Source organism: Phragmites australis, chromosome 11 (genome assembly GCF_958298935.1).
Source record: "Phragmites australis chromosome 11, lpPhrAust1.1, whole genome shotgun sequence".
Lineage (NCBI taxonomy): Eukaryota > Viridiplantae > Streptophyta > Magnoliopsida > Poales > Poaceae > Phragmites > Phragmites australis.
The window spans coordinates 31340335-31409312 of NC_084931.1; the positions used below are offsets into that span (position 1 = coordinate 31340335).

Sequence of the window (68978 nt, forward strand, 5' to 3'; positions counted from 1 at the left end):
ATTCTGAAATTGATGCTTAAGAAAATGTAGATATCTGAAACACTACTGTTTTGACTCTTGATTGATGATTTCAATTGACCAAAGCACATTGGGATGCATGACAATAGGAGCAAAATGCACAATGAACTGGTCGCTAATAGCTTTAGTAATACATTTCAAGGATAAACGTTAAGTCTTTTTTTCTTCTGTTTTGATGATCGTTGCTTGAGATCGTGCATGATATGTAAACCAAGCAGGCAAGCAGGAGAAGAAAGTTTTACAAATGTTTTTTATCAACATAGAAATGTATTCTTCATTATAATTTGTTAAGATTCAACCAATGAGTAGCATTCTTGAGTTAAGATACAACTTTCAGTCTGATCCATGAGTTGTGTCTTTTCGTGCTACCATGAGATGCTTTCTTCTGATCTATTTCTGGAGTTCTCTGTCTGATATGGTATTATGCATCTCTTAGGGGGACACACTCTTTCTTTTCTTTGAAACAAAAACGACAACCTCAATGCAAGGTGATATTGGAGTTGCAAGAAGCTTTGATCAAGGTGCAACGTGGGAGTTTCTTGGCATTGCTTTAGATGAGGCATGGCATCTGTCATATCCTTTTGTGTTCAAATATGAGAATGAGGTAGGTTCTTAACTTCATATTTATTACCTGAGTAACTAATAGCCGTTTCTGAAGATATAGAAACACTAACTTTCTTCTCTTTTAGATTTATATGATGCCAGAGGGAAACAAAAAGAAGGAGCTGCGCCTTTATCGTGCTACTAAGTTTCCTCTTGAATGGACACTGGAGAAGGTGCTAGTTAATAAGCCACTTATTGATGCAGCATTAATCCAATATGAGGGATACTGGTGGCTATTTGCCTCAGATTTCACACGGTATGGTGTCGAGAAGAATGCAGAGCTTGAAATTTGGTACAGTAGCTCTCCTCTTGGTCCTTGGACTGAGCACAAGCAAAACCCAATTTACAAATCGGACAAAAGTTTGGGAGCTCGAAACGGTGGGAGGCTCTTCATTTTTGAAGGGTCATTGTATCGCCCTGGTCAGGATTGCAGTGGTACCTATGGGCGGAGGGTTAGGTTGTACAAAGTTGAAAAGCTAAGCAAGGAAGAATACAAAGAGGTCCCTGTAAACCTTGGGATTGAAGAGCCAAAGAAAGGGAGAAATGCGTGGAATGGCATGAGGTACCATCACATGGATGCGCAACAGCTTGCTTCTGGTGGATGGATCGCTGTAATGGATGGTGATCGTGTACCTTCAGGTGATTCAACACGACGTTCTCTCTTTGGTTACATAGGTTTCTTGTTAGCCATTTCTCTTGTCATTTTTGTGGGTTTTGTGAAAGGTGCAATCAGTTGCTCCATTCCTCCAAGTTTCTGGGTTCCTCTGACAAGAAGAAATGAATTATCCCGTATCTTGCCTGTGCACCGCTTCAACCAGAAAGTACGCAGATATTCTACCAGTATTGGCAGATACATCTCTGCTACCAAAACAAGGCTCAATGAAAAAACTTGGTCCAACATGCTGTTCTTTTGTGTAGTTTCTCTAATTGGTATCACGAATGTCTGCATTGCTGTGCATTTCTTATGTGGTGGCAATGGTGCTGAAGAGGCATATACACATCAAGGGCAACACTCTCAGTTCACGATGGTCACAATGACATATGAAGCTCGTCTCTGGAACTTGAAGCTATTTATTGAACACTACTCCAGATGCGAGTCAGTTAGGGAGATAGTTGTCGTCTGGAACAAAGGTAACCCTCCAAGCAGTGATGCTTTTGATTCTACTGTGCCTGTCAGGATACGAGTTGAAGAGATCAATTCTCTTAACAACCGTTTTAGGGTTGACCCTTTGATAAAGACCCGGGCTGTTCTTGAATTGGATGATGATATCATGATGACTTGCACTGACTTAGAGAAAGGATTTAGGGTCTGGAGAGAACACCCTGAGCGGATGGTGGGCTTCTACCCTCGTATGATAGATGGAAACCCGTTGCAATACAGGAACGAGAGATATGCTAGGGGTAAGAAGGGGTACAATCTGATTCTCACAGGTGCTGCTTTCATGGACAGTGAGTTTGCTTTCAAAAAATACTGGAGTGAGGAAGCTCGTGAAGGGAGAGACTATGTACACAAGAACTTCAATTGTGAGGACTTGCTCATGAATTTTCTGTATGCAAATGCAAGCTCCTCGAGGACCGTTGAGTATGTCCACCCGGCATGGGCTATCGACACATCCAAGCTTTCCTCTGTTGCAATTAGCCGAGACACCCAGAAGCACTATGATATCAGAACAAATTGCCTGGCAAAGTTTTCCTCAATATATGGTTCCCTCCCTCAAAAATGGGAGTTTGGCATGCGAGAAGATGGCTGGGACAAATAGTCTGACAAGGGCGGAATACATACAACAAACCAGCACCGGCTTGTTGTAGATTTTTTGTTGCTCCCATGAAAAGTTTTGCAGCATGGGGAAAAGTTATATATAACCTTTTTGGTAGAAGTGCCTTGATTCGTGATGTACGTATTAGATTCGGCTAGAATTATGTAGATCAAGATATGTTGAAGATGGATCGTCGCTCAAAACTTTTGAAGTCAGTGTCGAAATAGACCAAATGCAGTGCATTACCTGTGAAGCACAATGGGAGTTTGCAAATTGCGTCCTGGGAAATTCAGCTTGTTTGGTTCCTTTTTCTGCGTAGCCGTTGTACATTTTCCTTTCTAAGATTGGGCTAACGTCCTGGCCTCCTGTGGCTGTGCGTTGTGCAATTCTTTTCGCTTTTTATGTAATATAAGAATTTTTCTACAGCTCTTGATTAGTTTTCTACTCTTTGCAGTCATATGTGAATACCTTTCTCTATCACTTAAATACTAGTATCGTGTACCGCGCTGTTCCTTGCAGTGTTCTTCTGAATCCGAACCCTACGTGTATGGTCTGCTAAAAATGATCACGATGTCTCGCTCAGCATCCTCTGTGATCCTGCCATGCTGAGTGTCGCCATGCATCTGACCAGCCTATGTTCTGTGATCCAATTTTAGTTTTGGTTTAAGGGGTGTCGCCATGCATCTGATCGCCCACCGGCTTCTGTGATCATCTTGCTGCAGCTGACCGATTTCGTGTACTACACGACCCATTCCACGGCGGTCGCCAGCGCGCGGTGACCATTCCAACCCATCCGCCGGGCGCGCTCCGTTCCGACGTCCGGTACGAGGTGACGCCTCGTGTATATCAGTCCGGCATGCGGCGCCATGCCACCATCAAACATACAACAGAGCAACAGGCACCATTCTGCCCGCTCGTGCATCGCGCCGTCCAGAACGCAACAGGCACGCACGCGGATGCCGCTCTCGACGAGCCGGACGGGCGGCGAGCAGGGAGGCTGACGCCGTAACTAGGAGTGATCGCTAAATGAAATCATGACCACCCCTAGCCCAAAAGATCCCGATTTGACGGCGGTAGAGATGCGAAAAAAATCAGGTAAAAGAAGAAACGAAGGAACTCAGTACCATGCAAACTCCGATATGATCTCTAGATGGAGAAATAAGAAAGAGAAATTTCTGTCCAGATGGTTAGTAAATAAAACAACGACCACCCAATACATAAACCGGGCGCATAAAACCTCGTCGGCGGATCCGCGCACCCTGGGCACCTTCCTGCTTCCCTGCTCACGGTAGGCTATGTAGGTTCCGTTTATCTCCTCTAAGATCATCTCCAACGCCTTTTTTCTGTAGGTTTCATTCTCTTCGCAAAAGGATTCTCGTTTTCTTCAGCGCTCCAACGATTTCTCTTCACGAAGTGACTCTCTTTCCCATTTCATTTATCTCGGGATTCTCTCTTCTTTTACTTCACGGCCCATTCCACGGCGGTCGCTAGCGCGCGCGGTGACCATTCCAACCCATCCGCCGGGCGCGCTCCATTCCGACGTCCGGTGCGAGGTGACGCCTCGTGTATACCAGTCCAGCATGCGGCGCCATGCCGCCATCAGACATACAACAGAGCAACAGGCACTGTTCTGTCCACCCGTGCATCGCGCCACCCAAGACGCAACATGCATGCACGCGGATGCCGCTCTCGACGAGCCGGACGGGCGGCGGGTAGGGAGGATGACGCCGTAACTAGGAGTGGTCGCTAAATGAAACCACGACCACCCCTGGATTTGGATCCCCTAATTTTAGTGGTGTGAAGTCACGAGAGAACAGTAAAATATGAGAAGACGAACAGTACCCTAATGTCAAAACGATGTAGCGGGATCACTGTAGCGACGGTACTGTATCAACTCCGCCAGTTTTTTTTACTGTTTATAGTGTATTGTACTATCAAGATCTTATCCGTCGCTTTGCAATCCAACGGTGCACAACAATTTGAAGTCACCTGACTTCACTCTCCGGTGAAGTTGGGAGATCCCATTCCGACCACCCCTAGCCTAAAAGATCCCGATTTGACGACGGTAGAGATGCGGAAAAAAAATCAGGCAAAAGAAGAAACGAAAGAACTCAGTACCATACAAACTCCGATATAATTATGATCTCAAGATGGAGAAACAGGAAAGAGAAATTTTTGTCTAGGATGGTTGGTAAATAAAACAATGACCACCCAGTACATGAACTGGGCACGCAAAACCTCGTCATCGGATCCGCGCACCCTGGGCACCTTCCTGCTTCTCCGCTCACGGTAGGCTATATAGGTTCCGTTTATCTTTTGTAAGACCATCTCCAACGGCTTCTATTCGCATGTTTTATTTCCTTCATAAAGAGATTTTCGTTTCGTTCACTGCTCCAACGGTTTCTCTTCATGAAAGAATTCTCTCTCTCATTCTCTTCACCTCGGGATTCTCTCCTTTCCCTTCACGAATCCATTCGAAGGAAAGTTGTTGGAGATCAGGAAAAATAAAGGGCATAAGAATGAGGAAGGGAACCATGAATAAAATGAAATAAAGGGAATATGATGAAGATGAAAGCACGACATCCTCGGAACAATAATGATGAATAATTTCTTATCCTTTCGCACTACAAACTCCTCCAGGTTGACCCAAAACGCATCATAGGAAAGCGATAGGAGATTACACAACCATCTGGTTATCGGGTTAATTACCCTACCTTTGATCTGACGCCCTCACTCGATGACAATCAAGAACCCGTTTAAGGGCCCAATCATCTCCAGCTGTAGTTGACTAAAGCTCGAAAACAAAGATAAAAAACTACTTCATTTAGCCTTAGGTTAGACTAGATCTGATCTACTATTATAATATATTAATCACATTGTCTGTACTCGAGTGAATACATACACATAATCATCAACATATGATGTAGAGTATTACTCCAACCAAAGCCGATCCTGTATACATGACGTATGTCTCGCTTTATATTCAATATTTGATAAAAAATAACTCCATTAATTTTAGATATATTATCAAGAATAAATCTTCCAAACTGGTGACTCCATAACAGGGTACGTAGGTGCACTATCCCGATCCGCACGAAAGGCAGTTGCGCGCAGCAGAAACGTTGCCCCGGCGGCAAGATTGTGGAGGGAAGAGAGCTTGGAGATGGCCTGCTTCACGCAGCCGCCACTGCAGATGGCGACGGGCTGGTCGGAGCGGCGACCGTGGTAGAGGCTGCCATTCACAAATAGGGGATCAGTGTTTCGCTACTACAAAATTGATCATTCATTCAGTCAGGAAACCCCTCATCTCACGACGTCTCATCCAGGCCCAGAAAGGCCCAAACCGAACATGGCGACACTTGAATGGCGTTGATACTTCAAAATCTGTCCCCGAAATCAACCATCACTGGATGGGTGCATAAAAGCCAAATCTACCTTACATTTGCAACACAGGAACTGCAAAAGTAAGGCACGCACATGAGCATGAACGGATGAACTAATATATGAGACAGGTTTTGTCACTTGGCACCAAATTTTTCCTCCCTAAGGCAACTAATTTACCAAGCTTGGAACATACGAATACATTGAACAAAGATGAGTTACAAGAGGTACTAGTTAATAATCTAAGTGAGAACACCACCGCAGCTTTTGTTGCAATTGCACACCAAACATTCAAATTTATTTCTTCTTTCCACCGGCCTTCGTTTTCTTGTTCGCAGCTGCCTTAGTTGTTTTCTCTGAAGTTTCCTGCATTTTTAAGAGATTCATCATTCATGAGCAGAAGTACTGACATACAAAAGAAATAATTCTGCAACATTGCAATTATATGGGTAGCATAGGAGTTTACACGAAACACTGGTGTGAGTCTGACGGGAAACATGCCACACAATGCTATAAAATCTTGTCGCTACAACTATAGCATATTATTATAGCACTGGCTAGCAAGATACAGCTTCTACTGATCTATGCTAACTGGCCTGCGTATATAGACATGGTTGATCAACCTGCGTCTTTCTTTTATCATTACTAGTATTCAGGTGCAGGAGGCTTGCACAACAGAAGCATCTAACAGTTCAAACTAGGCCAAGTAGTCTGATGGCTATCACTATCATTTTAGCAGGTTTATCAAAGAAAACTGTATAGTGCTACGGATTAATCAGAGCCACAGTAGGCCATAGCAGCTTGATTCAATTGCAACGGTCTATTAAAGTGATTCATTACCACATACAGTTCTGTTGTATGTCACCAGATTGTAAATGATGCTATATTGATGACTCCGGAGAAGGCTAAGAATCATAGATACTAAGCATGATGGATGAGATGACATTTTTTTGGGAGGTACCTTCCGTTTCAGCGGTGCTGACGTGCTGATAGCTGGCTTGAAAAAGGACTCAAGTCTGGTCACATGAAGTCAACAATTAGTAACATCAAGTTCAAAGAACGATTATACACGCAGGGACTTTGTAGAAGATGTATTATGATGATCACCTTCCTTGGGATGATTTATTCTTGGCAGATTTTATCTTCTCTATGGCCTACATAAAACTCAAGAAAATCATAGCTGATAAAAATGATTGGAGAACTGAACAGTGAGAAGAAAAAGAAAGTGCATGCCTTTGTCACCCGATCTTCATTGAAACCGTTTTCTTTTACCAGGAAATTTATGAGACCCTGGAAAAAGGCCAGAAGCAATAATAAACATTCACAATGGAGTATGAAGGCAAGTAAGCAAGGTCAGCAGGCTCACCTCCTCATCAGGTGCAGTCCATTTCAGCTCAGGAATATCCAATGTAACATTAGGTTCCTTGAACAAGCGTCGAGCTTCTTGGTAAGGCCACTCCTCAGGAATTTGATATCTGCAGCACACATGTACCCAAATCAAGCAGCAATTAAATAGCAAATAGTTTCCTTCATGTCACCAATAAAACATCCAACACAAGGAATGCCATTAACAAAATGCCATTGGATAGTAAATGCAGAAGTTTAAAGTTGATAATTTCGTCCTTCAGTGCCATGACAGAAAATCTTCAAAATGTTTAAATTCATTAACCTGTCTTTATTTATATTTTCCAAAATGCTTTCTATGGAACCGTGTTGACGGATAAGCTTCAGAGCTGTTTGACCCCCAATACCTAGCAGACAAGCAAGGATACAAAATTAGGAAAATAGAGGTCTTGACAAGCTGAAGTATTTGAGAAATGGGAATCGTCTGTAGTACAAAAGAGAATTGAGAAAAGATACCTTTGATGCTATCACAATAGTCACATCCACAGAGGATGCATAAATCAATGAATTGGTCCATGGTGAGTTCAAGCTCTTCCAAAACCTGCAACATGAAAATTGGTGAAGTATATGCAACATCACGGAAAGTACTGATCACATAACAGCAATGCACACTTTGGCAACTTCAAATTCCATCACAGGTATTTTCTTGGAACTTGGATCCATCAAATGACGAAGGAACCGTGGAGCCCCAAAAGTAAGAGAGTCCATATCCTCTGAAGCAACAGCGTACACCTACAACATAGATGGCACTAAATTAAAAATGGAAGCAAGGGGTGGAAACAAGAAGGTCGATGTCCGTGTTAACAGTAATACAATACCTTATCATTCATGCAAAGGGCTGCACATTCTGCTTCTGCTTCACAAGGTGCCTATTAGTACCACAAGGCAGAGGTCATTGAATTAGGACTGACACAAACACATTATAAATCATAGCCTTCATGCCAGCAGAAAAAGAATCAACAATTCTTTAGAACAAGATGATTATATGCTGACTCATTCCCTTATACTAGCATGATACCAAGGAAAACTGAATTCACCTCTACAACAGGAACTCCCATAAGTCTCAATAGTCGTTTACAATCATCGTTGTGCTGTCTTGTGACCTGTTCATCAAGGGGAAAAAAAGATGGCAAGCCATAGCTTACTCTCAGAACAATAAAAATCTTTGCATCTTCCATACCATCTTTGACATTTATGATGTGAAAGAATCCGAGGGGCCTCAAACAACATATAAATTACCTTGTATTCTTCTGTGTAGAGTACTCATGAGTTTTTCAAAGAAATCATAACCTAATGTATAAAAAGTGAAGAAATTACCTTTACTGTCCTCTTGCTGAATTTTTCGATTGCATCCTTATCTCCTTCCTGAAACATCAGGGATCATTTTCCTTAAGGATGTAGAAAGATAAGATGTTGACAAAGAAATATGATACCAAAGAGTGAGCAAACTTTGATCAAGAAAATATCAGCTCACCTCTACTGCCTCAGTCAGATCTTTGGTTGCATCCTCTCTCTTTGAGTATCTGAAAAGAACAGTACGTTCTAACAACAACATAAGATTTTGTAGCACAGATAATATGTAGGCAAATCTTTAAATAATGGTAGGAATAATCCAAGAGTGAAACAAACATATCATGCCTTTTAGCAAGCTCTTGTTTCTTCAGCTCAGGAGGCTTGCCATCGAAAACATAACTGCACAAACATGTAGTGATCCCTTTAGAAAGGTAACATTATGCATATTTATAACAAAGATTATAGAAACATAGATGAAGGAATTCGTGTTTACACTGGCTTGATTCCTGCCTCCAGCAACCTTATTGTCCGGTTGAACATACCTTGCAAATGACTGTCCAACAAAAAAATAAAGTTGAAAAAAAAAAAACTAGCACTACAAATGTTATGTGCGCAGCTTCAGATATTCAGCATGGTTTAAAGGATATATTATCTGGACCTGGTGACTTCACCAGCCTCGTTTGTGAGGGTTTCCATCCCCGTCCTTCCAACTACAATCTGTACAAGGAAAGCATAAGAAACCTGTCCCAGCTTTCATGGCAGTGGGTAAATAGTTTGGTAATATCTCGAGAGACAGTAAATATGTGACCAATACAAATTGCTAGTTTTCTTTTTAAAAAAGGCAAAATAGCCAATGGTAGAGGCAGCCAGCCTAATGTTAATCAAATCAGCTGAATTATGAACAAAAGGGAGGCCAAGAACAATGTAAGTGCCCCAATCTTGCCCACTCACTTGACAAAATTCGTCGGCTTACTGGGACAATATAAAAAAGAGCAATGTAGATCCCCCCCCCCCCTCTCAAAAAAAAAAAAACAAGTAGGCAAAGGAAACACAAGGAGAACTAACAATAAACCCTAAACCCAAATTAACTGAGCAAAAATTCTACACAATTCCCATAACATGCGGAGAAGCAGCAGCCAACAACACACAAAATGCAATGGTGACTACTAAACAAGCACTAAACAAACCAGTGTCATATAAGCGCAGGACAACAAGGGAAAAAATGAGGACAAGTGTTGGGGGGCAGAGAATAGGGTTGGGAGCGCAACACACGAGGAACTGGTAGATGCTCATGCTGGCGTCGACGGCGATTTTGCGGCCGAAGTAGCTCTCGAACTTCTGCTCCTTCATCCCCTTGGGCGCGTTGTCCGCCAGCAGCTTCGTCAAACCCTACACACACATGGCAGGCGTCAACCGATCCGCCATCGTCCCGCAACTGGCACACCAGCCCCTAATCGAAATGGAGGGAGGGAAAGAACGAAGAGGAAGGGCCCGCCCGTTCTCCCGCACTCACCTTGATGCCCATCTCGACAGTGGCGGCTGCGGCAGGCGGCGTAGGAGCCGGAGACACGGAAGAAGCCGCGGGCTATTTCGTGTTTTTCTTTTCTTTTCTTTTTTCCTCTTTTCGGCCCCCGCTTTCGTGTTTTCGGGGCGCGGAGATGTAAATGGGCCGTACGGTGGGCCTGGCATGGTCAATTCGTGGGCTCGGATGGGTCAATTCGTGGGCCCAGCCCAAGTATTCAACACAACGACCAAACGTGCCGGCCCATTACGAAGCCGCAGCTCTCCGCCTCCAGAGTCCAGACTTCAGAGCCGGTCTAAGCGAGGCCGCGTCGTGCCGTCCGCCGCCGCGCTGCCCCGTGCGTGTGTGGGAGGTGAGGGGGGGGGGGGGAGGAGTGGGGGATGTCGAGCCGGTTCTGGAGGTGGTACGCGGACCGGCAGTTCCACAAGTGGGAGAAGACGGTGTTGTGGGACATGGTGGAGCCCTACCGCCCGCCGCGCTCCTTCGCGCCGCTCGTCGGCACCTACGTCGCCGCCTTCTACACCGGGGTCGTCGCCGCCGCCGTCACTGAGCAGCTCTACAAGGTCAGTCAGACTCACCACCTCGGCTGGCCACCCCCCCCCCCCCGGCCTCTTTCTCCTCCCCCGCGAGCTTCGGGCACTTCCGCAGCGCCCGTCCGCGCATAAGGTGTTCGATGGAATGCTCACTCGAGCCACTCCAACACCTCGCCGAGACGCGGACGCACACTATGCAGTTCATCCGCGTTCCAGCAGGAATTTGTCCAGTTCGGCATCATTCGTGTTCTGAAGTGCCCAAAACCCCGTGCTCATTGCCTCCGCATGATATTGACACATTGCTCGCTCGCTTCCCACGATAATATGAGCTAGTTCTGGTTAAAACCTTCAGATTTTTCCCATTTTCCCCGATTTCACTGTACTTTGAAGTGGCTACGCCTGTTACCTCCCATTTTCCCCGATTTCACTGCCTGGTTGCGAATCACTGATCGTTACATTTTGGAGCAGGAGAAGTACTGGGAGGATCACCCCGGCGAGGCCGTGCCCATCATGCCGCCCAAGTTCTACTGGGGCCCGTGGAGGGTGATGAACGGAGAAGTTCCCCGCCTTGTCCAGCCACCTGATGAGGCCAAGGCGGCGTAGAGCCGTCCAGGTTGATGGAAATCTTTTGACAGATGATGCTTGTGTCTGGTCCCTCGAGGTTGATGGAATATCCTGCAAGATGAACCGCTCTAAGTGTAGTTACATATGCCTCTACTGTAATTTCTCGTGTGGGTGAGTAGACGACGGCATGATGCGCCTTGGAGTGCTAGTTCGCGTCTGTGCATCTTCCACATGAATGAAACTGATTGTATTGCTTTGGCTTTTTTAAATAATAAATTAAAAAAACTAGTACAACATGCAGACACACTCACACCACTATGTGCAATTACTCATACAATATATACTGAATATTAAAGATGTAGAGCTTACAAAAAGTAAATTCACCCAAGCCAAGGTTTGATTCTGACTTCTCGTCCTAACCAAAAGAAGTGAACTATGCTCGTACTTGTGGCCTGCCTTTCGTCTTCTTTGCATTCTTTGGGAGGTGACAGATGTTGACGTGTGTTGTGTGCCAAACAATGGTAGCGTCAGAAGAACGTCGCTCAGATTGCATAAGGTCCAGAAGTAAAGATGGTAGCGTTAAGAGGAGCAAGGTGGACACGAGGAAATGGCGGCCGAGATGACGCCGTCAGCCGGACAGGCAAAGAAGCTTTGGGGTGTCGTCAAGACAGATACAAATAGTACCGTCCAAAAAAACTAGAACAAAAATGCATTAACTCAGAAACGTGGCTCAAACAGCTTTGACAGTTTCAATTTGTACTATAGAACCGTCGTAAAGTCTACAAAATGATTGGCTCAAGGATTAGTCAGTTTATATCAGCATCAATCCGTATATTCAAAACTCAAAATTACATCTCGGTGCCAGCTTTGCACCTCTGCATCCTCTTGAGAAAGGAAGTTCGTTGCCAGGTAGTGTCTTTCTTTCAATAAGAAAGCAGGTGAATCATAAATCATACGTCATGCCCAATTGTCCTCAAAAATCCATCCCGCTCATTTGCGGCATACGGCTGGCTATTCTGGCTTTTGTCGCCGGGAGCTCAGCAATTGCAGCCTCTGTGGTTGTCATCAGCAACGAAACACTGTACAAGCAACACATCATTTTAAACAAGTTTGAACATTTCAATCATACAGAAGGAACATGGGCAAACGATATTGAAGCTGTACCTTGCAGCATCTTGAAGTGCAGTACGGATAACTTTCACAGGATCGATGATGCCAGCCTTAATCATGTCAACATACTCCCCTACAGGTGGCAAAAGGCAGGAATGGATTACTGACGGAATCACTAAGGATCATTGTGCTAATTGGATAGCCTTTATCAGGAGTGTCTTTGTAACGGCGATGTAAGAGACTTAACATGGACACATGGCATTTGTTGGAGTTCCTCGTATTTAGAATGAACTGCTAAAATATAGTTAAACAGCACAAACCTCTGGTTGCGTCATAGCCCAAACTAAGATCCTCTTGTTCAATTAACTTCCCAGTGACCATGGCCCCATCAACACCAGCATTTGCAGCTATGGTCTTCAAGGGAGCCTGCAGATATCCATGGATCATCGTGGGTCCAAGACTCAAGAGACAAAAAACCAAGTACACGAAGCTACAGACTTAGTATAAGAACCAACCTTCAAAGCATTCTTGATAATTTGAATTCCTATCTTTTCATCCTCATTTGCTGCGCTAATCTTGTCGAGCTCCTTGGTGGCATATAAAAGGGCAACTCCACCACCTGTGAAGGGACATGAATCAAAGAACACATACAATATATGGTCAGGTAGCAGAAGGCAAAACTATAAGAAGCAAGCTATGAAATAAGACAGCAAGTGGAAAAATAAGATGCAAAGTTGCTCAAGAAAATTCTGACAACCTGGCACAATACCCTCCTCCACAGCAGCCCTTGCAGCATTTAGAGCATCTGTTACCCTATCTTTTTTCTCACCAACTTCAACTTCGCTAGCTCCACCAATCTGCAATTTAAGTGCATATACTGAAGAGGACTGGAAAAGGAACTTCACCCGTGCATCAGTTTCTGAAAATTTAACAAACCTTGAGGACAGCAACACCTCCAGATAACTTTGATAAACGCTCTTGAGCCTTTTCTTTGTCGAACATAGCAGTGCTTTTGTCAATTGATTCTCTAAGCTGTCAAGGACAACCATATAAAAAACGATGTAATTCCAATTGAAAGAGCTTCCTGCCACTATTATCCAGGTCATCTTGAGTTCGGTGAGAGTCAAAATGTGAATTCTTACAGTACCTGTTGACACCTCTCCTCTATCTGCTGTTTGTCACCTCCACCATCTAGGATGATAGTATCATCAAGAGATACGGTAACCTGTGAAGGAGAATATCACTGTCTGGATCTCAGGCGCAGCAATTTATGTAAGCTGACAAACCTTTTTAGCAGTGCCAAGCATCTGTAGTTGGACTTTGCCAAGATCAAGACCTTGTTCCTCGCTGAGTACCTTGAAATTAAAATGGAATATAAAGGTCAATTTCAGTCATTTTGAGCTTCCTGTCACTATTATGCAGATCATCTTGAATTCCATGTAAAAAACTCGACTATTGGTTATTGGTCAATAATAGCTAACCTCTCCTCCAGTCAACACAGCCATATCATCCAGATTGACCCTTCTGTTATCACCAAATCCAGGAGCTTTGACAGCACATACCTACATTTGAGGACAGGTAATTAGTTGAAGAATTTACATAAATAAGCTTTACCATGATAACAATTAAGGCATAGTTCAGTGACTTGCAATAGGGAAGAAGCACTACACATGAGACTGCTCTTTGATACAACAAGGAGAAAGAAGACAAAGAAAAGGACTCCATAGAGTACAGATTGTCCGGTAGCCTATATGAGCACTTCAGTATGGTATATATCAGGACTGAGGAAATAATTAATGTCACCTTGAGTCCAGCGCGATGCTTGTTCAGTACAAGCATCGCAAGAGCTTCTCCTTCTACATCCTCAGCAACAATGAGAAGAGGCCTGCGATTCTACATAAATCAATTGTCACTCATCAGATGTCACCAATTTTACATAGGATATTACCAGAATCCAAAACATAACTGGGCAAAGTTACCTTGATGGAAATTTCTAGTACTGGAAGGAGTGAATTCATGTTTGAGATTTTCTTGTCATGGATAAGAATCAGAGGATCCTCCATCTCCTGCACAGGTATACAGTGGATAAAAGAAATTATGAAACGCATTCTTAATCTCAGACCATTCATAAGGAATATTTCTTTCCTGTTGATGGGCGTCCCATCTATGTTTTTATCTGCTCTTGGCAAACTTTTCCCAGGCCAAAAGCTATCCCAGACATCCCACTTTTAGGGAAGAATAGACACATACAAACATTTGCAATGAAACACACAAGCAACTTGAGTCGAAGCAGAAAATCTAATAGCCTATTGGTGATTAAATAAAAGCTCCTGATCACCAAAAAGATCGAACAAACTGCAACCTTTAACTTCCCTAATATTGCACATACATTTCTACCGACATGCATATCGCAATCACAAAATCAATGCAAGAAGAATCCAGGGCATCTTTGGTTCCCTTGCCTACTTTACCTTGCCCAAGAAAAAATAAGGGTGGGTAATGAAGTGAACATGGACGAGGGAACCAAAAATGGCCTGATTTTTTTTTAAGACATCATTCATGCTGAATTCACTGGTTTAACTAGGAAATTTAGACTTACACACTTCTGAGTCTTCTGATCAGTCACAAAGTAAGGAGATATGTAGCCTCTAGACAGCTTCATTCCCTGTACTGCTTCAAGCTCATTGTCCAGTGTTTTGCCATCCTGCCAGTTTATATAAGTTGCAGCACATCAAATAAAATGATTCTACACAATGTGCCTAACAACAAAATAAGCACTCAGCACTCACAACAATAGTAATGACTCCATCCTTTCCAACTTTTTCCATAGCTTTTGATATCAAATCTCCAATTTCCTTTTCACCATTAGCTGAAATGGTTGCTACCTGGTTTACAAGAGGAAACTGAAATTAAGAATGCTTAATCTAGAATTTCAATTAAAATGCAAAAGGATACAGGAGAGCATACTAGTATAGAATCACAATGGTGATTGCAGATTGTTTACAGCAGATGCAAGTAACAACTATAGCATAGGTACATAAGAAACTTTGGTGAATGGCTCACAATGGAGCTGAAGGGAGCAAACAAATCAAGCTACCACTACAAACCAGAGTATATCACCTGGTTAATTTCTTCTGTGGAATTTATCTTCCACGCTTTACTTTTGAGGTGGGCAGTGATAGCATGTATGGCCTTGTTTATACCATTGCGCAAGTCCATAACATTGACCCCTGCTGCCACGGCCTTGCATCCTTCCGTGAGAATTGCTTGTGTAAGTACAGTTGCACAAGTGGTACCTGTTTCCCCATCAAATCAGAAACAAAGTGAGTAAGTCCAATGTGAGCCCCTCAGGCACTCAACATATCATTCCAACAACCAAAGAACAATTTAATGAATTTGATTCGTGCAATCAGAATTTCCCTGTCCTGACAGCACAAACATGATGGAGAAGATAAAGCATCATGATTAACACTACCGCTGACATCAAAATCAGATAAGGAATAAGGGATCAAGATGGATGCTATGTTCAACATAACAGGTAGTTCAAATGGCAATGAACGACAGAAGTACAGTAATTCTCCCAAGCCCTCCATGCTTACCATCCCCTGCAGCCTTATTCGTAGCTTCAGCAACCTGCTTAACCAGGTTCGCCCCAACATTCTTAGCACTACCCTCGAACTCCACGCTTTTCGCGACAGTGACCCCATCCTTCGTGACCTTGGGACCTTTACCGGACCCCTCGATAATCACAGTGCGCCCCTGCAACAAAGCCAAGCAGACCACTCAATCGAGTGCGATAGCCTAGCAGTTCCACTAGATCCACGCCGATCACCGCTGCATCACGCCCCCGACCAAAACCAAGCTGCTCATAGCCAAAGCAGGGAGCACGAACCTTGGGGCCCATGGTGACCTTGACGGCGTCGGCGAGATCGTTGACGCCCTGCAGCATGGCGGCGCGGGCGCCGACGCCGAAGGTCACCTCCTTCGACGCATACCCCCGAGCCCACAGCCGCTCCTCCCCGCCGCCACCCCACGCGAGCTGCTTCCGCAGCGCCGAGGAGGACCTCGAAATGGCCGCCGCCGCCGCCCGGTACATGGTCGCGTCGCGTGTGTCTGCGGCTGCTCGTGTGCGGATTCGAGTTTCTTTTGGCGTCCCCAGGCCCGGGGGGGGGGGTAAGGGTTTAAGAGGAACCGGGCCTTGGGTTCCGGAAGCTTCGGTTTCACCACGACACATCCGCGGAGCGGCAAGGTGGGCGAGGTGAGGAACCCGCGCGTGATCTCAGCCGTGGCGCCAGATCGTGCGGCTGGCCACGGTTCCTGGCCGCCGTGCCTCTGTGCCTCAACAGTTCAGAACCCATTCAGACGAGCCAAAGCATTCTCGAAAAATGAATCATGAATGAATAAGAAAAGCGTAAATATTAAGATCGTAAGGCCAACATACTACAGCGAATGAAGGTTTTTGTACATCGTTAGTAAAAGAGGGAATCTAACGAGCGAGCGCTTAGCTCGACGGTAGAAGCTCCAGTTGTGAGCCGAACCAACGCACGTTCGAGCTCTGCTCGAGGCGTGCGTTTCGTACTGGGGATTTATTCCTCAAAATCTGCAGGTGTTCGATGATTAAAATAATTTCCGAGCCCTCCAGTCCGGCGTAGCGCTACAGAAAGGATTACGACGTGCTCGTCGTCTTCGGGATTCTCGGTAGTCTCGGTGATCTCCAGAAGGACGCCTCCTCCTCCAAAGCTGTGTAGGGGTAGGTCTGGGTGTGTGTGCGCGTAAGGTGGGTGTGTGTGTGAGTGAGTGTGCGTGCGCGCATGTAGTCAGGTGTACCACCTTCCCAGTAGGAGGAGTGAAATAAAAAAAAAAAAAAAAAAAAAAAAGAGGGAATCTACGATTTGCCACTGAATAAATCTTAATTCTACAATTCACCATCGAATAATTTCGATTTCCTTTTATACCATCGAATAACTCATTTTTGTCTACGATATGCCATTACCATCAATTTAGCTCTGTTAGACATTGTAAAAAGACGGGTATACCCCTAGCTCTCACCATTAGTGATTGTTTGGATCTAATGAAAAATAAATCCTTTTGCAAAAAAAGAAAAATAAATCTATCGATTTTTTAAAAAAAATGCATTTTTGACGTTTTTAGGGAAACAGGTAGGTAGATTTCGATTTTTAGGGAAACAGGTAGACGATTTCTTCAAAAATGTATTTTACTAAAATAGATAGATTTATTTTTCTTTTTTTGCAAAAGGATTTATTTTTCATTAGATCCAAACAATCACTAATGGTGAGAGCTAGGGGCATACCCGTCTTTTTACAACGCCTAACAGTGCTAAATTAATGGTAATGGCATATCATAGACAAAAATAAGTTATTCGATGGTATAAAAGAAAATCAAAATTATTTGATGGTGAATCGTAGAATCAAGACTTATTCAGTGGTGAATTGTAGATTCTACAATTAGTAAAACTGAGGCAACGAAAATGGTGACAAGCCAATAGGGTGCTTGGTTCTATCCTAATTATCCATCAAAAAAAATTTGATCCGCAGTTAACCGGCAACGCGATGTCACTTGACATCGTCGGTACAACTGCACCTCGAGTCATAAACATTCTTCTCTGAGAGGAGCTCTGGTCACTGTTCACAAGTTTTCGAATGAACAAAGAATACTCCTTCAATGATAGTCTATGTGTATTCTAATACTCGTCGAAAACAACTAAGTTTGGGGAGTTCCTTAGGAACGGACCCTAGATCAGTTGGCAAAGCTTCAAGAGTGGAGTGAGCCGGCCAGGAATCAACCCTTGGTACCTGCAGGCCTCCAAAGAAGGCTGGAGATGGTTGCCCTTTTTTAAAATAAAATAAAATAATAATAATAATAAAGATTGGGTAGTTTCGAGAGCAGTCCAACTGCAACAAAATGGTAATATTCTTTCTACACAGATTAGACATGTTTTGCAACCACCATACAGGGAGTTTGCTAATTAGTGATCAACCACTAAATAACAAACTAACGATCGCAAACTAGACGTAGCTCAGTTAATTAGTATCCTTATGGTGAAACGTACCCACCTAAGTTATCAGACAACTTGCTATTTCTATTATCAATATCAACAACTTGCTAACCACCTCTACGGTAACTCTAGCCGTCATTATTATCGAACTTTTACTGGTTGGATTCAAAGCATCTTCTTTGTCGGATATATCATGACATGAAATTATGCGAAATGGGGGCCGAAGCCCCGCCACCCCTAACGAGAACCAAATCGTCGCTATTTCTATTATCAAAATCAACAACTTGCTAACCACCTCTATGCTAAGTCTAGCCAATATTGTTATTGGACTTTTACTGATTAGATCCAAAGCATCTTTTTTGTTAGATATATCATCACATAAAATTCTTTGAAATGTGGACTGAAGGACATAAAATCCGACCAAATCATATTCTCACTTCCAACTTCATTCGTGGTCCAAAGACTAAAGCTGGAATCACAGTCCAAAAGTCTCGAATAATCAATGTCAGTTAGTTGTTTTAGTCTCTAATAATTAATGTCAGTTAGTTGTAAGGATGTTTATGTCATATTTTGGTCTATGTAAAGGAAAGTTAATGTGAGAAGAGAGAAAAAAAATAGCTACTAACGCGTAGTCAGTTTATAGCGTATTCCAAGATATATATAGACTTTTAACACTCTATTACATGTGTACCCATATTAAATTAGGAGGAAACAATATAATCAATTCATAAAAAGGTTATCTATTGTGTTATTTATAGATGACATGTAAAATTTTTATAGCTAGTGGTTGATTATAATATTGGAGCCGATACAGCCTTCCTTATAGCTCTTTAAGAGCGTCTTCAACAATTCAAGTCACCTAGCTACAAGGAAGATCATGTCATTTTTTTTCTATACGGAGAAGATAATAAATGAAGAGACAGAAAAACTAGTTATTAAAGTACTCCCTCTAGCCCGAAATAAGAATCATTTTGGATATCGACACGGTCCTCAAAATATAATTTTAAATATTATTTTTTGTTGTAATATAATGATAAAATATAGCAAAAGAATATTATTATAAAAATATTTTTCGAGATAAATATACACGTGATATTTTCAAATATCCAAATTCAATACATAAAAAGTAATTTATATCTAAAATTTAAAATAGTTAACTGCACGTAACCTAAGATGACACTTATTTTAGATTGGAATGAGTACACTCTAATATATGTATATCCTATTTAAATTTGAAGATGATGCTATACTTGGTTCACTTGAGGGGTAGTTTATTGTGTTATCTGTATGTAATATAGACAAATCTTGTAGCTAGTAGTTGATTGTATTGTTAGAGATGCAGTTTCAATTCTAATGACTAACTCAATTTGGCAAACTGGCATTCATTATTAGAACTTCATACGCATAAGCTAAGCTTCATTGTTTGTAGAACTCCAGATGAATAAAAGTATCTCTAATAATCTATGTCAGCTAGTTAAGAATGTTCATATCATGTTTTTTTACGTAGAAGGGTGTTAATGTGAGGAAAAAGAAAAACTATCTACTAATACGTAGTCGGTTTATAGCACATTACAAAATGCAAACAACCTTTCAATACACTAAGTACATGTGGATCCATAATAACTTTAGAGAAACAATATAGCTAGTTCATTTAGAAGTGTTATGTATTCTGTAATCTATAGATGATATCGATAAAATTTTATAGCTAGTGCCTAGTGGTTAACTATATTACTGGGCACACTCTTAACAAAAGCTTTGTTAAACACTGCTGACGTGTCTGGAATACCAGGTCGGGTTTGTAGTTTGGACCCGTAACTCGACCCGCTAAAAGTTCGCCTTCCCCGTTCCGGCCTCTCGGGCTCCAAACACCCTGGCCTCTCCTCCCATGTCGCAGTGGGGTGGACCAAAACCCTAACCCTAGCTCCTCCTGAGGTCGTATCCATGGACGCGAAGGACATTCTCGGGATCCCGAAGACCCCCTTCTCGTCCTCCCAGGAGAAGAAGTCGCGACCGCCCAAGGAGCCCCAGCGCAAGCCCGATGGCGTCTCGCGCGAGGTATCGCCGTTCTCCCGCTTTTCCGCCTCATGCTCGTTGTTGCGTGTTCCTTCGGTGCTAATGGCTGTGAAATCCAGGTCTATGCGCTCACTGGAGGGGTGGGAATGGCCCCGCTCATGCCGACCGTCGAGGCATCGCACCTGAAGCGGCGGCCTGCTGCCGAGAAGGAGAAGGTGCGCGTGCAACTCGTCTCATGTCTGATGTAAATTGGGTAACATCTGAACTGAACTGAGCGTTTAGCTATTCATAAACTACATGCATTTGGAAAAAATAGCATGAAGAGTGCATTGCCAATGGAATTGATATAAGAAGATTGAAATGCCCACCGGTTCATGTATAATTACATTTGAGTTACCTGCAAATTTTTCTTTTGGTTAGCAAATTAAGCTTTGTCATGTGCACTGTATCACATGTGACTGTTGAGCAAACTGTTTTTGTGCCACCTGAACTAAGTAAATTAACACGTGAATGTGCTTTGTTTGGAACAAGTCTTTGAACTTAACTGAGTATCGTAGTTTGTAATTAGTAAAAACTGTATTTAGAGCTGAGCATCTATGGAGATACCAACCTTCTGTATCCCTTATTCATTTCCGCTGTGTTTAGTAAAGAACCTGAGCATTTAGTTTTATCAAATATTTTTTAAATGTTCCATTTGTTCTCCAGTAGCAAGGAATTTCAACTTGCATTGAACTTCTCATAGAATGCAGAAGATGACTAGTCTTATCTGGTTCTTTGATGCTACTGGAGCTAGGGGACCGTTCTAGGTGATTTGATCAGAACATTTTGACTACTTATGCAGGTAACATGGCAGTGGTTACCTTTCACGTCCTCTGCACGAACTGACAACCTGCAACTCTATCACTGGGTCTGTCTCTCATGCTTTACTGATATGCTGTAAATATTTAAATTTAATATGACTAACTCACTTAGTAACTGTACTTCTCACCAATTTGATTTTTCAGGTTAGAGTTGTTAATGGTGTTCAACCAACAGGTGACTATCAGTTTGCAAAATATAACAAGGTAAGAACTATTATGTTTGGTACATCATTGATCAAGGAGCCTTCCCTTGGAAACTTTGGGGCTTACCTTGTTTCTATTTATCCTTTCTTTTTGCAGAAGGTGGATGTTCTTAAGTACACGGATGAGGAATATGAGAAGTATTTAATTGATCCTGTAGGTACTAGTTACAGGAAATTTTTGAAAATATAGCGTCCGATTTGTTTCTGTTTTATGCTTATTTTTTGTGCCATTTGCGGTTAAAATTCTGGAAAGAACCAATCTGGACTTTTTTGTAAATGTTCATCTCAAACTCACATAGTTTCCCGAGCTATAGTATACTAGCACTGTAGCACTTAATTATACTGCAGTTCTCTCTTTCCCATCTCAACAAATTTACATACTTACATGCTAAATTCTAAATATCTGTCTGATATAAATTTTGGAGCATGCATGGTCAGATATATAAATGTGTCAACTATTTAATACCAAACCTTAAAAAGCAGAAAAGAAGTTTTGCAGTGGTAGGACCTCACTGCTGAAGGCCTTGTTGTGTTTACTGTACCATGAATATCTTTGACTTTGCGCTCTTGTGTACTATTGACCACTATGTTAGAATGTTTAAATTTTTTACAGTCATGTTTTCACCTTACCCATATATGTTATTATGCAGTAATTTGTCTGCCTTACCAGAAGCATTTCTAGAATAGAACGAATGGACCATATGTCTATAATTGGTCAGCAGTCATTTTGAATATTCACAAACCTATTGGTTTTCAGGTTCTTGATTTTTTTCAATATTTCTGTTCACCACTCCTTCCGAAGTTTTAAAAGAAATACTTGATGTGCCTATTTTCAGGCATGGAGCAGGGAAGAAACAGATCAGCTATTTGAATTATGTGAACGGTTTGACCTTCGCTTCATAGTAATAGCAGATAGGTTTCCAGCTGCTCGCAGTGTGGAAGATCTGAAGAGCCGTTACTATTATGGTAATTTAATCTTGATATATTTCGATGCTTAGATAGAAACCGCTTTGTGAAATTCTCTTCCATTGTTAGTTTTCTATGTTTATATATGCATTTATTTGCTCAGAAACAAACATTTGTGATTTAATCTGGGTTATTCTGTCAGTCATTCAATGTACAAGCAATTAGTCATCTGTGTCCTCATACATGAACCTTCTTAGTGAGCAAGATTGGTCACGTCATTTTGTATCATAGATCTTCTAAACCACGCTCTTTTAACTTCTTAATTTTTTAGTTTGTTGAATTGATGAATAAAATCTCTAAGCGTGTTATTGCATTTAGTCTGTTGTGCACTAGTAATTTTCTTTGTACATCTCTTTGTATGTAATACTTAATGTTAACAGAGGTTAGGTGGTATCATGGATTCATTGCTTATTATTTACCTATTTAATCAATTGCTAAAGCTAAGCACGTATGTATGGTCTAGTTATATTTCCACCACTTCAATCTATGTTTTGTACTTTGCCTCTGTAGCCATTGTTGTATTTATATTTGCAGTTACTCGGACTCTTCTAATTGCTAGAGCTCGTTCAGTTGATGAGGTTTCTGGGAATCCTCTTGTGAAGGTAGTACTTAATTCTCTTCCCTACCTAAAAGTAATTACTTAATTGTTATGATAAGTCTTGTCCTGTACATACATATGACCACCGAGTACAGGAATCCTACGATGCTGCTCATGAGACTGAGAGGAAGCGTGCATTATCTGCACTTCTCTCCCAAACAAAACATCAAGAACGAAAGGATGCTGAGGCAAGAAATTAGCTGACTCGTGCTGTTTGCCATTTGCTAGATTCCATGATTGTGTTTCTAACTGCCAAGTGTTTCCTTTTCAGATTTTAGCAGAAGCTAAACGTATTATGGAATCTCGCGCTGCTAACAAAGTGAGTAAGAGTAACCAATACAATTGATTCCATATTTCCTATAACAAAAGTAACTTAAGCAACAGGCTTCTAATGGTAATTTGTATGGTATTTATGGGATGAGTATTTCTTTTTTGTGAAGCAGCGCATGGCAAATCATCTAGATATTTGTTATTGTTCAAGCAAATAGCATTTTTACCATTTGGGCATTCCAGGTGTCTGCCAATGTGCAGGCATGATTGTTCATTAACTCCCCTTGTTATTTTCAATAGTTGTTAATTTCAAGAGATAAATGGACTCTCTTCTTGAGGTTGATGGTATAGATTGTTGGATGTCTAAATGTTTGACACTTTGTCTGTAGAATGCGGACGAAGCCGGAGTGCCTTCAAGCTCTGATAATGCTATGGTTCCTGTTGAAGGTGTACCTCCCTTGAGTGGCACTCACCCATCGTTAGCACATCCATCGGCGAATAGCTCCATACCTAATTCACTGCGAATGGTATCTCTTAAACTATTGCTAGTTAATTATTTCTTGTTAAGTCTTATACTGAGCTATTGATTGGTTGACATTTTTTTATCACAGTAGACAAATTGTTCTTTTTAATCCTGAAGAAGTTACATTCCGCTTTATTGTGTTCCTTTACAGTAATACTCCTAAATCCAGCTTATTATGGTCAATGCATCTGTATCACAACCATTTCCATTATCTCATTAAAAAAAATACCGAGTGGATGGTTTTTCCTACGAATTGTTGTACGTGATCTTTATGGAATAGTGTAAATGCATTACTGCTTCAGTAACTTCTGGAGGAGAATAAATCATGCACATTCCAGATCCAATTTATTTATATTTGCAATGTTGATTCCTGCTCTCTAGATCTAAGATATATTCTGAATTTGTCATGATATCAGGTCACCGAGGTAACATGAATATTTTGTCCCACTAAAATAGTGAAATTTGGATGAATAACACTATAATGCCGCACACATTTTTTTAAAAAAAAGCCATTGGATGCCTCACTGGTATGTAGGGTCGCGGCTCAGATATCAAACTCACAACCAATGGCATTTTTCAAAAACAAAGCGGATGTGGTAAGTCCCATAGATCTGCACCCCACGTGACTCCTGCACTGAGATTCGGTTAGTGAACACCGTCAATAGCGTGACTGCCGACGTCAAACACTGTCTCCGTCGGCTAGGCATGAAAACAGGGCAAAAACTGCCTCTGCCGTTGCCGCTAGTCGGGCCAGAAACCGTAGGGGAAGTCGCTGCTGCCGCCAGTGGTCGCTGGTTGGGCGCGAAACCATAGGTTTCTGCTGCCGCCGCCACTAGATGGGTACCCTACATCCCCGCCGCCACTGCGCGGAACACAAGGAGCATGCTACCGACGCCAGAGTTGGTGGAGGAGGCCAAGGGGGGCGCCGGCGTTGGGAGAGGAGGGGACACCGCCTGCTCTGGACGAAGAGGGAGCAGGGCCGCGCTGTCGACACTGGAGTTGGGGGAGGAGGCCAGAGGGGTGCCAGAGTTGGGAGAGGAGGGGGCACTGGCGGTTCTGGACAAAGAGGGAGCGACGACGCCGAATCTAGGGAACGGTGAGTGGTGGGGAGGGGGAGAGATCAGGGAGGCATGTTTGAGAGAGAGAGAGAGCGATGATAGGGGGAGGAGTTTTTTTTAGGCTATTTAATATTAATATTTTAATAATAGCCCGTCGGGATCTATATTTTCAGAAACTAGTCCCTTTTGTCACGCCACAAGCTTTGGCATGACTTACTACTGTCACGCCAAGGAGCCTGGCGTGACCAGGGGCAGAGCCCAATGGGCTGTGGGGGGTGCAGATGCACCCACACCCAAAATCAGAACCGGTTCTAATCAGTGCTATTCAGCCCTTATGCACCCCCTCAGCTATTACTTGTGCACCCACGTGCCACAGCCCAAGCCAGAACCCAGCGGCCCAACAAGTTGAGGTGAAGTGGTGCACCCCACTTCACCTTGCTCTAGCTTCGCCCCTGGGCGTGACTGCGGTGCCACGTTGGCGGGCGGTCGGCCCCGTGCCACGTGGGCGTGCTGACGTGGCAGCCCTCAGTCGCGTTAGGGCGCATGGCGCAACTCCAGTCGCGCTAGCCACTATGGCGCGACAGAGCGCCATACAGGCGCGGCCGTCTGTCCCCTGTGTCACGCCAAGGGCGCTGGCGCGACTGGAGTCACGCCAACCCCTTTGGCGTGACACAGGCGTATACAGGCCGGGCGCTGGCCCTTCTCTCCCGCACGCAGCCCTTTCTTCCTCAAGCAGCCGCGAGCAGGAGTCTTCTAGCGCCGCCCACTCCATTCTCCATCGATTTGGGCCCAATTCAAAGGGGATTTGAGGAGAAAGAGTCATAGGAAGCCCTTGGCGTGACACAGGGGACAGACGGCCGCGCCTGTATGGCGCTCTGTCGCGCCAGCCACGTCGGCACGCCCATGGGGCACTATGGCGCGACTGAGGGCTGCCACGTCGGCACGCCCACGGGGCCGGTCGCCCGCCAATGTGGCACCGCAGTCACGCCAGGCTTCTTGGCGTGACCAAGTAGTAAGTCACGCCAAAGCCTGTTGCGTGATAAAAGGGGCTAGTTTCTGAAAATGTAGATCCCGACGGGCTATTATTAAAATATTAATATTAAATAGGCTAAAAAAAAATCGGGGGATGATCGGGGAGGCACGTTGCTTTGACTCCAGTTGCCGTTGTGAATGTGGTTTCCGTTTGTGTCGATATCTCAAGGCGTTGGAAGCGGTCCTGATATCCAGGACGCTCGCCTGCATGGATGCTATTGTATTTTTGTTTTTAAAATGCATACTTTGCAGTGGCATCTATTCATGTTTTGCATTAAAAGTACTGCCGTTGTGCGGAAAAGCACAATATATGTATCTTATAATTTGCCATATCTGTATGCCTGTTTTTACCAAGTTCTGTGGCTTATGTAAAGCACAAGAAAAAAAAGCATTTGCATGCTAGAACTGTATTACTGTTCTTTTGTTGAGTAGTGCAGTGCTTAACCATTCCACTTTCATGCGCATGGACTTTAGGGATCTAAGTGTCCATTTGAGCATTACATAAAAATATACCCTATTTTTATTTTTTTTATTTTTTTGAAGATAATAGTGAGTTTCATTCATTGTATGGAAGATGGCTTCTCTTAGTGGTAAACGCATCACAAGTAGACTTAGGATGAATATGTCACCAGTGACCAGTTGTTCTATCTTATTAACTGCAGTGTCTATGAATGGGCCATATCTAACTGCACATAACTTTCCTCTTAGATGCATTGACTCGTATACTTTCTCTTTCAGCTTCGAGTGTATTTGAGAACCCATGCGCTTGACCAAATGGTTCAAGCAGCAAGTGCTTCAGCTGGCCTTAGAATAATCAAAAGGGTTGATCAGACCCTACAAGATCTAGGGGTTCGTTCTGTACTTGATGCATTCCAAACTAAGTTGTGTATTAACATTAATGTATTTGAGCTACCATTATAACCATCGTTTTTCTGTAGGTTAATTTGAAGCCTAAGGTCCCAACGAAAGCAGTTTGTGTTGAACATCTTGAATTGCGGAACGAGATACTCACATTGCTTAACCTACAGAAGCAGGTACGTTTTTTTAAGATTGTGAGCTTCAAGGTTCTTTAGCAATAAGCAATTTACAGCTGCTTTTAATCTAAAATGTGCATTTAGGCTGCAAAAGTGTTGATCCCCAATTACTTATCTGATTTTTTGTAAGCACCTGTTGAATAACAGAACGGAAAAAAAAAATGAAAATTAGCGATGTCTGTCAAATATATGTGTCTGAAGTTCTTTCCCTTCAGCTAACAGTTCTCTCTTTTTGCATTTTATGTCAATAGCTGCAAAATAAAGAGGCAGAAGTTTCAGCTAACAGAGAAAGTTCCTTCACGGAGGCACCAAGCACACCTATGGTATATAAATATATGAATCACCTACTTTTTTTTGCCTCTTTTTGTCTGTGTGGAACTCCAAATAGGTTACCTCTTGCTCTAATCTGTTACAGAATTAGATAGCTGTAACAAATAGCTCGTTGATAGAATGTATAATATGAAGAGCTTAGTGAAATCTTAATGGGATTGTGCAAAACGAGGACAACTTATGTTAACTCACAGTGTTTCAAGATTCAAATATCTTGTTAGCTGAAGTATAAGTATTAAAACCAGAATCAGGACCAAGTTAATTTGATTGACATATCTAGTGGAAAATGATTGCTGAGACAGAAGGTGAATTATGTTTTCCCCCTTTTTATGTAATAATTATGCTTCGTGGACAGTGCCTATCAAGTATCAACGGTTAGTTGCTTTTTAGTTAATACTTAATACCATTATTGTGTGTTATTTGCAGCGTTCTAATAGAGATATTGATAGGCCTTTTGTCCTGGACACAGTTGGGTTTACAGGTATTTTAAAGCAGACTCTGGTTTTACTTTCTTCTTTCCTCTTCAATATTAGGGTTTATACTTCTATATTAAAATCTCGCTTGATCCTGCTTCATGTGACCTCAGGTGAAAGAACGGGCAAGCGGGACCACAAAAGGAAGGTTTGTTGTTCCTTCCCTTTCTTTCTGCTATCATAAATATATGCACGTCTTTGATGCATTCTTGCTGTTTGTTCAATATCAAGTTTAGACTACAGACAATTTAATGGAAGTCCAGTAGTTCGGCTGTTTTGCTTTAGAAGAACATACCCTCATTACATGCAATGCTGGTAAGTCACTTAGGCAGGGTTCAGGGCTGTATTACAAGTGTACAGTCTGTTGGTGCAACAATATATTTTAATTGGTAACACTATTGGTCCATTAAAGCATCATACAGGGCACTTAAGCATGCTAGATCTTCTATTATCAAACTGAAGGGCATGTCCTTGTGCTGGCCATTTTGCGTGAGTTGATATTATGCAGTACAATAGTCTTACAATGTTTGCAACCTTGAGTGCGATTAGGGTTCCTTTGATAATCTGTACTTGGTAACTCCAGATTTCGTTGGGACTTGACTATATGAGTTCGATTAATCTCTTACACCTGTTTTTGTTAAATTAGACAATAAAACCATATTACAACTTCATTTCATCTCAAGTCATCTTTGCCAGACCACCGGAAGATTTATAGATGCGCCTCCGTCACCATCCGAGTCCAAGAGGCCTCGGAAGTTGAAGGGATCTGACTGATAGTGCTGTTCAGATAGTATGGAAGAAAACATTCTGTAGTCAAACAACCTGGTATGTCATATCATACTTAAATTAAACTCAATATTTTCTCGAGTTTGTAATCCCCATTTCAATGCTGAAGATTGAATTTCTCAAATCTTTGTATCTCTTATAGGTAGAGATTGAATTTCGGGCCTTGGATTGAAGTTAGTTGGGGTGGTCGGTCTTGCAAGAATCGGCTTTTGTGGCTAGAAGATGTGCTTGCCCTGTCTCTCTACAGTGCATCTGCCCGGAGTACCTGGAATCATGGCCATGATTTTCAGTTCGGTTTTGGATTTGTAATGTATTTATTATGATGTATGTAGAGATAACAGTGAGATTGAAAACATTCCTGTTCAGCTGATTTCTGAGTTGATCTAGTATTGGAGATGTAGCTTACGTTGCTCTAGTCAGTTAAAGCCTCTCATATGGGACCCATCGGAGGGATGAGAGACAGCCGGTGCCAGCCCAGCTGCCAAGCTCAGTTGGTTGCAAGCCCAGCTGCCAAGCTCTTGGATGGTGTTGACGTGGTGATCTTAAAGCTTACATTCTTTCTAGCTCTGTGCTCGTCTCCTTTATGTTGCGACAAAAGGATGAAGCTTTTTTATGAAATCTGCTTGTTTCTCTGCGGGTGTATACATTATGCTCATATTCAAAGAAATATGAAATCAGTTCAAAGGATACAATTGAACTATCCACTGCTAGACGACTACAACGTGACAATCAGATTGAGGCGCCTAGCAAGATGTCAACAAGCTTTACATGTCTGAATCTCCAATACAAGCCTATAATACTTCAGGTGCAGGCAATCACAATCTGTCCCCTGGAAGAAACTAACTACAAAAATGCGCCAGAAAGCACCAAAGATAAGGGATTGGAGAATATGCATGATTCTATAATGCAGATGTGCAAATTGGTGAACCTAAGAACCCATCTATCATCTTTAGTTCGATCAGGAATAGTAGTTTTTTAAGAAATTGCTCAATTTGAGAAAAATAGTGTTATTGTTTGAACTAAAGAATGTCAGTTGGGTAACCTTAGTTAATTAATTTGCACCCCTACTACAATCTGCACATTGTATAAACTTCATTAATAAATTGTAAGAAAAACAGATCCAAATACATGCTATCGATTGAGCAAATTCACAGGCATGAAGCCCTTACATAATTCAAGCAATTAACCGAATCCTCTCTGAGTAGTATATTATTTAATAGACTGCCAAAACAACCTATATTTCAACATGGTACTTAGATGGAAACCAAATAAAAGAACAAAACTTGGTACATAGCCTGCCAGCAACAATAACTCATGGTGGCAAACTGACAACCAAATATGCCAAACAGTATCAACATGTCTAACGCTGAAAAAAATGTCTAACGCTGAAAATGACGCCTTTTTTATAAGGCGTCACTTAATCAAGAGGGTGGGAAATTGTTAAATACCCCCAAAAATCTTGCTTTCGGAGGACCGGGATAGTATGCTAGACTCTCCTCATATAGCATAACCAGGAACATTAGTTTACAGCTCATTCCATTTAGCTCCTCCTTAGCTTGGTCTCTGGAGTGTGACAAATTCTTCCCTAATGAAGTGCTAGACGTCTGATCAAGTGGCATTTGACCTTCAGGGCACAATGTCTGCTCCTTGCATGTTGAATGTGGCGTTTGATCAAGTGCAAAATAATTTTGAATTGCCTGCTTCAATGGATTATAGAAACCTAGCTTCCTACCCGTACTTAATAGCCAAAGGCACCACAATATTTGTTCCAAGGGAATAGTCAGGCCAAGACTTCAAATAGAGTAATAGTCTTACATCTTGTGTATTCTCTTCTTTGTCTAAGTTGGTTACATATGATGTTTTTGTCCAACCTTCTTCTCGGCCTTTTTCCCCTCCGGGTCCCTTTTTTCAGATCCCTCTACAAGCCTAGCACTCATCCCTTTATATATCAGAGGGAGAGAGGATTTACACGTGAGTCAAGACATAGACCCGAGCCTAGCTAGAGCTTCCCACCTAGGGGCATCATTACTAAGAGAAGACGTATCCTATTTACTCTACGACACTACATAGCCAGTCCATCGCTTCACCGCTTGCGTCATCCCGGTCGCCCGAACTATCCTATCCCGTCCCCACGTGCCGCCCGCGCACCTGCAAAAGACCTCCTGCTACGCCTGTTAGGCTGTCCCGTAGCATTTAATGCTACGAGACGGGACACGACAGCTCTGCGCCGACCACGCCATGGACGACCTGAAAGAGGACCTGGGGAAGGGAAATACTCAAGTAAAAAAATCATTTATTGTGATTAGACTATTTAGACACATACCTGCCTCGCAACTAGAGGAGACTGGTCGCAGGGTTTGCTTCTGCGACTGGGGACTGGTCGCGGTGCTTGGTCGGAGAGCCTGGTTGCGTGATCGCTGGCTAGTCGCGTGGTTACTGACTGGTCGCACGGGATGATCACAGTTCCAGACAAACATGGCATACAATACCTGCTGATATCTTACCGGCGTAGGACCGCTTGCGAGGGGACCCCACTATTCTTAACACCGACAATGTTGTTTACATTCCACAAGATATGTTAGGTTTAGATGCAGTACATGTTTGATTGTGTACCGTACATGCCACCATGTACGTCGCAGCTTCTATTAAAATCACCGTGTTCAACCTTATGTTTTCGTCAACTCTGGGTATCCAAAATATCGTACAAACATCTAATAGCACTAGATGAATCGACAACAAAAAAATAGCAGCGTATGGTCACTTATTCTGTCGTAAACAAAATGGAATTCGGACACATATATGCTCTCACCTGATGAACGGGCGACGATAACATATTCTCGCTAAATTTTAAAACGGACACGCACGCGCGCATACACACATATATATATATATATTATATGTCTAGTCACACTATATTTTACTGTTGCGTCACCTCCTAATTACAACTAAAAAACTGTCAGTTACAATCCACGAGACAACGAGTTACAATCAGAAGTATATAATTTTTTTTTGAGTTACAATTGTATTATGGATGCACGTAACTCGTGTTTCAATTATGTATTTCTGGATGTGCTGTTGTAACTGGTCTACCTAGTGGATTGTAATTGACAGCTTTTAAAGTTGTAACTGGGTAGTGGCGTAACAGTAAACTACAGTGCATCTAAAATGAAACTCGGTAGCTTCTCATGTTGCAATTATATATTTTTGGACGCGCGGTTGTAACCGATCCACCTGACAGATTGTAACTGACAGTTTTCTGAATTGTAACTAGGGGTGACACAATAGTAAATTATAGTAGCCTAGCCGCAGAATAGACTTGTAGTATATATAAATTGTATATATTATGTGACTAGACTCAACTCTAGTTACAATAAAAAATTATCATAGTCACAATCCATTACATTAAAAAATTATCATAGCTATAACCCGTGAGACGGAGAGTTACAACTAGATGTAAATAAAAAAAGTAAGTTGTAATTGTGTTATGGATGAATGTAACTCTTAACAAATTTCTTGGCTAATGATATACAACCTAAGAAATATGATTGTAATCGTAGTATAATCTAAAACGTGACTCGTTAATTTCTTATATTGCAATTATATAGTTCTGAATTCGCGATTATAATTGATCTATTAACCAATCGTAACCATAATTTTTTATTCGTAACTGAAATAACGCAACATTAAACTATAACTCACCTAGGTACAGATTAAACTCGCGTATACTCCCTCTATGCATATATAACCAACGGGTCACCGGTGCAACGAGAGACGTCCGCTACCGCCGCGCTGCGTGCCTCATGCGTCACAAACGCCTGGAAGCAACGGGCCATCCCATCAATGGGGCTTGTGGAAGCACGGGCCGACGTCTCGGACTCGACCTGCTCCTGCCGGAGAGCGACGGCCGGCGACGAACGACGTGACGACGTCGTACGTGGCTACGTTTCGGTGGCTGTCGTCCCAGGCAGCTTATCCCACGTAGAAGTTAAGCCACTGGTGACTGGAGCAGCCGGAATATGCTGCGGATTCAGGAGGTCGGCACTCGGCAAGGAGAGAAGAAAAATGAAACTGACCGGGACAGGCGTGTCATGTCGCGGATGGCGGTTTCAGGGTAGGAATATCTTCTGGGGTCATGGGATGGACGGCCCGTTGGGCGAGTGCTTGAAGACGGTTGGACACTTGTACATGGCGATTGGAGCAGTGAATTTTGTTGCTGAATTCACAGGGGCCGCTGATATAATGGCATGGTACGTCATGAACTTTACATCCTGTTTAGTCGAGTTCTGACTCTGATATCTATATAAAATTTAAAATTTATAAAATAATTTAAATATTTATTTTTATTTTAAAATAAAAGCGAGATATCTCAATCAAAAACTCTTAATTTATTCACAGTTTCAGTTTAAGAATTTTTTAAAGTTAGAGATCTATCAATCAGATTTTTAGTATAAGATGAGTGGAGCAGCAGAAGCTAGATAGTCATTAGAGACGATCCATTGGATTTCACCACTGCTTATTTTGCATTGACAAGTTACATATCTCAGGAAAAGGTGAAAAAGCCACAAAGGCAGAGGTACAGGTAAAGAACTACTAGTTTATTTGGACGTATGTTAGTGTATCTTATTAAGATTACTTATTTTGCATTGAAATTCATATTAGATGATAGGTAAAAAAATTATAAAATAGATAAAAGAATTAACAAATAAATAAATATTAAATAGGTGAAATAGACGGATAAGATTGGCCATGAGTCCACGATGGAGTTGTTTTTACCCAGCCATATGTTGTACAGTACCTTAGTACGACGAACGCCTAGATCCGTAATCTGCTAGCTTTATGGATGTTGAAATGCGTAATTCTGCGCAGGCTATTACAGCGGATTCAGAAAGCTACGTCCATGGCGCAGGACGACTGGACGTAACTTGCAGTCAGAGTGACGCTGGCATTCCGTGATCCCGTCCAGACATCACAACGCGCCCTACTCGAGAGACTGGTACAGAGAATCCAGGCTCAGCTGTACTGTGCCGTCTCCAGTCCACCTTGGAATCACGAGACGTCTGACCTCTAAACATCACTGTTCACTGTTCACTCATCAGTCATCAACGCCTACTAGGCAATGCAATAATACAAAGAAAATCGAATCAAATAATTTGCAGGCGATCGATGGAAGATTAGCAAGACTGAAAAACTAATGGTTCATACAAACAATCAACATTTCAAAAAACACCACCGTATAGCTCACGCCTAATCAAACCCATAGGTGATTTGCTGATTCATGTAGTACTATACTATTATTACAATCCTAACCAGCAGCTGCTCGCTTGCTGCATGCAACGCTTCTTCTTGCAGGCTGAAGCTACTACTTGTAGTTGAGCAGCGAATTGAGCCTCTGCAGCTGCAGCTGCTGCCTGAACTTGCTGATGAAGTCGTCCGCCCGAGCGTCCACGCCCTCGTCCGCCTCCTCCTCCACTGTGATCGGAGCCGCGGCCTGCGAGCTGGACTTGCTCATCCTTGCCTCCTTCTTTCCCTGCTCCCGCGCCGGCTCCGACCGGCTCCTGCCGTAGTGCGCACGATTATTCTCGTCCGCGGCCGGGGTTGACTCAGCAACGGGGAGCTCGGGGCCGAGGTCGCCAGAGCGGAAGCGGTAGAGGCCGAAGGAGCGGAGCCGTTCCAGGACGGACGGCGTGCGCGAGAGCGGTGCGGGCGCCGGAGGTGGAACATATTCTTCTTCGTAGTGGTGCACTTGCTGCTGCCTGAAACTATCAATAAACGCCTCCGCCCTCGCGTCGACGCACTTGTCCGCCTCCTCCTCGACTGGGCTCCGAGAGGCGGGCTTCCTCGCCACCGAGCTCGACTTGGCCATTGTTGCCTCTGCTCCCTGCTTCTTCTCCTTCTTCCCCTGCTCCCACCCCGGCTCAGATCGGCTCCTGTCACAGTGCGCGTGCGCTTGCTTCTTCTCGTCCGCCGGGATGGCAAAGACATCTCTTGCTGGGGCTGATGCGGCGGCGGGGTGCTCGGGAGCGAGAAAGCCGTAGAGGCCCAGGGACCGGAGGCGGTCCAGCATAGACGACGTGCGCGCGAGCGGCGCGGGCGCCGCAGGACGAACGTACTTTTCTTGGTAGTATTCCTCCGGTCCCCGCCTGAAATTGTCGATGAAGTCTTCCGTCCTCGCGTCCACGGCCTCGTCCTCCGCGACCTCCTCGATCACCCTTGCCGGGGCTCGTGCGACCGGCGCCTTCCTAACCTCCGAGCCCGACTTCTTCATCCTCGTCGCCGGCCTCTTCGCCTCCCGCGCGGGCGCCGGCTCCGACTGGCTCGTGGTGCAGTGAGCCTGCTTCGTCGTCTCTTCTTCCACCGGAGAGAACACATCTTGCGCGTGGTTCTCCCCCGCGGCGCCGGCGCCGTACTCGGGCGGGAAGTCACCGGGACGGAAGCGGTAGAGGCCGAAGGACCGGAGCCGGTCCAGGACAGAGGACGTGCGGGCGAGCGGCGCTGGCGCAGGCTCAGGCGGCGTCGCGTACTGCGGCTGCTGCTGGTAGTAGTGGTACTCCTGCTGATGCGGGTGCAGCGGTTCTTGGAGGTGATGATTGTGGCCGGCGTCGTGCTGGTGGTCCCGGCGGAGGCGCTTGTGGGTGGCGCGGGAGGTGAGCGCGATGGTGCCGATGACGAGGTTGACGACGAGGAAGAGCATCGCCGGGGTGAAGAAGCTCCGGACCGACGACCACGCGCCGAACGCGCCGGACGGCATCGCGTCGGCGCTGTCCATCTGATCGTGCTGTGGGGGCAAGGCGCGCGTGGGGAACGAGCGATGCGAACGGCTTGGGGGCGTGGGAGAGGGTGGGGGTTGGGACTATGGGAGGCGGAGGTGGTGGTGGGGATTGGCGCTTGGTGCGAACTGTTAAATGGTGGCCGGGGCCAGGGGGAACACGTGGCGCGGCGGGGATGGGATGGTGCTGACTTGGTGGGTGGAAAACGTGGGAACCCAAGTGCCGCCCCTCGTGCCGCGCGAGCCGACCCGCCGGGGATGCAGCAGGCGCATGCATGGCACCTTCCCTCCAGAGTCGGAAAGGCTTGTTAGAGCTCGAAGTAAACTGAGATTATCTTAACCTACAAGGCTGGTAGATGAAATTCTATCAAATAGGATAAAAACTTAGTGATGCAGCAGACGCCTCTTCGTACAGCGTGATAGCGCGTCTTCATCCAGATGACCGATAATTTCCCAACAATGCCTTTCATGCGTAGAAACTTATCGTGTTCATGGAACATGAACCTATTTGGAAGAGGGGGATCGCTGAATGTCTTTGTTTGATCAGTTGGATGTAATTTTCTCACAGTAATACTAGTATCAGCAAAGGAAAATGCAACTAACTATGTTACGAGTATACTATTAATATGGAGTCTTGGTCCACAATCCACAGTGCTCCCTGCTCTCTTGGCAGTTGACCTGTCTGGGATCCGACAAAACACAAACTAATGCGCAGACGATGGATCAGATGCCATCTAAAAACAAGGACGTCCCATGGATGGACCAGCCGTCCAGCCTTGCACACACATTTGGCATGGGTCAAGCGTGGGAAAGGCAACTCTACTTGTGAGCCTATCTTTCTATTACTAATTTCAACGTATATGAACGATCTTAATAATTCATGAGCACGTAAGAATTAATAGTACTTTCATCTAATATTTATTTCTCTGTTGATATTTTATCAGTCTCTCTATCATCAATCTTAACGTAAATAATAAGTCTCGATAGTTCTGTGTAAGGACTGGTAAAATTTTCCCTTTCCGTCAAGCGTACTTGATTACAAGCTGCGTGAAGTAATCGCACACACCCGACACGTGCTACCGGCTTCCCTAAATAAGCCAACGAATCAAGCTGCGTGGATGCGTACATGATTACAATTTCTAGCAACGCCATCAAGCGACCTAAGACGTGTGTAAGCTCTCGCTAAACCACGATCTTTTTTTCTTCTCACGATGGTCGCTTTCACAGCCACGATAACGTGTCAAGGCCGATCTTTTCTTCGCTTCAAACGAAAGCATAGATGATATACGTGATGTATCCAGCAATTGATTCCACCTAACCTTTACGTAGCCGGATAACTGGAACGAGGACTTTGCAAAATTAGCCATTCTGAGAGTGGACGCAAGCGACATGATCGCGTAAATAATAGAGGAGTTACATAATCGGAATCGGAACATGCATGGCTATCAAGAACCATGCAATTGCAAACTCCGAGTCCGAGTCGAATTCACCTTACAAGTCGTTGCTCGTTGGTGCCTCTACTTAAACCGTAAGACCAAACCCTGTAAATTAATTTTAATTCTAGAAAAATGTAAATAAATTTTATAAAATTATTTTAATTAGTTTTATGCTATAAAATAATTCTGAAAAAATTTAAATAAATGTTTTAGGACTTTTAAATATTAGATTTAATTTCAGAAAAATATTTTTTTAGCCATTTAAAAATTCATTTGACCGTAGCTTTCGTGTCATTGCTTCGATTTGGGCGATTCTTGCACTCAAATCTTTCAAAAATCGTAATCATGCCCACCTTCACGTTTGTTTGTTGCGTTAGCTTCATTTTGCGCTTGCTCTTAGTGTGTTGTTCTCTCCGCGTGTAGACAATCCTGTCTCAAAGCCGTTCGAGAATATTCAAGATCAAGATTTTGACAACACTGAGCCGCACTTCAGAGAAGGCAAGTGTTTTTGAACATCTTGCGCCTATTTTTAGGAATTTATGTTAATTATTTATCCTTCATTGCATGCTTATCTAAATTGGAAACTTATGAATAGGGTTTACTAGTTTTTGTTTGATTATTCTTGTCGTCGTTGATGAGTCATGGGAAGAAAATGGTAGATATGCTAGTCGTTGTTCTAGTTGGGTTAGAAGTTAAACTTGACTAACGATTATGCAACATTAATCGGGTATGGTAATTTTGCGTAGCAACATGAAATAGGGATCCTAACATGATGGTTAGTATGCGGATGGTGCATGAAAGCGCATGTGTTGTGTCTTATGATGGGAATGTGTTTGTTCCTGTGTGGGGTCCTAAGGACCGATTCTTGAAGCCTGCAACCCAGCTGAACAACGCAACCACGAGGCTTATATAGGTACGGCTTGGCTAATTAATTAAATGTATCTTTACTCTATACGCACCAGTGGACAGTTGAGTGGCACAAGAGAGGGCTTCTGCAGTGGATGGAATTCCTGTTAGCGGTGAAATCTTAGTGGGTGCATATGGATTTGAAGTCGCTTTGTAAAGGCCTTGTAGTGAGATTCTGACTCTACACCCCGGAAGTGTGAAGCAAAACGGAAATCACGACTCGTGAGTAAAGTGTGCAAACTTTGCAGAGTATAAAACTAATCAATCGGTCGTGCTCACGATCAAGAGCGACTTGAACTTCTTCTTGATTAGTTAGGATCAGGGTTCTGGTAAGGATGGTCGGGTAACTAGGTAAGGATTACTGGTGAGTTATGGTAGCTGGATATGGAATATCTCGTGAGTTGGTAGTCGGATGAAATCTGACAAACTGTTCCTCTTGTTTAAGTTGTGTCTTCACACTTAGTAAATATGATGTTTGATTTTGGGAGTTATAGGTTAAGGTTGCTTAGTGCGGTTGTTGGGGGGAAAAGAAACCATCCTGAGGATAATGGTTGAGGATCACCATCCAGGTTCCTCTGGAGCCTTGATCTCTGAACCCTTTGTTAAAAGGTCTATCTCTGATGTCATTAGATCTTTTCACGGTACCCCTTTGTACCTACGAAGCCTTCCCTTGGCTCCACCTGCTCGACCTCCCGAAGCCTCCCAAAACACAATCTCCCGAAGCCTCGGTCCTCCGAAACTTCGGCCTCCCGAAACCCCGGCCCTCCGGGGTCCTGCTTCCCAAATCCTTCACCTCCCGGTTCTATGCTTCCGAGGCCCCCGCCTCGCGCTGATTGGGCCGCCTTCCCAAAGGCAGCGGGATGAGTCAGCAGGTTTTAGGAAAGATCTGTCGGAAGGGGAGCACCAGTCGTGCTTTGTCTGCAAGAAAGTGACCGGCATTAAAGGCCTAAGCTGATGGACGCCGCTCTAACATCCCGGCGTGATGAAGGCTATCCTGACATCCCTGACAGCGCAGTGCCGGGCCGCAATCGGCAACCAGTTCGCCCCCTTCATGGGGGTAGACACCACGACAATTACCACGGTGAATATTTATCTCCCCGATAGGATATAAGGTAGTTATTCGGGATAAAACCCAGTAATTTGATCAAATCCCGGATATTTATACATTATGATAACTTATACACCAAGCTACACATGACCCTATAAATAGGAGGCCATGTTCCTCTATGCAAGGGACAAACATAGCGAGAAAAGAACAAGCATCACAGCGAACGCTGTGATACTCCTCCCAGAGTGATACATTTTTCTATCATCAATATATTCGTGGTGTTACTTCCTCTCAAACTTCGTCTCCAAGTTTGAGTCTCCTTTTTAGAAGAAACTCTCGTCGTACTTACTGGAGCAAGACGAACTCTTGCTCTAACAGCAGTAAACCAGTGCCTAACCTTTTCTTGACTTAAACCCTAATGTTATACTTTCCTACACTTGCGGAGTATGATATGTACTCACACTTGCTATTTTTAATAATAAATGATGTTCAGTTTGAGAAGGCTACACGAAGATCAAGGAAGCTGAAGACTGCAATGAAGACGGAACGTCCTAGTTCGCATTGCCCCAGTCGATTACCTGTGGTGTGCTCTGAAGCCTTCGTCAGAGTTTCCTCTTGTTCTTTTGTTGCGGTTTAAAAACTCTGGTATTTGTTTTAATAAAGTTATTTTGTTTGATATATAACTATTTATCACTGATGATATCACCATATATATATTAAAATAGATTCTGACATACATATAAAATACATCTGGTTGTTTTTTTTTAAAACCAAACGTGACAACTCTAAAAGCTGATTTAAGACCTCTGCCAAGCATACTCTCGTTAGGAAAACAGTGGTACAAAGACGTCGAACTCCAATGAATGGCTGCAACACGTGCAGTTGCTGGCTCACTGCCACGGTAGGCGATCTGTTTTGTATGAAACTACCCCTTGTTTTCAAATATGGGACATCTTTGATCAAAATATTTATTTACGAATACTTATTACTGCACGTTTTTCAATACAAACTTTTCAATTTTACCCCTCCATCCTCCAAACCAAGTACAGCTACGGACCCTGGTCGATTTTCACTTCTGTTTTGTTTGCTGCTAAGAAGAGCCCTTCAAAATATTTCTAGGGACCAAACCCATGTTGCTACGTTTACTCACCATACTGTATTTCTTAGATTTTTCTCCCACACAACAGATGCTCATTTGCGCCATGAAGCAGTGAGGCCGAGCTCGGCGCATTTTGACAACGGCTGGGAGTTGCCATCGTCACCAAGGCCGAGCAGACATGGACGTGTGACGCTGATGTGTATTTCTTCATTCCTGCTCATGTGTGCAGCCGATGTGTTTGGCAAAATGTCTATACAGTGTGCTTTTGTCAAGCTGCATGTAATCAAGGCTAAAGTGCCAAAATTGCATGGAAAAATAGCATTGATGACAAAAGGTTACTCTTATCTCCGAGTTTTCTTGGATGTTGTAATAGAAGTATAGTGATATCTATATATTTTGATACTCTCAGATAGATGTCAGTTTTCCAAATGCAAGGAGATCAGACCAATTTTCTATACAGAAGACTATATTGACCAAAATACTTTCTCTATACAGAGAACTGTAGAGTACTTGTTTACATGGACTAAAGACTTCTCCACACATATTTATGTCGGCAAAGGGCTTCTCTATACATATCTATATGGATAAAAAAGACTTGCATACGAATATTCCAACAACAGTACAAGGAACATCCTTAAGCAAAATATAGATATCTCAACTTCACATGAACCAACAGACATTTCTCAGTCTTAACAGAGATGAACAGAAGCAATTCCATTTCATCCATCAATTTGCCTACATATCTCCTGAACCAAATTGAGATCACACTCCATCTGAGTTAGAAGCTTTGTTGACATATGGGATCTTATAATTATTGCCGCCTCCTATTTTCATCACCTCTATCATGACAAGCTGTAATGTTGAGAACATCCTATTTAAAATATTGGTGAATACTCTTGGAATGCCTGTTCAGTACCGTTCTAGTAGCCTTCTTATATTGGATGGAGCGAATAGCAAAGAAAAAAAACCCAAATCAAGGATATTGGAGTCTGACGAATTTGGCGGTTGACAAATCAGTTGAATATTGAATCCTTCTTGTCGTGTTGCTTCACAAAATAAAGGATCAACATGATCAATACGAGGGTGAGTATTATCTTGTTGGATAAATATTAGTTTCCTAATATCCTTGGAGTTACAGGAAGAACATTCTCAATAGCTAGTATTTGTAGTATGGGCATATCTCATCTTAACACATCTCTTTTCTCTATGAGATATAAAAAATTATAGAGAGCAAAACATATATAAATATTAAAAAATATATTCTCTTATTTAAGAGGTAACATTAATAAAATGGTCAAGAGTATATGAAAACGGAGGGAGTAGCTTGCCACACGTCAATCTCGAAAAGCTTAGCTTGGCGTCAAGTTCAGGTGCGTCGGGTCAGCTCCGTCGTCGTCGTATCGTGTCAGCCCCGTCGTCGGCACATCGCACAGGAACTCACGAGGCCACCGCGAGTTCCTCACAGATCCTAGGCCAACATCACGGCATCCAACTCCCTGACGTGTGGGCCCATCTCCCGGTGGACCTACACGGGCAGCATCTGGCATCGCGGGCCCATGTTCCCAGAAAGCCATCTCCTTTCCCGAAGCCCAACGCGCGGAAGGCCAGCGAGCCCGTGAACCGCCAAGGCCGCCGTTCTCCCTCACAAGTCACACCACAACTCCAGTCTCCGTCCCTTGACCTGAACCATGACACGTGGGCCCTATAGTTTCACGGCCCACACGTCAGTGTGAGCACGGCCGCCACCTTTGCCGGTTGCTCCTCGCCGCCGTTCAAAATTTGAATCCCCACGAACGACGAACGGCTTCCTCCACGTCCCGTCGTGGCCGAAAAGGACAACGGCTATCTCCTCCACTACCCCCACTACTTCACTGATTGCTGCTCCTCCCATCTTGTCGCGTCGCCTTCCTCTCCCAGTCCCATTACCCAACACAGCCAAGCGGAAGGTTCTGTCGAGCGAGGAACAGGCAGTTGCATTGTGGGTTTGTCAATGGGGGCGTCGGGGAAGTGGATCAAGTCGCTGGTGGGCCAGAAGGCGCCGTCGGTGGACAAGGCGGGGAGCAAGGGGCGCAAGTGGAGCCGGCTGTTTCGGAGCTCGACATCCGCGTCCAGGGCCGGGGCGCCGGCGTCCGAGGCGTCGTCGGTGTCAGCCGACGCGTTCAGCTCTGTGGTCGCGGCCGTGGTCCGCGCGCGGCCCAGGGACTTCCACCTTATCAGGAAGGAGTGGGCCGCCGTCCGCATCCAGACTGCCTTCCGCGCACTCTTGGTAGTGCCCGAATTCCTGCTCCGTTTGGTACTACCACTTCGATGTGATGTGTTGGCTCTTGATGTGTGTTCTCGTGTCGCGGCGCACGTGTGCAGGCGAGGCGGGCGTTGAAGGCGCTGAGGGGCATCGTGAGGCTGCAGGCGCTGGTGCGCGGCCGGCTCGTGCGGAGGCAGCTGGCCGTCACGGTCAAGTGCATGCACGCGCTGCTGCGGGTGCAGGAACGCGCGCGTGAGCGGCGGGCGCGCTCCTCTGCCGACGGCCGCGGCTCCGAGGACGCGCTCGCCGCGCGCAACGACCGTGCCAGTTCTACCAACGGCGCTGAGGTATACGGAACACGATATTATGTGCTTTTCTGCTTTTTAGAATTGGAATATGCAATGTCACACCAAAAATTGTTGTTGATTAGCGGTTAGGTTGCCTTAGAACTTCCCCTGTGTGTCGAGTATTAAGCCGAAAGCTGAGTATCACCAGACATTCTGGCAAATTTGATGCAATTACCCAATTTCTGACAAGTTTATTTGAATTTGGTTTAGAGTATTGTTAAAATGTCATATGGACCTTTAGTTCCATAGGTAACATTGTCACATGGACTATGGGGTTCAATTCCCTGATCTCTCCTGCTCAGATTTTTAATATATATAAGCTTCTGGCTAACTTTAATTTGAAATTGATGTTCCGAAGCAAAACAATCACACTCTTTGAATTTTAGGCCCCGGAGTTAACCATCGAATTCAGAGGTCGTTTGGAAGTTGGGAAAGCAGTAAAAATTTAATTTTTAGTTCCGATTGTGTCTGTTTAATATTTTGACTATTTGAAAGCTTTTCGCGTTGGTGTTTCACATTGATTTCATCATGCAGAAAGAGTAGATATGGTAGGTTGCTTTTGTTTGAAAGGGACTTATATCAGTAAGACTGATAAGGACAATTAAGCTTCCTTTATTTTTACTAATGATTGAATCCATTAAGATTGTTACTTGCTCTATCACTGATATGGACAATGTGTGTTTGAATCAATATTTGTAGTGGTGCTGTTAGGTAAGAAAAGCTGTGGTGATAACACAAATAATGCCTTTTACAATTAGGTATTGCCAACCCAAGTTTTATGTTCAGACTACAGTTGTGCATAAATAAAAGAGAATGAGTTAACACTACAGTATGCTGTTTCTCTGAATTTTCGCTGATTAGATGAGTAGCACAGATGCTTGGTTGTTTTCATTAGAGAAGCAATGTGATGTTGCAAAGATTTCTTGACATTTGACATATTGCAGGAGCAATGGTGTGACCATCAAGGTTCTGTTGATGAAGTAAGATCAAAGTTACTCACGAAGCATGATGGTGCAGCAAAGAGAGAAAGGGCAATTGCATATGCTCTTTCTCACCAGGTATTTGTTGTACCTATATCTTTCTTTCTAGACTCATGCTCTAGCAATACTAGGAGCAGTAATATAGCATGTTATAGACTCATGCTCTTTCTTTCTAGACTCATGCCTTAGTTTCATATTACATATTGATCATATTCCTTTCAGCCTCGGGGTTCAAAACACAGCGGAAAACCAAGCTCTCCTGCTAGCTGTGTTAGAAGCCATGAGCCTAATAGGTGCAATCACAACTTGAGTTATTTAGAAGGATGGATGGCAACAAAACCTTGGGAGACCAAGCTTATGGAGCGAAATCAGACCGACTCGCAGTTTGCAAAGAACCGTGAGGAGCTGAACTCGGCTGTCTCCAAGCTTCCTGATGCTAGCTCAGTTAAAATCAGAAGAAACAATGTTACAACCAGGGTTGCAGCAAAGCCTCCTTCAGTGCTGTCAGCAGCTTGTTCTGACTTCGTGTGCGACGAGAGCTCTCAGTCCACATCCTCTTTGAATCTGGCATCTGCTGCCAACATCTTGGCATCAGAAGCAAGATCAGACTGTGGTGATGTTGGAGGACCAAACTACATGAACCTGACCAAGTCTGCCAAAGCAAGGTTGAATGGTTGCAGCAGTCACAGAGGGTCATTCCAAATTCAGCGACAACGATCTGGCGACATGCGAAGGATGGCACTCTCTTCAATAGACACCCAAAGCAACGCTGGCTCGGAAATTTCAGTGACCTCAAAGAGATCGAACAGCATGTCCTTGAAAGGTCGGAGCATGACAAGAAGCTTGGACAAGGAGAATGATGAGTAATCCTGGCTCCTTGATCTTGGGACAAACTAATCTGCACCATATATATTTCTTCCAATCTTCCTGGTTTAGTGTTAGTTTTACACATCCAATCGATGTTCAATTCCTAATTTGCTTCTTTTGATAAATTATGTATTTAGCATCCAAAAAGGAGACATGTGAAAGTTAAATCAATTATTTATCTCTACCTGCTGTCTACTTGTAAAAAGCTTGTGTTCTAATTAGAGTCGTGCTGGATGTTGGGTTACCAATGACGAATATGATATTCTGGGACGATGAAAATGACGCGAGGTTTATCTTGTTTGTTTTGACAAGTAATCGCGTGTCCTCTTCCTTGAAGATCTCATGACATGTTTTCGGTGATTGTCCAATCGCTCAAACAATTGTTTTGTTCGTTCTTATTGGCCGTCCCATATATGATGCCCTCATCAGAATCGCCGGGTAAACATTTGCAGCACTCACGGTTGGCACCTGTTATAGCGATCGTCCTTGACTTGTTTAATTACATTTGTTTGACTAAAGTGCAGTCTATATTAATCCGGTCCGCATTTTACAGCGCCGCTAGCTGCTGTAGTGCTGTACCACTCCCGGCCAGTGCACAGGCGACGGAAAGGCGAAAGCTACATGCCGAAACCGAAAACAGTAACCACATCCATGTTTGGGAAACTCCGTGTTATCAGTTACCGTTAGTGTTGCCTTCCTGACGGCAATCCTCCATGGGAGCAGCTCTTCTTGGCAATCATCTGAGCGATTACACGATGCCATCGTTTCAGGCTTTCAGCAACCTTGGGGCTGGGCCACGACGGTCGAGATGCCACCGTTTCGGCAACCCAAGAAGGCACGAGTGGATGGTCCAGATGCGCGGAACAGTGCCAGCGCCATGCATGCCGTCGTCGAGAGGCAGGCATTCAGTGGAGACGGGGCAGGGCAAAGATTCTGGGGGACGGTGAGCAGGACAAGTCAGAGTTACGGGCTTTCCGGAGGGCCCGCCAGGTATGGTGACCGCGAAAATGACAGCGGCGGACGAAGCGAGGTGCGGTTTTGGGTGTTTGACCCACCGGGATTAAAAGGGAACGATCGGTTACATCACTGGCCTTAATGCCGCCATCACTTGGGGAGCTCTGCGGGGAGAGGCTGGAGATAACGCACGCGAAGCCAAACACGACACCACCGAGCTAGCACCAGGCGACACCACCGGAGCAGAACCAAGAAAGGAGGATCGACATGGGCGACGGAGCGGCGGCCGCGCCGAGCAGGTTCCGTACGATCTGCGTTTTCTGCGGCAGCAGCGCCGGCCGACGCAAGGTGTTCGGGGACGCCGCGCTCGAGCTTGGCCACGAGCTGGTGAGTACGTACATGGCAGGGAGCTCGCCACGCCGGGCGCGCCAAGAAACGGCTTGGCGAGCCGGGGTGCGCGGGCTGGCCTGCCACCGTCGTTTTCTTGGTTTTTTTTTTTCTGGATTCTTGTTAGGTGGCGGTGAACGCCGTGTGCTGTTCCCTTGTTGTAGGTGAGGAGGGGCATCAATTTGGTCTACGGCGGCGGCAGCATCGGGCTGATGGGCGTGATTGCGCAGACGGTTCACGACGGCGGCTGCCTTGTCCTTGGGTAGCTTCTGCGCTTGCAATTCCACTGTCTTTTTTTTTTCTCTGCAGCGGCAGCTGAGTCCGTTTTGAACAATCTGTCTCATGTAGTAGTTGGTGTTTTGTTTGCTTTGTTCACAGTGTGATTCCTAAAGCGCTCATGGCTATTGAGGTATGTAGTTTCCTTACTCCGACTTCTGTTCATGGTATAGCCTTTCAGATTAGAAGAGTGTTGTTCAGATAATCAAGCCTTTGGTTAGTATAACGTAGGGTAGTATGCAATGTTGTGCGTCGATCCGAGTAGTGTTTGGATCAAATTTAAGCATGTCACATTCTACAATTCAGCTTTAGCTAAGAAAGGACTCAATAATGACTGTTGAGCTTTCTGTTCTTTCTTTGTAGTACCGCTTGGTCGCCTTTTAAAATTCTTTTCCTTTGGTAATGAAGGCAACCAATTGTCCTTCATCATAAAGAAGTGGTCAAGCTAGGACTAGGATTTTTAGCAATTTGGCTCCTGTCTTGTTAGAGAGTTAGGTATAACAATTTGGAAATCTAGATTTAACTGCTGTCTGAATTTGATATTGTCCACTTGCCAAATAGACGTTGTCAAATGAAGTGGTCTGATGTGAACTTGAATTATGTTCCCAAGTATTCAAAAATCCAGATTTCACCATTGCGTTGCTTATATGCTCAGAGGATGGGGATTTGGATGTCAAAATACTGTCCAATTTATGCTCTCTCTCTTTTTCCCAGAGAAGTTGTATGTAACTTAATATTGGCATTTGCACATCGGTCTCTTTTGACAGATATCAGGTGAAAGTGTGGGAGAAGTGAAGGTTGTAGCTGACATGCATGAGAGGAAAGCTGAGATGGCTCGACAATCCGAAGCGTTCATCGCTCTTCCAGGTGCCAGATGTTTGATGATTTCCTGCTACCATCATCAATCACACTGATAATTCAATAGAACTTGATTACCAATTTCTATCAGGGGGATATGGAACAATGGAGGAGTTGTTAGAAATGATAACATGGTCCCAACTTGGAATTCATGACAAACCAGTAAGTACATTGATAGATAATTAGTATATTACAAATCAGCAACAAGTTCTTTCCAAACAAATTAAGGTCTCTTACAGGTTGGGTTGTTGAATGTCGATGGTTACTACGATCCGCTGCTTGCACTGTTTGACAAAGGCGCGACGGAGGGTTTCATTAATCCTGATTGTAGGCAAATATTTGTTTCTGCACCAACTGCAAATGAACTGCTGACAAAGATGGAGGTAATCTGACTGCACAATCCATCTTCAAGCTATCATGCTTTGATCACAGTGTTTGCCAAGTTGTGAGCCATTACCGTATCCGTGTTCAGCAATACACTCGGTTGCACAAGGAGGTAGCCCCAGCAACAAGCTGGGAGATTTCAGAGCTCGGCTACGGGAAAGGCGCACCGTCAGGCTCCTAGCAGTTGCATTTCCTGAAGTGGAAGCTCTCTATTGATTTCTTTGTTTACCGCCATCATTTCCTGAAATGTTCTAAACTGTCCAACCTGGGTATCGGCGCGGGAGGCGAGTTCTTGTCCAATCAAGAAGTTGACCTTCCTCGTCGCCATTCACAATTTGAATTTGGATTGCTTGGTTATGTAAGCTACTCCTCTTTTGACGCGTGGTCCTTGTGGAATCGATCCGGCCGGGGCAGCACGAAAGCAGCGGCTGCCCCCGCGACGTCACAGGTGAGCGACCACTGAGACCGATTGGGTTTGTACTCATCTTCGGAGCCTCTTTTGGTTAAAAAACGATGATGATGTGAGTGATGATGCAGTGGATGGATTCGTGTCCTCATCTGGGCGTACTGTCACTTTTCCTTTTTGGGGGGAGCGTACTTTGCCATTGCGCGGGGCTTTTTTTTTTTTTTTTTGCTTTGTCATGATTGCATGTTTGGTTTGGCGTCTCGTCTTTGGTTGATAACAACGTGCACGATATGAAAAGGGATCCACGCTGCGGAAGAGCGCTCGTCCGCAGAACTGCAGGGGCAAGTTCGTGAGTTGAGGATCTGCTTGGATCGAAACGAATGATTGATACGATCCGCGAACCGGTCTGCCACGCAGCGTCCCAACTCCCACGGCATCAGCTGCTGTTGTGGTTGGTGGCCACATTGTTCAGAATCGACGGCGGTGGGGAGCAGGGAGGGGCCTGGTGCTCACGCTTGAGAGCGGGGCCGGCGACACGATGTTGTGCTTGCGCGCGTCAGGGCAGGGGCAGATCCAGGGGGTCATCATGTCGGCCGAGGATCCGACCCAGCCCAACTCTCTGATCCCCAGCTCGCCCAAGTGTTCCAGGAATTAAAGTGGTGCTCCTCTTTGTTTTGCTAGATATCTCCCACATGACTTCTTTATGTCATTTTTTTATCCGATGAGCTTTTTTTTCTGTATTTTATACTAAGAAAATAAGTTAAAATGTACCTTATTTTACTTGTGATGAGTGATTGATATTGGTATTTATTTGATTTCATGATCTTCGGTTTTGCATGAGGTTTGATGTGATTTGAATTGATTTAGGATTTTATTTGAGCATATTGATAATTGACTAACTAGAATAAGAGTTGAGATATGTGTTTGCTTATCTTGTGGTGTGCAAGTGATGGATGCAACTTGGCGGTCAACGGTAAAATTATCGGGGCTAAGCGGAGTGCTTGGTGCCGGACGATTTTCTAGGTGAACAAAGTGATGGAATCACCGGATGATTTTCTGGGTGACACGTGTCCAAAATTGTTAGAAGTGTTCCATCGGACAGTCCGGTGTTAGTGTGGTGAGAGCACCGAACTAATTTCAGCATAAGTGGAATTGCAAGGAAAAATAAAGTTTAACTCACCGGATTATTTATTCCAAAGGAGATTCCAAGTGAAGAAGTTTGAAGCTCAGTTCACCGCATGGTCCGGTGAATATGGTGTGTACACCAGACCAATTCTTGCAGAGAACAGTTTCTGGTGGCAGAAAAAACTTCAATCACCGAATGGTCCGGTGAAGGCAAGAAAATATCACCGGAGCAATATTTCTAGAGATGGTTGTTTCAATTGGTTCGAAGGAGTTCCACTCATCGGATAGTCCGGTGATGGACAAGTGTGTACACCAGAGCTTTTCTACTAGAGAAGATTTTGAGGGCAGAAGAAGTTTAATCCACCGGATAGTCCAATGATGATATTGAAATCATCACTGGAGCATATTTTTCAGAGAGGGTTACAACAAGCAGTTTGGCTTGTTTGTAGGCACAGGATGGTCCGGTGTTAGGTCAGTGTTCATCGGATGATGGCACCGGACTATTTCTCAGCAGTAACGGCTAATGACAGCTGGAACAGTGGAGATTGAAATTTGTACTCAATAGATTATCCAGTGTGAGGAAGGAGATACTCACCGGATAATCCGGTGTTAACAGAAAAAATGGGTGGTTAGGCAATAGCTAAAATTTGGAGTTTTGACCTATAAATACCCCTCCACTAGGTTTCATTCTGCTCTCTAGTGAACCAGAGGAGTTCATACACTGTTTGTGTCATCAAGAAGCAAGAGCGAGCATTTGAGTTGATTTTCAAATCCCTAATTGAAGATAAGGACATCATTAGTGTTTGGAGAGTAGCAAGTGTTCATCTAGCTGTAGTCTAGGCTTGATCTTGATCAAGTGAAGCTATTGGCTTGCTACTCTTGGTGGTTGGCAACACCTAATCGGTCTTGGTGATTGGAGGTGTTCTTGGTGAGCTCTTGGAGTTCTTATGAGAGTCCCGAAAAAGCTATGTAGTTGGTTTGATGCCCGCTAATTCGTAGATAGAGAAGTGACAATCACGAGGGAACACTTGAGTCTTGATGACTTAAGGGGAGCGATATCCTTGGTGGATACTCCAACGAGGACTAAGGGGAGTGCCAACTCTTCGATACATCGGGAAAAAATCTGGTGTTCTCTTGTCCATCTCTTTACTATTCTGCTATTTAATTTGCGCATTTACATTATTGCAAGCTTTCAATTCCACAGTTTTTAGTGTCTTTGTTTGCTTGTTTTGTTGCCTTCTCTTAGCTTGTTCGTGTAGTTGCATCTCTTTTCATCTAGGCTAAGGTTGTTATTTGTTCTAGGTTTTGGTAGAAGTTTTTAATTGCCTAATTCACCCCCCTCTTGGGCCATTCTAACTTTTCAATTAGTATCAGAGCCTCGTGCTCTTCATAGACTTAAAATCCTAGAGCAATGGCCCCGGGGACTGGAAGTAGCATGCCAAAGTTTGAGAGAAAGAACTTCGTCTATTGAAAAGTTTGCATGGCGAGCTATCTTGAGGCTATTTCCCCCCGAAATTTGGCTAGCCACCTCCATTGAGTTTGATCAAACTTTTACCGACCATCAAGTTAAATGGAATGCTAAGGCAAAGAATGCTATATTTGATAGAATTAGTGAAGAGGTTTTCTCTAGAGTTAGGAGCAAGGAATTCGCTAATGAGATTTGGACCGCTCTTTGTGAAATTCATGAGAGTTATAAGAAAATTCGTGAGGAATGATATCATGTGCTTATGAATGCTCTTAATTAATTCAAGATGCTTCCTGATGAGTTATGCAATGATATGTATTGTCGCATGAATATGATTGTGGAAGAAATCAATTCTCTTGAACTCACTCAATTGTCTCAAGAAGACGTTATTCGTAGGATCTTGATGGTACTTCATAAGCCACAATACAACATTGTTATCTCTCTTCTTCATGAAAGGAACATCAATGACATGATCATCACCGATGCCGTTGGGAAGATATGTGCTCATGAGATGTTCTTGTTTGGAGATCATGAGTCTTCATCCAAGAAAAGTCTTGCCCTCAAGGAAAATATGGTTGACAAGAAGAAGATGATGAGAAATCTCATCATCAAGTAAAAACGATAAAGATGATGATGACGACTCCGACACCGAACTTGCTCTTCTCATGAGAAGAACCACAAGGATGATCTAGAAGTTTCACAAGAAGGGCTACAATTATGATCCCAAGAAAAAAAAAATTTGTCCAAACAAATTTAACAAGTTCGGTGACGGAGACAAGAAGAAGTGCTACAATTGAGGTAACCTTAGCCATATATCATCGCCCTCATCCCGAGAAGAGAAACAAGAACAAGTCTAAAAAGATTGATGCAATTAAGGATAAGGATAAGCACAAGAAGAAGGATCAAGACAAGAGGAAGAAGAAACTCTTCAATAAGAAGGGTGGAGGCCTCAAGGCCTACATTGTTGGTGAATGGGTCTTCGGCGAAAGCTCAAGTGATAATTCAAGCGATGATGAAGACAACAACCCTGCGGGCCTCGCCATCACCAATGATGATCCATCTCTACCTCCACCACATATGTGCCTCATGAAAAAAGGTAACAACAAGGTGAGTAGTGAGGAAGAGGGTAATAGTGATGATGATGGTCTTTCTCCTAATAATCTATCTAAGCTAATAAATGACTATGCTACTATTATCAATAAGCAAAAAGCTAAGGTCAAGTCTCTTGATAATGTTAATGCTAATCTTAGCTCTAATGATTATGATTTACTTGCTAAATATAATAATTTGCTTAAAAAACATGATGAAGTAGTTGCATTTAGCAAGTCTCTTGAAGAGTGCAACAAGAAGCTTAAGCTTAAGCTTAAGCATGTAGATTTGAAATGCAAATATCAAGAACTTGAGTTAGCATTTGATGCCATTAAATCTAGCATGAATAAATTGCCTACTATTGATGTTGTTAAGGTCAATGCATCTAGTTCTTGTGATGATCTTTTTGATATACCATGCTCGTCTTCATGTGATAATATATCATCTTTTAAGATTAACTATGCAAGGGAGCAAGATCTCAAAGAGGAGATTGCAAATCTAAATACATGTGTGACCCGGTTAACTAAGAGGGAGTACAAGCACAAGAAAATTCTCATGAAGAATGCATTGTACTACAACAAGAGAGACCTTATATGCTTCCCAAACCCGGTTGAAAAGATCATCAAGTCACCAGAGATCAATAATTGCTTCATCAAAGAAGTTGGTTTATATTGCCAATATTGTGAAGCCACCAGTCACCACACAAGGGAGTGTCCAATTCCTACCAAACCCCTTCCTACTTTGCCTTCTAAGTAAAAGTCTACTTTTAACGATCATCATTTTCTATTGTATAAACTTAAAAGTGGAAAAATCATGACTAAATTCATTGAAACTCAAGGTAAGTGAAAACTTCCTAGGCAAATTTAGGTGCCTAAAGCTCTTGTGAGTCACTTCAAAGGTACCAAATTTGGTTGGGTACCTAAACAAAAAGCTTGATCTCATGTGTGTAGGTGAACTACAAAACCGATGAAAAGTATTGGGTGCTTGATAATGGATGTATATAACATATGATCAGCAATATAAAGATGACGTGGGCAATCATGACAAAGTCACTTTTGGTGATAATTCTAAGGCAAATATGGTAGGTTTGGGTAAGATAGCAATCTCCAATGATCTCTCTATTTCCAATATTCTTTTAGTAGAGTCGCTTATGTTTAATTTGCTTTCTGTAGCTCAACTATGTGATTTAGACTTCACATGCTTATTTAACGATGTTGACATTATCATAACTAACCAGAAGTATAATGATCTAATCTTTAAAGGCTTTAGACATGAGCATATATAGCTTGTGGGTTTCTCCTCTAATGAAGCTAGTTTGACTACATGCCTCTTCACCAAGATATCTATTGGTTGGCTTTGGCATCGTCGACTTGCACACATTGGAATGAGCCAACTCAAGAAGGTGTTCAAGAACGGAATGATAGTTGGTTTGAAAGGTGTTGTATTCGGAAAGGACAAGTTGTGTAGCGTTTACCAAGCGGGAAAGCAAATTGTAAGCTCACATCCATACAAGTCCATGATGTCTACATCAAGATCCTTAGAGCTACTACATATGGATCTCTTCAAACCAACTACCTACAAAAGTCTTGGTGGTAACCTCTATTACCTTGTCATTGTTGATGATTATACAAGATACACTTGAATTTTCTTTCTAGATGACAAGAGCAAGATAGTTGGGATCTTCAAGAAGTTCACAAAGAGGGCTCAAAATGAATTTGAGGTCATACTTGTGAAGATTCAGAGTGACAACAACACGGAGTTTAAGAACACATATATTGAAAAAATTTGTGATGATAGAGGCATCAAGTATGAGTTCTCATCAACCTACATCCCTCAATAAAATGGCGTGGTGGAGAGGAAGAACAAGACCTTGATCACTCTTGCAAGAGAAATGTTGGATGAGTATGGTGCGTCGGAGAAATTTTGGGCGAAAGCAATCAACATGACGTGTCATGCATCTAACCGAGTGTACCTCCACCGACTATTGAAGAAGACGCTATATGAGTTTTTGATTGGGAGGAAGCCTAATATCTCATACTTCCGGATGTTCGGATGTAAGTGTTTTATCTCGAGAAAATAGGACAACTAGGAAAGTTTGAAAAACATTGCAATATTGGTTTTGTTGTTGGTTATGCATCTAACTCCAAAGCATATCGAGTATTCAACAATGTTACCGGTTTTGTTGAAGAAACATGTGATGTAGAGTTTGATGAATCTAATGGCTCTCAAGGAGTAGGTGTTTTTTTGATGATGTAGGTGATGAACCCTTAAGAGATGCAATGAAGAATATGTCAATTGGGGATATCAAGCCTAAGGAGGATGATGAAAATATACCTTCTACTTCAATTCCACACACCTTCATGGCGCCCCAAGTTGATAAAGATGATGACAAGGATGATCAACCACTTTCATCACACGATGTCCATATTTCTCAAGAGGAAGCTCAAGTTCAAGATGTTGCACCACCGCAAGATACACCTCAAGAATCACAAGTGAAGCATATGTATATTTTCAAGGATCCCCCCATTAACTTGATCATTGGAAGTCGATCTAGGGGAGTACAAACTCTCTCTCGTCAATATGCTTCATTTTGTGAATATTACTCGTTTGTCTCTTGTTTGGAACCCACACATGTAGATGAGGCTCTTAAGGATCCAGATTTGGTAATGGCTATGCAAAAAGAACTCAACAACTTTACCCGCAATGAAGTATAGATTCTTGAAGAAAGGCCTCAAGATAAGAATGTAATTGGAACCAAGTGGGTCTTCCGCAACAAGCAAGATGAACATGGTATGGTGGTACGCAATAAGGCAAGACTAGTTGCGCAAAGATTTGCATAAGTTGAAGGTTGGATTTTGGCGAAATATTCGCTCCCGTGGCATGGTTTGAGGGCATTCATATCCTTTTTGCATTTTCTTCATATCATGACTTTAAGCTTTATCAAATAGATGTGAAGACTGCATTCTTAAATAGCTTCATCAATGAACTTGTTTATGTTGAACAACCCCCGATTTTGAAAATTTTAGATATCCTAATCATATCTATAGGTTGCACAAGACGCTTTATGGACTCAAGCAAGCCCCAAGAGCTTGTTACAAACACCTACGTGACCTCCTCATCAACAAGGATTCAAGATCGCGAGAGTGGACACCACATTGTTCACAAAGATCATCTATAATGAGCTTTTCTTGTGTCAAATTTATATTGATGATATTATATTTGGGTCAACTAACAAAAAGTTTTACAAGAAATTTGGTGACATGATGTCTAGGGAGTTTGAGATGTCGATGATTGGTGAGCTCAACTACTTCCTTGAATTTCAAATCAAGCAATTGAAGTAAGGGGTATTCATCCATCAAGAGAAGTATACGAGGGTCATTCTCATGAAGTTCAAGATGGATGATTGCAAGCCAATCAATACTTTAATGCCTACAAATGGACATCTCGACTTGGTTGAAATGGGTAAATCGGTTGACCAAAAGCTTTATCGTTATATGATTGGGTCACTTCTTTACGTTACCGCATCTAGGCTCGATATTATATTTAGTGTATGCATGTGCGCTCGTTTTCAAGCTAATCCTAAGGAATTGAATCTTAGCACGGTTAAAAGAATCCTTAGATACCTAAAGTATACACCTAGCATATGCTTGTGGTACCCAAAATGTGCTAGTTTCTTACTCTTGGGATACTCGGATTCGGACTTTGCCAGATGACATGTGGATCGCAAGAGTACTTCAGATGGATGTCACTTGCTAGGGTGATCCCTAGTTTCATGGTCTTCTAAGAAGCACAACTCCGTAACCTTGTCCACCGCGGAAGCCAAATACATAGCCGCCAGAGAATGTTGTGCTCAAATCCTTTATATGAAGTAAACCTTGTTAGACTTTAGTGTTCATCTAGAGAAGTTTTCACTTCTTTGTGACAACGAGAGTGCCGTAAAAATTGCAAACAATCCCGTTCAACACTCTTGCACAAAGCACATTATATTCGCCATCAGTCCTTAGAGATCATGTGTCTAATAATGATATCTCTCTTAGTGTTGTTTGGTCGGAATATCAATTGACGGATATCTTCACAGAATCACTAGATGAAGCAACCTTTTGTAGATTACGACGTGAGTTGAATGTGTTATATGCTTCTAACATCATGTGATGATTTGTCATATAGATGCAATTCATGATAAGTGCTTGTCTAACATTCTGAAGATAGTGGTGAACATGGGTTTTGCTTGAGATGGTGGTCCCTTAATTTCTCTCAAGGCATGTTGATGGGTTCACCATAAAGAAGCTTGAGAATGGAAGTAATATGACAAGATAGATTTATTTTATGTTATGCATTCGTATAACATATAACTTGCACTTATGTTTAAATTTATGCACTTGTTCTGCATTGTATGTGCATTAGTGGTAGAAAGATTACAAATGGGGATATCACTCTTTGAGATTGTTGTTCGCTCTCGATGTGAATATACACCTCTATGAGTTGTGATTATAAAGATGTAAGTGCTTAATGTATATTGAGTCATGTCCTACCGAATTTAAAGTCTTAATCTTTAATTCATAGGCAATATGACTCATACATTTTCTTGGAGTTTTTCTCCCCATTCTTTGGTTCTTATTGCCTATTGCAAAATTATGTATGCTATAACCTTTTTGGTAAATATTTGCAAATTAGTGTTTGACAGAGTGGCTTAACTCAAGCTAGTCCAAACATTTGTTTTTGTTGTGTGTTGATTTGAAATTTGAACTTAGTGCAAGATTTTAGTTTAGTAGAAACTTTATCTTCTCACCGGATGATCCAATGCTTCCTTCTTGAATCTCAGCTGATCATCCGGTGCTCTTTGAGTTAGCTCAGTTATCCTTGAAAAGATCCGGTGCATATATCTGATGTGTATATTAGAAACAGCGGATAATCCGGTGTTCATAATTTTGTTTTTCATTCAGAAAAAATCCGGTGTTTCTGAAGTAATCAGGATCGAATCTTTCAGTGTTCAGTCAGTGACAGCCAAAATCAGAACGACTGAAAATTGGTACGGTGATAGTGTATTGTAAGAGTTTGTCAGTGGCAGCCAGTGGCAGTCAAATTACGCGCCCCTTGGAGGCTCTGGCTGTTGGTCTATTGTGCCGTGGCGAAGAGTTCGTCGTGGCGTATCTGGCCATACGCAGGTCTGACACATCTTCGACACTGTCTGCTCATCTGTGGGTGCTCCGCTCGTCCGTGCTGTCATCATCCAGCGCTGATGATTCTATTGATGGTGGTGACAAGTGGGAGATCAAGCACCTGCCAATCCAGTACAGGACGACGAACACTTCGATTTGTTCTACTGGGTGACGAACCATGTGGTTCCCTTCAAGAATTCCTTGTGCTGGGTGAACTATGACCAATGCATCTTGTTCTGCGACGACGTCTGTGGAGACAGCCCCAAGATCTCCTACCTCCGTTTCCCTCGGGATAGCTTCCCCATCCGTCATCCTCACCAAGGAGTTGTACCGCAGCTTGTGCGTCACTGAAAGTGGTAGCCGGTTGGTATTAGTTGATGTTGCCCGTGATGATAGAGAGGGTTTAGGCGGGATGGCTCCCGGCACTGGTTTCACCATAACCTCCCGGACATTGACCAGAACAGAGAATGATGGCACGCAGTGGACTGAGCATGTTGCAGTCAAAGCAGATGAACTGTGGGATACAAACCCCCCTGCATGTCTCCCATGTGAGGTTATGATGCTCCCGTTGCTGAATATGGATAAGCCCAATATTGCGCACCTTGTATTGTTTGATTGGGCACACGAGGTTGGCAAGTTCTCGCTGATTACCATTGACTCGAGCGCCAAGCAAGTGGTCGGCTCGGTTGTTCCGTGCATCACTGGGAAGGAAGGTCTTTTTACTGATGACGCTGACATGGTCAAGGCTAAACCATATTTCTTCGTGCACTTCCTTCCAACGGAATTCCCCAAGTTCCTGAATCTCGACCGGTAATTGCTGCGTTACCTTCCATTTTTACTTGGGCACAATATTTGTTATTACATGCAGTCTATTGCTTTTCTGTTGGCCTTAGTTTTTGCCGATCTTTTTTCGTGGAAACTGCAGGAGCACTGCCGGGATCCATTAAGAGAGAAATAGAGTGTATTTACACGAGGAAACCAAAAAACGCCGGCCCACAAACGGCGGATCGGCAAAAAAACGCCGCCTAGTCCATCTATGCTAAAAAAGGAGAAAACACAAAGAGGAATCAACAGAATGTGCTGGTTCCTGGGAGTAACCTGGCTGAACTTGACCATTCAAACTGAAGTGAAATTTATAAATAAGTTCAGTCAGAACAATAGGATAGCCAGGACCAAGAAAATTCCGACTGCTAGTGCTGTGCTGTGTTTTCTTCACTATTTTGATTCTGCCTGAACAATTATTGAATGATTTCGTTCAGTTACCAACAATATGGGACCCTCTGAACTAGTCGTAGCACTCAGCGAGTCAGCGACTAGAGCTTCCAAGCAAACCCTAGAGCTTCCAAGCAAACCCTCGCTGCTAATTGTAGAAATCAGAATTAGAACTTAATTTTCTCTGTATTGGGAGATGTGTCCACCTTGTATATCATGTTTATTTTTTCCTAGTAGTAACCCCAGTAACTTCACGTATCTGCAAATTAGGCTACAGGATCCTGTACGTTTGAAGCTTGTGTTAAAGAGGTGACATAAATGTTTCACAGTTGAATGTGTTGCCTAACTGATGCTTTTTATGGTGATTACAGAATCAACCTTATCCTATTGAAATGGCTGTAGTCTAACATTCAGGATGGTTTCTTACATGTTTTTGTTTTTCTGTTGTTTCCTACTGACACGATTTTGTGTTCTTGCTGCAATTGTGATATTAATGTAGGAGGCTAAGCTTTTGATCTAATGTTGTAGTTTGTACCGGGTATTATGTAATAAAAGAGTCATGCAAGATTAGCTATTATAAAAAAATCAATACTTTTTTTAAAATAATCTTTATCACCAGTGTAGGAATTCGAATAACTGTGTTCTTATAGATATGCAATATTGCACTGACAGTTTAGGATCTAGGATTCAATGTCAGTGGCTGTTGTGCGGAATGCCTAACTGAAATTAGGTTACAATCTCCCCTTTTGAGGCTTGTGGAAAAGGGACCACAGAAATGTATGACAGGTTAATATGTTGGCTAACCGTTGTCTTCGATGGTAATTTCAAAATCTACCATGTTCTATTAAAATGGCTGCAGAGTGTAGTCTAAGATTCAGGATGGTTTCTTTCAATATTTCTGTCTTCCCATTCTTTCCTACTCATACAATTTTCTGTTCTTACTGCAATTGCTAGTTAACACATGGATCTAGGCTTTAATGTTGCAGTACAAAGCTCTAAATTCTGTATCGGGTGTTATGGAATAAAACAAATCGTGTAAGATCAGTTATGGTAAATTTGTCGACATATCTTTTAAAAATATCTTCATTATCAGCATAGGAAGTTAGCATAACTTCGTTCTTACAGATATGCTATAATTCATTTATAGATCAGGATCTAGAATTCAGTGACAATGGCTATTGTATGGATTGCCTAATTAAATACAATACAACAGTAAGTGTGTTGATATGCTACCTTCTCTTGCTATTAGAGTTATTGAATATGGATGAAGAACATTCTGCACTTTGTGTACCTCCCGTGTTGCTACGGGCCTGATTGTGTTTTCAAAAAGTTCTATTTGAAATGTATGACAGCTGAATATGTTGGCTAACTGCTGCTTTCGATGGTAGTTCCAAAATCAACTGTGTCCCATTCAAATGGCTGTAGTCTAAGTTTCAGGATGGTCTCTTACATGTTTTTGTGTCGCGTTATTTCCTACTCGCACAATTTTGTGTTCTTGACTTCATGCTACATTTGTGATGTTAATGACCCGGACTAGGTTTTTGCTTCAGTGCTTTAGTACAAAACTCTAAACTTCATATCGGGTATAAACTAATAACACATTTTGTGCAATATTTGTCAATATATGTTTAAACATAATGTATGTTGTCAGCATAAGAAAGTAGTTATCAGAATCGACTTGTATGACAGATCACAAATTGCTTGATATCTTGCTTTAATCCTCTGACAAAACTAGCAATGAAAAATGGTTCTTGTAGATAAGGATTGTCTCTTTTCAAGAGAACTAGATTTTCTTCAAACTTATCAATATATAACTGGTGACAAAACTTGTTTGCTGCAGTGATTGGAATTGCTCCATTGCATCAGAAGAACTTCACCAAATCTTCTGTGATAAAGTGCAAAACTGTTGCCAAGTAGGTAATTGTCTCTGTCCTGACAGCCCCTGCGCGGGGTTTTGCGGGTCGGAACAGTCAGGAGCGGACCTAGCCCAGAAATCGAGCGGTGGCCTGGTAGTCACATTAATACTGAAGCTACAGTAAAAAACCATCTACAATCCACTGAATTAACAAAAAATAAGTGAGAACTCGTGGCCCGCTCCTATAAGCTGAGTCCGCCCCTGGGAACAGAGAAGGACCAAGGCACAGGAAGCCATTATCGTGGTACTTCAGCGCTTAAGGCTGTGGCACGTCTGCAAGTGCTGCGAGCCGCCCATGAGCTGTTCGATGGAATGCTCGAGAGGGCTTAGCAAGTCTAACATGGCTAATAATGTTCATATTTTTCGTGTCAATGCTTCTTTGCTTTCCCTAGATGATCTAATTCATTACCAAAGGTGCAGTTCGTGAGACTAGCACGCTTTACATTTTCCTTCCCTCACCAATTTCATTGGGCAGTTTTCGCTGCTGTGAAGCTGCCAGTCACTTGGACGTATATAATTTCATTTGTTTTAGAAATAATTTCTTTTTCTAGCTAGTAGTAAGTATGAATCTTGTGCAATATTCTTAAAATGTGTATGTCCATACTCAAGAAGTTAGTTAAGTCTGTTTAGAGCTGGTTCATTATTTGCAGAGGGAAGACTACTTGCATAGAAGATGCGGGGGTATTACAGAAATAAAGTTACTGTTCACGACGGTAAGACTCACTAGGCCACTAAATTCTAGCGAGTGTCGGAGCACATATGGTTAAAACAGAAACATAGCATGCTTATGCTGAGTACTAATTGGCTTGCATTGCCTGCATATGCGCGCTTCCGAACTAACTAAGGCTAGCTTTTAGTTAAGGATGTATGCTAGACCATCTAAATTCGATTTATCTTCCATGTAAACTTGAACATATATTTTTTCTTAATATAAAGCCGTCTAATTCATATCTGGTGAGTCTAGTTCCTGTGTTCATGTATTGAGGAAAAAAAGGTAAAAAATTGAGCACTATTGTTGCCGCACTCGAGGATTGACTTGTAAGTTCAGATAGCCACTGTAACCGGCAAGTACTGTTCCATCGTCTAACACGCCCCATAGTTGTCATGCATACACATACTGTACAGTGAGTCAGTGACATGCTGTACACGACTACACGCCTGATTTGATTTGCAAATTTCTGCTTAAGTACAGACTACAAGCTAAGTGAAACTGTTTGTGGAAGAACTATTCATGCCTGCGCGTTCATAACTTCATATACATCGCATCCACTGGGCGGACGAGGGGGGCTATCTCTCGATTCATACGCTCCGCCTAGGCACGCGGACCACCAGTGCGACGACGGCATGCAGGCAGGGTTCGCAAATTCGATGAAAACCGATCGAAAATCATGAACTTGGGTTAATTCGGTGTCGTCCAGTTCTATAATGAGACTGAAATTCGTATTTGAATTAAAAAATTCAAATCAGATTTAAAAAAATAAAAAAAATCATAAAAAACTAGAGATAATTCTAAGACTATGTGTGAAAAAAGTTTTAAAAAATGTCGTTTGCATCAGAATATATGTGCTAAAACATTGATGGATTGAAAACAAGACAAAAATTTAAAAAGATCGAAACGGGCCGAATGCACAGTGCGAATAGTTAGTTTCGGCTCAGCTGGATGGAGTGAGTGATAAAGTTTGTAATGAATTTTATTGCTATCATATTTCTTTTTTTACATAGAAATTGGTTTCATGATTTTTAAATTAGTAAAATGATTCCAAACCACTAATACCAAATCATACAAAATAGAAATGGAATTTTGACATTCATCAAATAGAAAAGGGAAAATTATGTAAATGCCATCACAAAATCATCTTTACTAAAAAATACCATCGAAAAGTTCACGAGTTGAAAACTACCGTCGCAAAGTTGGGCGTGTGTTGCAAAATGCTACTACCGTCACTTCTACTGTCCATCTGCTGTTAAGTGAGCGCGGAATGACCAAAGTGCCCTTCTTCCACCTCTCTTCTTCAATCGAGCACACTGGAGCACGGAATCATCGCGTGTGCAGGACCAAACGCCCAGGATGATGCCCATCTGCGGGGCAGGATCGTACAACGCTTGCCGCCGGTGTGCTTCACGCAGCCTGCCTCAACTCGTTTGCTCCAGAGAGGGGGGGGGGCTAAGGAGGAGTAGCAGGGGAGCACCGACGGCTCGACTTGCCCTCGCTGCTAGAGAGCAGCAGCCCAAATAGCCCAGCCGAGGGTGCCAAAAGCAAGAGCGCAACACGGGGAATCCGTTTGGGTGGGGCTCGGCTGGCAGGCCCGACCAGAAGATGGCTGGCGGCGAGCACATAGCGGCGACAGCGGCTTTGTCAACGTGGACGACCATGCCAGAGATGGGCCTGGGCCAAACTAGCGTGCGCACAAGCAAAAGGGATGTCGAGGGATGCTAACCACATGTTTGAATAGTGAGGAGGATCTCGGATGTGACGGTTCGTCGGTGGGTGGGTGGGGGGGGGCGGAGAGAAGCGCCGAAGTTGGGAAAGAGGCTCGGCGTGCCCGATTCGGCGGGGATTCGAGGGGGATCCGACGGGATTCGTCCTAGAACCCTTCGTGCGACCTCCCTCTGGGGTCCTCACGGTTCCAACCCCTTCAACTCGCCCGGCTGGCTCGCCATCGAGCTCGACGTCATCATCACGTAGATGGTCCTGACCACCGCCATCGTCGTCACCTCCCCAAAGGAGGACCCCGCGTGGCCACTCTGCCTCCGGGTCACCGCATACAACGTCAGCAACATGCTCAGCCTCCCGCTCCTCTATTGGCACCACCGTCCCGTATCTGATGAACAAGGTGAGGGAATTCTTGGAGCTGTTCTTCGCGATGTGGTTCGTGATGGGCAACGTGTGGGTGTTCGACACGCGCTGAGGCTGTATGCGCTCTGCATCGACCTGCTCGCCTGGAACATCGTCATCTACTTGCTCCCCTTCCTCCTCTTCCTCCTGCTCTGCTGCTTCGTCCCCATGGTCGGGTACACGCTCAACTACAACATGAACTTGGCCTCCGTTGGCCAGGGCGCCTCCGACAAGCAGCTCATCGTGCTGCCACGGTGGCGGTTCAAGGAGCCCAACATGCCGAGGGATGGTGTAGGGCGGGTGCTCAGAGCACGCCAAGTGCAAGGTGCTGGTTGCTCCGCTCGGTGGAGAAGAAAGCGAGGAGGGACGGAGAGAGCAGGGACAAAGGCAAGAATGACATTTTTTTGCCTCTAATGTTGGAGCTGGATGAAAATATGGATGGAGATAGTATTTTCCAGTAATATTCGTGTTTGCGATGGTAGTTTCCAACATATGAACTTTGTGATGGTATTTTTCAGCAAAGGCGATTTTGCGATGGTATTTACATAATTTTCCCAATAAAAAATGATTTACAATGGAATGAAAAATTATATAGATATATGAGTGGAGTAGATGGTAGAGACTAAACAAAATATAACAAATGTCATGTCATATTTGTTTCTACTTTTTCTGATTTTTTGTGATTTTTTGGATTTTCTTAAACTTTAATAAAATTCAATAAATGCTCTCAGTAAATCGAGAAATTTGAACGGTTTTCGACTAATTTACCGGAATGCGGTCAATGCAGAAAATTTTGTCGATTTTCAGTTGAATTCGATCGGTTTTCGCTAGGTTGATTCGGTAGTTTTTTGCTACGATCAAACCAGTTTGATCAGCAAATTCGGTCAAATTCTCACTGAATTTTTCAAATTTCGTGAATTCGCTCACCTCCGCATTTCGATTGTCAAACGAATTTTTAAACCCTGCATGCAGGACGGTAGTTCGCCATGGGCCACCAGTGCGACGACGGCGTGCAGGAGGCTCCAGAGCCCACTGTGATCGGGGGACCGGGGCGCGTGCGTGCACGAGGGGGCCGAGCCCACTGTGATAGGGGGACGGACTCTGCATGCAAAGCAGAGCAAAGGCATCGTCAGGCTAGCCGCTAGTGTGGTCCGTCGATCTTAGCGGGACCAAATTCAGGGACCGTTTATTCTTCAGTGCATGCATCTCATCTCGCTACAGTGCATGACGGTGCCCATTTATTCCTCGCCAAGACTCGCGGTGTTTTACTCAGACCAACCAAGCCGGCCAAGACCGGCAGTTGTGCATAGCCTGTCGCTTGCTGTAGCAGCAGATATACACTTCGTCAGATACATGGGATTTGTTTCTGAATTTGAGCAAGTTTGTAGCCAAAACGAAAAAGAACAGATGGTCTTTGACTCGGGCACATGTTTGTTACGACAGAACACCAGCATCGCGACCAACGTTCGTTTCGTACATGGCAGCTAGGTGCTAGACCATATATTGTCAGATCGAATTACATGACTAGCTAGTGCTACAATATATTCCTTAACACTGTTCAGCGTTCACTCTCTGTTAAGACACCAGCGTCACGTCAGAGTGTCGGAATGTACTCCGGACGGGTTCAGTTGCGACATCAATGTAACGGAGACACCGATAGGTAGCTGACACTCGCACTTAGCTACATGGTTACAGAAAGAAATAAAGAGGAGAAATACCGATTAGCACAAACTAACACACCAACACCATCGCACAAAAGGAACCCGAACATGCACGACACGCCATGACACCAACCACTATATTTGCACTGCCATTAACTAATACTAGTATCGATTCAAGAAATAGATGCCTGATCTATCAGCGAGGTCACTTTTTAAGGGTCGACTGCAAGTACAGGTTCTGGTCATGACACTACATTGTCGATCAACTCATGAATCTTGATTGATCAACTTCTAATCGCATCGCAATCACCTATCTGCCTGCCATTGAGTAGAGGTCTAAATTAAAACTTAAAAGTAATCAGTCCACCTCAGTGCGGAATATGCACAAATGTTTTGCCCTATGTAATTCATGCAATTGAACTTTTTAAAAATTGACTGTTGACATATACAAAAATACTTACAATTAATTGTTGTATCAAAATGATATTTGTAGATTCATGATCAAAAGTACTGCTCCCTCATATCCTAAATATAAGTCAATTTATGTTTGTCCTAAGTCGAACTTCTTTAGTTTTGATCATCAATAGCAAAAAAGTCATAGATTGACAACATTAGTTTGATGTTACTAGATTCATTATAAAAAAATACTATCATAGTATATAACTCTTTTGATTTCAAATAATATATTTTTATAGATATTATTAGTTAAAATGTTATATTGGAGATCGTGTAGATGTCATAATGTACTTATATTTGGGATAAAGGAGTGATAAGAATATGCATGATGGCTCCGAATTCTGCTGACAGTTTTTGGTCATTGGGATTAATCTTGATTCTGGTAGTCAGTGTGTTCTTGTTAGGAGTTTACGCCAAAAAAGTAGACTAAATATAGGGGTAGTGCTAAGAAGCGTTGTCCTTTGTGTTAGCTCTAGATGCCGTGGATATTTTGGAGAAAATCCATTGGAGATGCCCTTACTCGAAACCTAGTGTACTATCATGTACTTTTGGGATCAAAAGAAACGTGTGTGGTATTAGATCAACAAAAATTAGAAGCCACACAATGCATTCCATGTAAGTTGTAATGGTCCCAAGCAAAAAACTCAAAGCAGCTTAATCAACATCAGCTACAATTAGATAAACAAAATACTTTCATTTGTTCATTTTAATAATCGGATAGGGACTAGATCACTCGAGTCCAGTGGTATGTATTCTTGCACCGCTGCACGCATGGCCTGATGGCAATAGCGCCATGCTATAGAATTATGTACATCTAGTATATACACTGGTACACCCAACACTTACATCCCCTGTGGTGAGAGCTCTTTAGGAAACAGGATCCAAACCCTGTTTACCTTTTTACCTACTGAAAATACACTATATATTCTTACAGTTTACCACAGTATTGCAGGATTACAATGCATACCATGTCCACAAATGCATGTGAAATTTGCTTTTCCCACCCTGTTTTACTGTTGGCTAACTTCAACAAATGCACGCGTGCATGATGACACCAATAGTTTGTTACATGCAGCATACACCAGGATAGCAAATGTATCCTTTGGGTTGAAATAGTACATGTGTGTAGACTTTGTGTTATTGATTATCTATTTATCTTGTTCTTTGTTTTTTGTTCTTTTTTGAAATCTTGCAATCGGTTTGCATATCCTCATCAGTGTGGTCCTCTCAGCTTATCATGCATATAATTATATACTACTTCGTCATAGTGCTTCCTTCCTTGCTTGAATCAAAGAAAATTTATCAAATAAACATCAGCATAATTATTTTCTCCCTTTTCTTTTTGTTGGTGCTCTATCTTTGCTTCTTGGCACAGAGTTTGTCTTCTTATCTCTAATACATCGCATCCGCATCAAAGATATGTCATAGCGTTCTTGCCATCTTCTTTTTTTTTTTTACAAAGAAAAACTGAAAAATCTCTCTTCCTGGACCCGCTAAGATTCAGGTATTGTAGTTTTTCTCTCTGAAAATGGTAGATTAAAAATAGAGCTGCTGGTTCATTGTTATATATCCTACAAATACATCAATACATGGTCCTATTTCATCATTAGCCTTATCATGTGAGGAAACCCTGCCCCATAAAACCCCAAAGTTTCATGCGATGTACCAACCAATAGTGCCCAATACCAAATACAAACGGCAGAAGTTACCTCTGAAGCAGAGCAGACAAGAAACAATCCGCCAAAGTTACCTCAGAAACAGACAACAGAGGTTGTAGCATTCATCATTAATCTTTTTCCATCAAGATCTATATCTCCTTTTCTCTTTAAATCATGAAACAAACTTTATCTTGCCTTTTTTCTAATGAAAAAGGAAACAAATTTGGCCAGTGCTACAGCTTAGCCTACAGCTCAGGCCGTCTATAAAAGACGCCCATATGCACAGCCATACACAGTAGGAGAGACTGGAGAGGACCATCCTAGCTACCCTGCACTCATTCATAATTCGTCCCCTCTTCAATCTTCAGAATCTATCAGCAGTCACAGATCGGTGCAGCCAGGGCAGGCAGGCCTGAACCTGAATCGTCAGGCCCTCAGTCAAGCTGCGAGGCAGGTACTGACGTACTGTCTAGCTAAGAGATACTATCTGGTTTGTTCTTCTTTGCTCGCTCTGCGGTTTGCTTTCGGCCATGTTTGGGACTTGATGTTCTTTTTCGGCGTTCATGCTAATCTCAGCAGCTGATTCCAAATACAGTTGCTTCCAGAGCAAATCCTGGATATATTTGTCACTCGGTTAGTTAACGGGAAGGATTTTAATTCAATTTAACTTGTTAATTTCAAATCAGCTCACAAATTGGTACTGACAAGAGCTCACTTCGTTTGCACGAATTTACAATCTTTTTGCAGCAGTAAGCGCATATCAAGTCTTGCTGCCTGAGGGGCCGCTGTGTATAGATCGATGGACGCCTTCGGCGGCTGGAGTACGCCATATGCAGCAGAGCCATGCCTGCCGAGCCGCCCGAGCGACAATGACCTCCTCAGCGCCTTCCTGTGCGCAGGCTTCGACGGCCTTCGTCCCGAGCATGGCGGTCTTGACATGCCCTCGTCGCACCCGGTTCCGGACCTCATGCACTGCCATGACGGCGCGAGTCTTTCCGACGGCGCACCAGCAGCCTTCATGGGCCTGGACTCGACGGATGTGCTCCCGAGCGTCACCAGCGCAGTGGACAGCGGCCTCCTTGACGCGTTCACGTACGTCCCGAACGTCGTCGAGGAGCCTGCGCAGGCCGCCGTGTCGAACTCGAACACAGCCTTCTCCGGATACAGCAGCACCACGGGAGGCAACGGCAACATCTCCTCCGGCGAGTCCAACACGTACGGCGGCGGCCACGACACGGAGGTGGCGTCACCGTGCTCCGTGTCGCGGCCAGAGCTGCCTCAGACAACGACACTGCCTCCCGCTAAGCGGAAGCTGGACAAGTACGCCACGGTAGCAGCCGAGCGGCGTGGCGCGAAGCGAGCGGCCGCGACGTCGTCGACCAGCATCACCTTTGGGGGGCAGGGCCACCACCACCAGGCAGAAGCAGGGGCGGCGCTCGGCGGCGGGTACGAGCCGGACGCGGAGGCGATAGCGCAGGTGAAGGAGATGATCTACCGTGCGGCGACGATGCGGCCGGTGCACCAACTCGTCTGCGCGGCCGCCGCCGAGCCGTCCCAGAACAAGCGGCGGCGCAAGAACGTTCGGATCTCGAGCGACCCGCAGACGGTGGCGGCGCGGCTGCGCCGGGAGAGGGTCAGCGAGCGCCTGCGCGTGCTGCAGCGGCTCGTGCCCGGCGGCAGCCGGATGGACACGGCGTCCATGCTCGACGAGGCCGCCAGCTACCTCAAGTTCCTCAAGTCGCAGCTCAAGGCGCTGCAAAGTTGCGGAAACCCTAACAATGGTGGCTACCACAACGGCAGCTTGCTGCAGAATTACACCGGCAACATTGGTGGTACCAGCGCTAGCACTGTACTTGCCTTTGGAAGAGACGGCGCCATTGGTAACTACGTAAAATCCAACAGGAGCATGCAGTTGTAGCGTAGCACGTACGTACTTCGATGTGTGAGTGATGTATGTGACAGCTCTGTAGATTTTGAGATTAATAAAATGTTTTTACTATCTTCTCTGAAAAACTGGGCATTTATGCATGTAGAATGTTGAACAGCAGAGCCAACTTCGATCTTTCTCTCTCTCCGCCCAGTGAAAGATGCAGAAATGGACACGTTCTTTTACCCTCAAGGGCATGTGATTGGATTTGTGCACAACATGAGAGGGACACATTTGTCTATCTGACATGGCCGGACTTTTACCACATTGACGATGAAAAGTGGATGCCATCGATTAAACCAGCACATAAAGACCCTGCCAAAGGTTTTGACCCTCTTTTTTAGAACAAGGTTTTGACCTTTTGCAATGCATGTATTCAGAGAAAACCATATGCTGCACCACCTACCGCAAGCATTTCATATGTGTTCAAGTGCTCTTCATGTGCCACTAGCAAAATGGCCAGGCTAGATTTGAAATATATAACTTGAATGTATGTGATTAATGATTGTATTTATTATACTATAGTACTATTATAATACTCCTTTGATATTCCATTATATAATCTGGAACCATCAAAATAAGATCCTTCTTTTTTTCATTAATGAGCCTTTTTTTCTTTTAAGATTTACGTATAAAAAATCATGGCAATGGATGGTCAAAGAGGTTTAACCAACCACAGACAACTCCAAATCACATACCTTCTCGAAAGATCTCGTTAGGTATAGAATGGTGCTCAATGGTATCAAAATTAATCGGGGCTAATTGATTGGTCTGGTATTCATGACGGAGGAGCAATGGCATTTTGGACCCCACCATTGGATTAGTTGATTGGCATTTCTAAATTGATTGAGATTAAATATAGAAATATTGCGGTGATTAATCCCACCACTAATTTGGTCCTATGATGTTATGGAGAAACACGTGTATAATTTGGGCAATTCGATTAAATAGATGGATGGATAAGATCAAAAGTTTCCCACTCGACTCATGTTTTTATATTAGTATAGATGTAGAGATGAACCCCAAAATTTGATCTTTCCTTGCGCAGGGCACCGTTGCATGCACGCAGGGTTTTACCTAGGGCATTGGCATCGACTCATCGGTACCACACTCTGGGGGTGCGGGCTGCCCAACGCCAAAAAGACATTCCCTTTGGGCCTGACCCCGTGTGC

The 68978-nt window shown here is 43.4% G+C and overlaps 9 protein-coding genes across 10 annotated transcripts in view; 6 read left to right on the top strand and 3 right to left on the bottom strand.

Annotated features, from left to right (window-relative positions):
• The window catches only part of LOC133884747 (glucosamine inositolphosphorylceramide transferase 1), a 4236-nt gene extending 1401 nt beyond the window's left edge, over positions 1–2835 (top strand). The window contains exons 3-4 of the mRNA XM_062324289.1: positions 455–622; positions 708–2835. Coding sequence (XP_062180273.1) covers positions 455–622; positions 708–2381 — 1842 coding nt within the window. The 3' untranslated portion in view covers positions 2382–2835. The remainder of the gene's footprint in view (positions 1–454; positions 623–707) is intronic.
• A 3021-nt stretch (positions 2836–5856) lies between these two features.
• LOC133884748 (flap endonuclease 1) lies at positions 5857–10121 on the bottom strand. The gene is made up of 17 exons (XM_062324291.1): positions 9970–10121; positions 9729–9845; positions 9115–9173; positions 8950–9009; positions 8802–8855; positions 8638–8686; positions 8481–8528; positions 8201–8266; positions 7982–8032; positions 7776–7895; positions 7620–7704; positions 7429–7510; positions 7126–7234; positions 6993–7049; positions 6867–6913; positions 6721–6775; positions 5857–6125 (listed from the first exon to the last, which is right to left on the bottom strand). The coding sequence occupies exons 1-17, from the start codon at positions 9979–9981 to the stop codon at positions 6057–6059; spliced, it is 1140 nt and encodes a 379-aa protein (XP_062180275.1). The 5' UTR covers positions 9982–10121; the 3' UTR covers positions 5857–6056.
• Positions 10122–10307: 186 nt separating this feature from the next.
• LOC133884749 (uncharacterized protein At4g29660) lies at positions 10308–11371 on the top strand. Its single transcript, XM_062324292.1, has 2 exons — positions 10308–10541; positions 10980–11371. Exons 1-2 carry the CDS (start codon positions 10359–10361, stop codon positions 11112–11114), a joined length of 318 nt encoding a protein of 105 aa, XP_062180276.1. The 5' UTR covers positions 10308–10358; the 3' UTR covers positions 11115–11371.
• A 430-nt stretch (positions 11372–11801) lies between these two features.
• On the bottom strand, positions 11802–16354 carry LOC133884750 (chaperonin CPN60-like 2, mitochondrial). The gene is made up of 16 exons (XM_062324293.1): positions 16078–16354; positions 15785–15944; positions 15306–15481; positions 14975–15070; positions 14785–14889; positions 14165–14251; positions 13989–14078; positions 13667–13747; positions 13472–13540; positions 13333–13410; positions 13122–13217; positions 12943–13042; positions 12701–12804; positions 12506–12611; positions 12240–12318; positions 11802–12154 (listed from the first exon to the last, which is right to left on the bottom strand). Exons 1-16 carry the CDS (start codon positions 16279–16281, stop codon positions 12049–12051), a joined length of 1737 nt encoding a protein of 578 aa, XP_062180277.1. The 5' UTR covers positions 16282–16354; the 3' UTR covers positions 11802–12048.
• A 3665-nt stretch (positions 16355–20019) lies between these two features.
• Positions 20020–28979, top strand: LOC133884751 (SWR1-complex protein 4-like). Its single transcript, XM_062324294.1, has 17 exons — positions 20020–20256; positions 20334–20429; positions 21056–21121; positions 21219–21278; positions 21375–21431; positions 22114–22243; positions 22778–22845; positions 22937–23029; positions 23113–23160; positions 23501–23638; positions 26463–26573; positions 26663–26758; positions 27010–27081; positions 27515–27569; positions 27675–27709; positions 28258–28386; positions 28490–28979. Exons 1-16 carry the CDS (start codon positions 20143–20145, stop codon positions 28333–28335), a joined length of 1317 nt encoding a protein of 438 aa, XP_062180278.1. The 5' UTR covers positions 20020–20142; the 3' UTR covers positions 28336–28386; positions 28490–28979.
• Positions 28980–33513: 4534 nt separating this feature from the next.
• LOC133884752 (pathogen-associated molecular patterns-induced protein A70-like) lies at positions 33514–35237 on the bottom strand. Its single transcript, XM_062324295.1, has one exon. It carries the CDS (start codon positions 35111–35113, stop codon positions 33707–33709), a length of 1407 nt encoding a protein of 468 aa, XP_062180279.1. The 5' UTR covers positions 35114–35237; the 3' UTR covers positions 33514–33706.
• A 6069-nt stretch (positions 35238–41306) lies between these two features.
• LOC133885276 (protein IQ-DOMAIN 6-like) lies at positions 41307–44271 on the top strand. The gene is made up of 4 exons (XM_062324962.1): positions 41307–41868; positions 41964–42191; positions 43136–43249; positions 43394–44271. The coding sequence occupies exons 1-4, from the start codon at positions 41593–41595 to the stop codon at positions 44036–44038; spliced, it is 1263 nt and encodes a 420-aa protein (XP_062180946.1). The 5' UTR covers positions 41307–41592; the 3' UTR covers positions 44039–44271.
• An 838-nt stretch (positions 44272–45109) lies between these two features.
• Positions 45110–47275, top strand: LOC133885277 (probable cytokinin riboside 5'-monophosphate phosphoribohydrolase LOGL7). 2 transcript variants are annotated; one of them, XM_062324963.1, is made up of 7 exons: positions 45110–45379; positions 45544–45641; positions 45731–45788; positions 46423–46522; positions 46605–46675; positions 46753–46896; positions 46986–47275. In XM_062324963.1, exons 1-7 carry the CDS (start codon positions 45260–45262, stop codon positions 47076–47078), a joined length of 684 nt encoding a protein of 227 aa, XP_062180947.1. In that variant the 5' UTR covers positions 45110–45259; the 3' UTR covers positions 47079–47275. The 2 variants fall into 2 exon arrangements, with proteins under 2 accessions (XP_062180947.1, XP_062180948.1); XM_062324964.1 differs by having other exon boundaries at positions 45111–45379; positions 45758–45788.
• A 19394-nt stretch (positions 47276–66669) lies between these two features.
• LOC133885462 (transcription factor LATE FLOWERING-like) lies at positions 66670–67835 on the top strand. Its single transcript, XM_062325181.1, has one exon. It carries the CDS (start codon positions 66679–66681, stop codon positions 67795–67797), a length of 1119 nt encoding a protein of 372 aa, XP_062181165.1. The 5' UTR covers positions 66670–66678; the 3' UTR covers positions 67798–67835.
• The last annotated feature ends 1143 nt before the right edge of the window (positions 67836–68978 follow it).

Excerpts from the sequence above, each read along its gene's own strand:
- LOC133884748 (XM_062324291.1), bottom strand. Across the intron at positions 9,010-9,114 it reads GAGGCTGGTGAAGTCACCAG|TCATTTGCAAGGTATGTTCA; the intron begins GTCCAGATAATA and ends TTTGTTGGACAG. Across the intron at positions 8,529-8,637 it reads ATCTGACTGAGGCAGTAGAG|GAAGGAGATAAGGATGCAAT; the intron begins GTGAGCTGATAT and ends CTGATGTTTCAG.
- LOC133884749 (XM_062324292.1), top strand. The coding sequence starts at position 10,359 with ATGTCGAGCCGGTTCTGGAGGTGGTACGCGGACCGGCAGTTCCACAAG. Across the intron at positions 10,542-10,979 it reads TCACTGAGCAGCTCTACAAG|GAGAAGTACTGGGAGGATCA; the intron begins GTCAGTCAGACT and ends ATTTTGGAGCAG.
- LOC133884750 (XM_062324293.1), bottom strand. The coding sequence starts at position 16,281 with ATGTACCGGGCGGCGGCGGCGGCCATTTCGAGGTCCTCCTCGGCGCTG. Across the intron at positions 15,945-16,077 it reads AGGTCACCATGGGCCCCAAG|GGGCGCACTGTGATTATCGA; the intron begins GTTCGTGCTCCC and ends GCTTTGTTGCAG. Across the intron at positions 15,482-15,784 it reads GAATAAGGCTGCAGGGGATG|GTACCACTTGTGCAACTGTA; the intron begins GTAAGCATGGAG and ends ATGGGGAAACAG.
- LOC133884751 (XM_062324294.1), top strand. The coding sequence starts at position 20,143 with ATGGACGCGAAGGACATTCTCGGGATCCCGAAGACCCCCTTCTCGTCC. Across the intron at positions 21,279-21,374 it reads AGTTTGCAAAATATAACAAG|AAGGTGGATGTTCTTAAGTA; the intron begins GTAAGAACTATT and ends TTCTTTTTGCAG. Across the intron at positions 21,432-22,113 it reads AGAAGTATTTAATTGATCCT|GCATGGAGCAGGGAAGAAAC; the intron begins GTAGGTACTAGT and ends GCCTATTTTCAG.
- LOC133884752 (XM_062324295.1), bottom strand. The coding sequence starts at position 35,113 with ATGGACAGCGCCGACGCGATGCCGTCCGGCGCGTTCGGCGCGTGGTCG.
- LOC133885276 (XM_062324962.1), top strand. The coding sequence starts at position 41,593 with ATGGGGGCGTCGGGGAAGTGGATCAAGTCGCTGGTGGGCCAGAAGGCG. Across the intron at positions 41,869-41,963 it reads CTGCCTTCCGCGCACTCTTG|GCGAGGCGGGCGTTGAAGGC; the intron begins GTAGTGCCCGAA and ends GCACGTGTGCAG. Across the intron at positions 42,192-43,135 it reads GTTCTACCAACGGCGCTGAG|GAGCAATGGTGTGACCATCA; the intron begins GTATACGGAACA and ends GACATATTGCAG.
- LOC133885277 (XM_062324963.1), top strand. The coding sequence starts at position 45,260 with ATGGGCGACGGAGCGGCGGCCGCGCCGAGCAGGTTCCGTACGATCTGC. Across the intron at positions 46,523-46,604 it reads AGCGTTCATCGCTCTTCCAG|GGGGATATGGAACAATGGAG; the intron begins GTGCCAGATGTT and ends AATTTCTATCAG. Across the intron at positions 46,897-46,985 it reads AACTGCTGACAAAGATGGAG|CAATACACTCGGTTGCACAA; the intron begins GTAATCTGACTG and ends ATCCGTGTTCAG.
- LOC133885462 (XM_062325181.1), top strand. The coding sequence starts at position 66,679 with ATGGACGCCTTCGGCGGCTGGAGTACGCCATATGCAGCAGAGCCATGC.